Source organism: Dipodomys spectabilis, unplaced genomic scaffold (genome assembly GCF_019054845.1).
Source record: "Dipodomys spectabilis isolate Male_0828 unplaced genomic scaffold, ASM1905484v1 ptg000155l, whole genome shotgun sequence".
Lineage (NCBI taxonomy): Eukaryota > Metazoa > Chordata > Mammalia > Rodentia > Heteromyidae > Dipodomys > Dipodomys spectabilis.
In genome coordinates this window covers 4548219-4620307 of record NW_024870832.1, presented here as the reverse complement: position 1 = coordinate 4620307, position 72089 = coordinate 4548219, and the positions used below count along the sequence as shown (strand labels likewise).

The window sequence follows — 72089 nt, the reverse complement described above, 5'->3', positions numbered from 1 at the left end:
TACATTGGCTTTTTGATTCTTAGTTTTTATAATGAAATTGAAGTTATGAGACTATGTTGCTTATACCTTTCTGTTTATTCAATGCCTGCCTTCTGCTGAATGTAAGTTATATCTCTGTTTTGTCTTAAATTTTTTAATACATCCCCTCTTATTTTACAAAGGTACTCACAGACACTAAACTTATACCTGGGTCATTCCCCATTGCTGTAATGTATACACTGGCATAAAATAGTGAGATTGTTAGGTAAATATGCAGCATAATATTTCTGATGATTTGGATTTCACAAAATCTAACAATTAATTTTCCAGAAACTCCCCAATTCTATCTATTAAATCAAATGAGTTTTTGTTTTTTCTGAATTTTTCATTTCATTTAAGGATTTTATGTTTTGTTTTGTTGTTGGTCCTATGGCTTGAACTCAGAGCTTGGGCACTGTCTGTGAGCATTTGCTGTGCTCTATTTGCATTTCCTTTAATAATTTCTTCTCGTAACTAGTGAAAAGTTTCCTCACAGGGATTCTTATGAACATGGCACATCACCTCCATTTCCCTTCAAAGAAATAGTGAGCTGAGGACTAAAGGTGGGGATAATACTAACTTTCCTCAGATCTCAGCATTCTGAATACCTACGATTAGAGCTATCAGACATGATAGCCCAGTTACAATGGTTTTTTTAAAATTCAGGTTATATTCTAATGAAATAATATGAAATAGAAAACTTGAAAATTTTAAGGCAGAATGTTCAGTTACTAATGTGTATGAGGACAGTCCAAATCCCAAAACACACAGAAAATGCCCCACCTTGAAATCTGTAACACTCCTGATCTTAAGTATTGTGAATGTGAACACTTAGTCTATAATAAATTCTTTTAAGTTTTTCAAAGCAAGAAACATTCTTGTGACAGAAAAACCCAGTAGTAATGTGCAAGTATTGTTTTTAAAGGATTCTTATTGTTTTTCTGAGCAAAAACAACCTCAATGATGTATACAGTATATATTTTCAATTTTTGTATATGTCACTGTAAAGGTCATATATATATATTAACAATTACCATTCTATGTAATTGTAAAACTACACCAATACTCTGGATAATAGAATATCCTGTGTAATCAACCAATAAGTAAAGCAAGAGCACATTGTGATATAATTTGTTGGTTTTAATTTTGATGGATCTACATTTTGGGGTGTATTTTCTGTTAATATTGTGTAGTAACACATAAGATTTCAATCTACTGGTGCCTTGGCTGGGGATGGTTGACTGGGATTTTGTCACTCCTCTGACCAGCATTTTATGTTGCATCTTTATTAGGCCCTGTATCTCCAGCAGAATGGACATGGATCTTAATATGACTACTTAGGAAAGTGAGGGACTTCTCAATCTGTGTTTATATCATCAGTACTGATGTACCTTTGGCCAAAGCAGTTCAAACTCAAATTGCAAGTCATTGTACAAGGTATGCTAATTATTTGCATAAAGGTAAACGTGCCATTTGAAAACCATTATTGAAATATTATAAAACAAAAATACGTGTGTATATATTTTATCTCTATAACTTTGTGTGAAAATACTGTTCATAACATACATGTGTTTGCATATGTAAATAAATGAGGTAGACTACAAATACTCAATGGAGTCCTAAGATATCTTTAAGGTACATTAATAGAAAAATAGTTTATATATCCCTAAGTGTATTTCAGTGATAATAACTTTTAATGAACAGGTGGCATGTTTTCCTTTTTTGGTTTCAATTTTTCAACAATCTTTTGTAGGAGCTTTAGTTTTTATTCGATCTATAAGCATATTAACCTAGATATGAATTGCTTTTATACTGTTGATCTATCATCTAATGGACCATGTATATGTCTTTTCTTTGGGGGGGGGTCCGGTCCTGGGGCCTGAACTCTGGGCCTGGGCACTGTCCCTTAGCTCTTCAGCTCAAGGCTAGTGCTCTACCACTTGAGCACAGCACCACTTCCAGCTTTTTTCTTTTTGCTTATGTGGTGCTGAGGAATTGAACCCATGGCCTCAGGCATGCAAGGCAACTGTTCTACCATTGAGCCACCTTCCGAGCCCCCGTGCATATGTCTTTAGTGGACACTTTTATGCTCTTCTTAAGACAGGAATGATTCTTCTCCCATAAGAAGGCTTTATGCTTTTACAGCCCACATATCATGTTTTGAACAGGAAAATCTAGGGTAAAATCACACAGGTTCTTTTCTGACTCCCTTATTTGCCTTCGCTCCTAGCCATGGTTCCAGAATCTTCATTCATTTGTCAACAGCAAGAAAGAATGAAAGGCTCTCTAGTGAGATTATTTTATTTCTCACTTTGTTTGACATTCCATTATGAACCTAAGGGTGTCCAAGATTGAAGAAGAGAAAAAAAAAAAAGATTCAGCTTCAGAAACATGTTTCTAAAAAAGCTAATGATGTAGCTGGGCGCTGGTGGCTCACACCTGTAATCCTAGCTCCTCAGGAGGCCGAGAGCTGAGGATCAGGGTTCAGAGCCAACCAGGGCAGGAAAGTTTGTGAGAGTCTTATGTCAAACCACTAGAAAACCAGAAGTGACACTGTGGCTCAAGTGGTAGAGCAGTCGCCTTGAGCTGAAGAGCACAGAGTCAGCGCCCAAACACAGAGTTCAAGCCCCACGACCGTCAAAAAAATAAAAAAGGCTAAAGATGGCTTGGAGATTTAGCAGATTATAAAATCTGACATTCTAAGTTAAGTGTAGATATGCTTCAGTTTGTTTCTACTTTTTTTTTTATTTAAAACTATGTCCATACTAGCATGTATAAAGTAGTTATTTTATCAGAATTTTTATTTGAATTTTTCTCATGACTACTGATTTTAAACTATTTTTATATTTTAATATACTACGTGTGTGCCACGCCTACTCCAGTGGAGTCTGCTTAGCATGGAACACCTGCTATCAGATCTGAGAATGGGGCTTCAAAGAGGCCTACCTCCTGGAAAGTCTGGCAAGGCCCTGGGAAAGATGTGTTCCTGTTCCTGTTTCTCTTTTCTTCACTGCATAGGAGTGCCTATTAATCTTTTACTGTTCCTGCTGCTTGTTCTACTTACTCATGCTCAACGTTCCCTTATTCAGGGCTCTTTCTTGGAAGTGTTGACAACTCCAACATCCGATGAGTGTCCTGAGAATATGACTAACTCACCAGAGTTAAGTGCTACCCTAAAAGCCCCTCTTATGGAGGCTATTAGACAAGCCATAAGTGAAAATAAAAGTATTGGGGGTTTCATGACATCACTTCAGCAGAAGGAATTGTTTGTAAGAGATATACAAGAAGCCATATGCACGGCTAGAGCAGAAAGAGTGTATGGCTATTGGAGACTTTCCTTTAAGCCTGAAGCATATACAATAGACCCCTATGGATATCCTGTAGATAAGAAAGATGTAGAGGGATATTTAGACCAAAAACTAAATAAGATTCCTAAAAGGTTGGTAGATGGAAGGTGGCAATGGCTTATCAGAGGAAAATGGTGGGATCCTCCATTATCTACAGGGATTCAACCTGGGAAAGAGCACTCCTTTTACCATTTCTTAGGCATTTTCCTGTTTCTTATTTTGGTATTCCTTTTTGTTCCGTTCTTCCTGAGATGTATGATCTGCTGCTTTTTCCAGATTCAGGCTGATAGACACTTGCTCAATTTACAAAATAAAAAGGAGGACTTGTTACAGACCCACAGGTGCCAGGAGCTGGCAAGGTGTGAGCAAAAGCTCCACAACCATGGACTGCAACCTTCAGGGCTATAAGTACTAGCCCTTTTCATAGGAGGGAGTGTTCCTTCTAGCTTCTGGGCCTGGGGCCTTACCTCTAAGAGTTTGGTGGACAAAGGTTGAAGTAGAATGAGGAAGGATGCATATGATCTGCAGTTGTTGCCTCATTGAGTCCTAGAACAATGTGATGCAAGAACTGGACAGATATAGAAAATGTCTATAGCTAATGATATTGCTGAAATAAAGAGAGATTCATCATTGGCCTTGCCTCTGTCTCTACCATTATTATTCCCTTGTTCTTCCGGAGCACTGCTGGTGTTGTGGCTGGCACCCAGCGGTGGTAGTATGCTTACCTAGCATGCATGAAGCCCTGGGTTCAAGTCCTCACTACCACATACACAGAAAAGCAAAATGTGGTATTGTCACTTAAGTAGTAGGGTGCTAGTCTTGAGCAAAAGAAGTTCAGTGACAGTGTCCATGCACCAAGTTCTAGCACCAGCGTTGGGACATAAAACACAAGAAATGCAAGCTGGGTGCTGGTCTCTCATGTCTGTAATCCTCACTGTTCAATAGGCTGAAACCTGAGGATCCCAGTTCAAAGTCAGCCTGGCCAGCAACATGTGTGAGACACTTATCTCCAGTGACCACTAGAAATCCAGAAGTGTGTTGTGGCTCACATGGTAGAGCACTTGAGCTCAGAGTTGGTTCCCAGGCTCAGAGTACAAGTGCCATGACCTGTCCCGACCCGCAGGACTTCAACCAGGGCAGTGAACCTAAGCGAGAAGGAATGAAGGGACAAGAGACACGAAGAAGGACAGCAAGACAAGGATTCTGATCAAGCTGCCAAATTTTATTTTTCACACAGGGGTATTTATATGCTTAGAATAAGGAAGCTTTTTCATTGGGCTAGCAGCTGCAGGATGCTTGCTTAGGGCAATGTGAAAAGGTGGTCAATAGCAGCTACCTGGTCTTTGTTTGGGGCAGGATGCAAAGACCAGATTCTGTAAATAGCCTCGAGAGATGTTCCAGCGAGATAGTCAAGCTTATCATGCAGAGAGACTCCCTGCAGGGCTCTTGACAATGACCGACCAAAAAAAAAAAAAAGGATAAAAGAATAAATAAATGCATCAGAAATATAGGCTTGAACAATGAAAACTACACTTCACATGTTGTCTTGGAAGCACTCCAGTTTTTTCTGATCCTTTTCTCCTCGCCTCTCAACAATTTACTTTTACAGGTTGAAATTAGTTTTTCTTTATATTAATAGAGGTGCTTTTAAGTTGAAGTCTAAACATCCAAATATGCCCTTTGATTCCCATTTTCATGAGGAATAGTTCAAGTCCACAAAAGAGACATGGAAAACCCATACACTGGAGCACTAAAATCAGTTGTGACAGTTTCCAATCCAAACCATCCCAATTATAGTGTATGTAAAGGTTCACCAAAAATCACAATAAACCCTTAAGAGAAAGTATAGGATCTCTGATTATGAGAGAGGGAGACTGTTGCAGACCCTGGGGTGCCTGCCAGGAGCAGGCAAACTGACCAAAGGCTTCAGGGCCAATGCCTCCCACCCTCAGGACTGCAAGTCCTTGCCCTTTATGGTTTGAGGAAGTGTTTTTTCTAGCTGATTCGCCTGGGGCTTTAAGTGAAAGGAGGCTTTGGTGGAAAAGATAGATTGAAATAGAATGAGGAAAGAAGTGTGCTGTTTGCACTTTTTTGGCAGAGTGGGCTTAGACCAATATTACACAAGCATTTGAGAAATATAGCAGAATTGTGCCATCAGCCATCTCGCTGTCTCCTTAATTATCATCCCATTGACCGACAGAAATCTTGCTTGTGGTTTGATGGGACTGTGGCAGAAGACAAAGATTTATTCCACAGCTTAATGGATAAGGTCTGAGAGGACAAGTCAGAGGTCCCCTACATATGTAGCCTAAAGCTACTGAGAGGAACTTTTAGGATCAGAGAAGAGGTAAGGATTCTAAAGAGATTTTCACATGCAAAATGAGAAGACAGAAGCAGACTGGTTTGTAAATGATTAAGATTCACATCAACATAGCCTAGCCTAAACTTCACTCTTCTGCTCACCTGCATTCATTCTGACCCCCAAACCACTCTCTTTGTAGGAAAATTGGGGAAATGTTCCATGTTCTTAAGAATCCCTGTGAGGAAAATTTTCACTAGTTACCTGAAGAAATTATTAAAGGAAATCCAAGTAGAGCACAGCAAATGCTCACAGACAGTGCCCAAACTCTGGGTTGAAGCCTCAGGACCAACAGCAAAAAGACAAAAAAACATAAAACCCTTAAATGAAAAGCAAACTTCAGAAACAGCCAAAAACTCATTTTCATTTAATAGATAGAATTGGGGATTTTCTGGAAAATTAATTGTTTGATTTTGCGAAATCCAAATCAACACAAGGATTATGGTGCATATCCACATAACCATCTTCCTATTCTATGCCAGTGTGTACATTACAGCAATGGAAAATGACCCGGTATAAGTTCAGTGTCTATGAGTAGCTTTGTAAGATGAGAGGGGAGGTATTAAACAATGTAAAGCTAAACAGAGATATAATTTACATTCAGCAGAGCACAGGCATAGAACAAAAAGAAAGGTATGAGAAACACAATCTCATAACCTCAATTTCATTATTAGAACTAAGTACCAAAAAGTCAATGCATCCAATTCTCCCCATATATATCCACTTTCTGGTTTGTCTTACAATATTTCATGAAGGAAACAATTGGTTTTGAAAAAGAAACTCAACTTAGCTTCCACAGCAGGGAGAGAAAAGTCGCAATGCATCCAAGCACTCTTGTGACCAGAGGTGTAGCAAGGTGGTGCCGAGCATTGTGGGAATTGTAGTCTCCTTGGAAAACTTTTGGTTTGAAAGTCCTGAGTTCTTTTTGTTTTTTGGAGGGCGGAAGTGGAGGAGAGATCCTTTGGCGCAGGCATCTCCCCGCCCCACCATGGGCGTTTTAAATCTGCCCCTTCTGAATTTTTTCCCTTTGCCTGGCTGCTGGAAGTGCCCTGAGGTACAGTTTGGCCTTCCTTAGGTGGGAGCCAGGAGGCAGGCACCCAGCTCTGTGCAGTGGAGCTTGGGAGCTGTAACTTGAAGGAATCTCCGGCTTTGGAACTGATGTCAGGTAGGAACTGTGCGATTGCTGCCGGAGTCTGTCCTCCATGGGTTTCTTTTTCTTTTTCTGTTTCTGTTTTTTTTGGTCGTTGGTGGGGCTTGAACATTGGGCCTGCAAGCACCGTTCCTGAGCTCCTCAGCTCATAAGGAGAGCTTTACACTTGAGCCAAAGCGCCCGCTTTCCCCTCCACGCTTTTCTCCAGTCTGGGTTGATAATTTGCTTGAGGTTCAGGAGTTTGTGGTGCCATTAGCTTCTGGGCCCTGAGGTGCAAGAACCTGGTTCCCAAATGTCTGAGAACAAGCTGGGTGATTGTCCAGATGAGGAGAGCCCAAGAGTTGTGCATTGTCCTCCAAGACCAAGGGATTCTTCTATTAACGCATGTGACTTTATTTGCTTTGCCCATGTGTAAGAGGAGTACAGGAAGAATTCTAGTGAAATTGTGACGTGTGTGCCTGCCTTGAGTCCTCTTACATTGCAGTTGTATTTGGGGCTTCTGTGTTGTTTCTCCTAGAGATATTTTAATCTGTTTGGCTTGAGGTTTTAATCTCCTGGCTTGAGTTCACACGTGTTTGTACATGACCCTGTTTCTAGAGACAGTTTTACACGGGATATTGGAGTAGTGAGTGCTAGTCCTGTATTTTTAGGAATGAAGTCTAGCAATGTTTGAAGCAGAGCTCCCTATCAATAGGAATCGCCATCCTAAATGGACACACCTTGTCAATTCTGAGAAGCCCTAAAGGGAAGAAGCAGAAAAGCACAGGAAGGGGAAGATGTTGCTAGCTTCCCTTGCCTTATGCCAAAATTGTTGCTACTTCACTGAGCACCAGATTCACGTGATACTCTTTCCTACACCACTCTCAGTCATTTTGTGTTGTTTCAAGATTGTAACTAATTCATAGGAGTCGTGATGAGCTGGCTTGAGGAATAAACCAAGCCTAGATATCAGAGGGTACCTGAGGCTGTGGTTTGCGATGGTGGCGTAATTGTTATGACTGAAAATATCTATTCATGTACTGTAAGTCCCTAATCCTTTTCTTGCTAATTTATTCAGACTGTTACCACTATGATTTTTAGTATGTAATCATGCAAGCTTATCTTAAATGTCCCATCTATGGATTTGCTAATGCTAGCTCTAATCGGTTGGTTGTACCTGGTAGTGCAGAAAGTGTTGGTCGGGGACATATGGCCTTAAAGAAAAAATCACAGAAGAAAACTTTAGGTAATATGTCTTACTCAAGGTTGTATGCTTTGTAGGTGATGCTTACCTTCAGGTGTGTCACTCCTATATGGAGTATTTTATGTTGTATCTTTAGGATGGCCAAGGATCTTCCCATGACTGTTTAGGGAAATGAACATTAGGGACTTCTCAAACTTGGGTTTACCTCATCTTTCCTCATGTTCCTTTGGCCAAACCATGTTAAATGGCAAATTGCAAGTCATTGCATAGGTTTGCAATGGGTACAGTGAAATGTGCCATTTGACAACCATGATTGAAATATTATAACACAAGAAATATATTCTGTATATATTTTTCTCTATAACTTTGGGTGAAAACTACTGAGTTACATCATACATGCTTTCCATGGTGTTTAAATATGTAAATGAGTGAGTTAGAACACAAATTCCAGTGGATTCCTAGGATACCTTTACATTAAAAAAAGTAGTTCATACATCCTGAAGTATATTCAGTAATAACTACTTTTAGTGGAAATGTGATATGTTTTTGCTTTCAGTTATTCAATATTTTTTGTAGGAACATTCAGTTTTACAAATGTAGTATGTATATAAATATAGAAATTATTGGGTTTAATAATATCTATCTACCAGGAAATGGACTGGATTTGTGTTTATTGGAGACTTGAATGCTTTGCCTGAGACATTAACAATTCTTCTCTTATAACATGACTTTACCGTTTTCCAGCCCATGTATTATGTTTGCAAGAGGAAATTCTGGGCCCAAAATCTCACAGATTCATTCCTGAATACGTCATTTGTCTTATATCCCAGCCATGCTTCCAGAATCTTCTGCTCATTGTCAGCAGCAAGACAGAATGAATGGAACTCTGGTGAGTTGTTTTTTATTTCTCATTTGTTTTCCATCCCATTATATGAACCTAAAGATATCCAAGAATTTAAAACATTACCAACCACACAGATTCAGCCTCAGGAACATATTCATAAATCAGATAAAGATGGCTTATAGATTAGCAGATAAAGATTGCTTGTAGGTTTAGCAGATTAAATGGTTATATTCATTCTAAGTTGAATGCAGATTGCCTTCAGAATGTCTAGATTTCGTCTTCTCATAAAATTTAATCAAATCTGTTATGTGATGTAATGACACCGAGCAGGTTACTTCTCATGGAAGGTGAAGGATAGATTGCAACCAGATCACATCCTCATGAGTAACATTAAACTATCTCAATGAAATTTTCCTGGAATTGCTGAAATAGTGTTGTGGTCACACACACACACATTCATGTGTTTAAGGGATGATTAACCTATATGTACTTAAATTACTCTCCATATATACTTGTTGGACTACTTCATGGTCTTGGTCTTACTTGAAACTTAGGCTATATTTGTTGCTAAACATTATGGTCTTTCTACAAATTCCTGTTTGTTTTCTAAAGTATCCTCACAAGATTTCTTTCCTTTATTATTCTCTCTCTATCTTTGATTTTCTACTCACTAGTGTTGGTTATTTTTCTCTTTAACTTTGTATCTATCTTTCTATCATTTTTTCTTACTTTTCTCATTCCCTCTTTCCTCCATATGTGTCTCAGTTGTTTCTTTTCTTCAAATGATCTATCTGGGAAATAGCTTTTCTTAATGATCTTATTTTGCTGACATTGCTCTTAGGATTGACATTTTTCTTACCCATTGTATAGGAAAATTGTTGCATAGAGAGTTCTACAGTATTCCAGAAACAAAGAAAATTAGAGAAATACAAAAACATAAACACATAGACGTAGGGGAAACCAGGGGTCCTGAGACTCTCTGGCACTTGGTCCCTGGGTACCAGCAAGCAAGCATAGTTCCTTGAGTGCACACAGGGAAGATTACTATTGATAACATGGGAAAATGAAGTATCTATATTTATAGTACAATCAGAGCCACAACAGTCTGTGAGGGAAATATGTTTCCTCATTCTTCTGAGACAGAAGACTGGCTCCCAGAGAAAATGCAGACATGAAGTTCACCTTACCTAGCCTTCAAGGTCAACAGCACCTCAGTTTCAGATGCTATCTTTCCAACAGTAAGGAAAAGGCCTGTACTCTGGTCTCATAACCCTCTCCAGAATTCTCTTTTAAGCCTTCTGTGGCCAGCTCTCAGTGCTCTCATTGAGGTCAGGCTGGGATTCCAACCTCTCAAACCTTTTCCCCTTCAGCTCAATTTCAGAGTTCCCTACAGAAAAGTACTTACTTCCCCCAATTTGTACAGTACAAGAAAATCAGTTTTCTCCTGATTCTGTTATCTTTGGTCTAACTTCATTTGATGTTGTATTCTGTTTTGTTTCCACTAATTTTGAATATTTTCATTCACTGCCAGTTTATGATAGGAACTGGTTTTGATTTTTTAAAAATACAGTGACAAGGTGTTCTTTATTAGAAATATCACTTGTTGCAAACTCTCACATATGATTGCTGAGGAATTGATTTTGATCTCTGTGGAATTTCGCTATTAACTAGCACAAGTGGAAATATATCCTTAATGATCTACTAGAGAAATGATTCAGGAATATGTGCCACATTTGATCATTTGGTCATATTTATCATTTTTGTTATCTTGAGTGTTCCTTGAGCCTCTATACATTTTCTTCCACCTTCCATGAAGCCTATTAAAATGAAAATCTTGTAAAGGAGTATTTTATTCCCCTCCCACCTATATTTTGTATTGTAGAATGTAGGCAAAGTTTACAAAACTTCATGGTAGCAGTTCTTTTTTACATAGGATTTTAATATCACAGTATCTATGACCACATTTCAATATTTAAACCAAACATGGTTAACCTAGGATATTTTTATGTGGGAACTCAATCAAATCTTATCAGGGCCAAATAAATCATTAGCTATTTTCTGGAGTACTATTAGTGCTTTTTAACATTCATGTGGACACTGCTTCTCATAGATCTAGTAATGTTCTACGTTCTGTATTCCATGTGATACCCTGAATGTGCGCTGCTTGCTTATGAGAGTACTTGTTAATAGAAGGTCTAATTAGGATTTATGGTGGAGCAGTATATGTAAATGCAGGAAAAAATATTTGATTAATTCACTGTCAAACTGATATGTACTAAAATTTTACCAAAAAATGATAATATAATTTTTAAGATACCTCCTTAGATTTAATGTTGTCATGCCATTTGTCCTTAAATTTTTATCTTGTCTCTATTGCTAGCAGCAGCAATATGATTGCATGCATTAGAGAAACTGTAATTTTTTTATTGGTCTCAGGGCTTGAATTATGGGCCTGGTTATTGTCCCTCAGGTCTTCAGATCAAGGTAAGTGCTCTACCACTTGAGTCACAGTGCTATTTTCAGTTTTCTGGTGGTTTATTGGACATAAGAGTCTCAGGCATTTTCCTGCCTGGGCTGGCCTTGAACCTTGATCCTCAGACCTCAGCCTCCTCAATAGCTATGATTACAGGCATTAGCCACCAGTGCCCTGCCAATCTGTGTATTTTAATGACCAGGTTTATATGTTGTCAAATATTTCTAATTTGCTATTTAATTTCCCCAGTGAATAGATAACACAGCAAGCTGCAAACATTTTATATAAGACAAAAGCATACCTGCAGCATAATGAAATTCCAGATTGGAATTCTCATTACCCAGGTCTGATTTCTTCATGGAAATATGCCATTACAGAAGCTGATGTCATTTGATGATGTGGCTGTGGACTTCACCTGGAAGGAGTGGCAGGATCTGGATACTAGTCAGCGGACCCTTCACAGAGATGTAATGCTGGAGACCTATAGCAACCTCATGTCCTTGGGTGAGCAAAGGTCGCTTTTAATTGGAAGATCAAGTGCTTTTATTTTGTAGATATTTGACTGTTCATGTTATTTAGGTATAAGATTCCAGTCCATTCCCAGGTTAAAAACTGCTAGTATAAAAGCCAGCCAAATTGAGGTCTAGGAGCTTGGTGTTGTTTGCCTTTTGCACTACTGCATGAGCCACAACTCCATTTTGGCTTTTGTTTTGGGGTATATTCTGGGTTTCCATGCCCAGGTTGGTTTCAAGCCTGCCTCTTCTGATGTCACCTCCTAAAGGAAGTGTTACAGGTATAAGCCTTTGCATCATTACATTTCTTAAAAAAAAAAAAAAAAAAAAGATTCCACTTCATGGGAAGTGTCATTTCTTTGTAAGGGAAACTTCAACTTCATTATATGTAACTCAAGAGCTAATTTTGTTCTCATTCTTTAAGAAGGCAAATCAGTAGTTGGCAAAATTTCTAAACTATGATCCACTAATAAGAGACTGAGTTCCCAGCCTTGGGGTGATTATTATAGGTGGATCTACAGTCTAGAGAGAATATACATTATTACTGACAGTATGATCTGGAAATCAGTAGTTTAAAGTGTGTATTTGTAAGCCAAACTTGACACATGGTTTAGTGCTTCAAGCTTGGAATCCTAGATACTCTGGAGGCTGAAATCTGAAGATTTTAGTTTGAAGCCAGCAACTGTAGAAAAATGACCATGAGACTCTTATCTCCAGTTAACCATTCAAAAACTAGAAATGTAGCCAAGACTCAAAGAAGTAGAATGCTAGCTTTTAGCAAAAGAGCTGAGTTCAAGCCACACAATTGGCACAATAAACTAAAAGCTGGGGGAAACTCCACCATGGAGTTGTTAAGAATTGAGAAACCATGGGCTGGGAAGATGGCTCAGTGGTAGAGCAATTGCTTTGCATGCCTGAGGCCCTGTGTTTGATTCCTCAGCACCACATAAGCAGAAAAAAAAAAGCTGGAATTGCCATTGTGGCTGAAGTGATAGAGTGCTAGCCTTGTGCTTAAGAGCTGAGAGACAGCTCCCAGGCCCAGAGTTCAGGCCCCACAACTGGACATACCCCCTACAAAAACAATTAAGACACCAGATTTAGGAGCAACCTTGTGAACAGGATGTCTGCAACCTTACATTAATGATGACCCAGCAAGAACAATTGTTCTCCACTATTTCTTAATCACAGGGCACTGTGTTCCTAAACCTGAATTGATTGTGAAGCTGGAGCAAGGGGCAGAACCATGGGTAAGAGAAGCCTCAGACAAGAATTTCACAGGTGAGTTAAAGCATCTTGAATGGTGATGATAGATCCAGAGCCCAGTTGATCTGTTTATCTTGAGCTGTACAGAGTGATAGTATTCCTAGAGCCCCTGAGTCATGTGTGGGAGAGAACTAGGTGATCCTTTGTATCAAGGAATTGTCAATCCAGAATTCATGTGGAGACAAACTGAATTTGGTGTGCCAGTGTACTTAATGTTACCAATTCTCTTTGTCTGTACAGAAGTCATTCTTAAAGAGAAAATGACAACAAGAAATGTAGAAAGGAGATCTCATTTTCTTTTAAACTAGTATTATGCAGGTAGGAAGAAAATAGGTGTATGCTAGGGCTGCTATCCTCTGATCGGGACAATTTCTTATCAGTGGTGCTGGGCATTGAGGGAGATTCAGAATCGAAGCATTAAGAGTACATAGATGAATAATTTCAGTAAATATTTCCTTGAGAAAAATAGAAAAATCTTAAATACAGAAAAACATTATTTTCCATTGTAAAATGTCAGTACTACTTTCTTAATTACTACATTGCAGAGAAAAGTATATATTCTGCATAAAGCAATGCTTTGATATTTGAAAATCTTGTAACAGATGTGAGAAAATATCTTTACATTAAGGAATTTATAGATCTCATTTATGTTTTTGTCTATTTTTCTATTACTCATTATAGATGCCCCAGAAATGGAGGATGTGATTAGCACCTGTCAGGAAAGTCACTATAAATATCTCTCTGAAGTAGCAGTCATGAATAGTAACTCAGGGGAGGAAAAAGTGAGACTTACAAGAAGTTTTCATTTGAGCTCCATACAGAAGTCAGAACTGATTAAGAATAATGCAAACTCCTTAGGGATGAGGATAGAAAAGGTCACTGGCTGTCAGAACATGGGTGTTTTCTGTGAACCTGGTAAGATGTATGCTGCATACAGTCCTCATGTGTCTTCTGTAGTTGATGAATGTAAAGAGTGTGAAAAGTCTTTCACTGAGAAGACCCACCCTGTTGTCCCTCAGAGAACACACACAGGACAGAATCCTTATGAATGTAATGTGTGTCGAAAGTCTTTCACCCAAAAATCAAAGCTTACTAGCCACGAAAGAACACACAAAACAGAGAAACCTTTTGAATGTAACATTTGCGGAAAGTCTTTCACCTGCAAGGCATATCTTACTAGACACCAGAGAACACACAGAGAGAAAATTTATGAATGTAACTTGTGTGGAAAGTCCTTCACCCGGAAGTCAACTCTCACTGTCCATCAGATAACACACACAGGAAAGAAACCTTATGAATGTAACTTGTGTAGAAAGTCTTTCACCCAGAAGTCACAACTTACTGTCCACCAGAGAACACACACAGGAGAGAAACCTTATGAGTGTAACATTTGTGGAAAGTCTTTCACCTGCAAAGCATATCTTACTAACCACCAGAGACCACACACAGGAGAGAAACCTCATGAATGTAACGTGTGTGGAAAGTCTTTTGCCAAGAAGTCAAACCTTATTGACCACCAGAGAACACATACTAGAGAGAAATCTTATGAATGTAACATGTGTGGAAAATCTTTCACCAAGAAGATACACCTTACTGGCCACCAGAGAACACACACAGGAGAGAAACCTTATGAATGTAACTTGTGTGGAAAGTCTTTCACCCAGAAGTCACAACTTACTGTCCACCAGAGAACACACACAGGAGAGAAACCTTATGAGTGTAACATTTGTGGAAAGTCTTTCACCTGCAAAGCATATCTTACTAGCCACCAGAGACCACACACAGGAGAGAAACCTCATGAATGTAACGTGTGTGGAAAGTCTTTCGCCAAGAAATCAAACCTTACTGTCCACCAGAGAACACATACTAGAGAGAAACCTTATGAATGTAACATATGTGGAAAATCTTTCACCAAGAAGATACACCTTACTGTCCACCAGAGAACACACACAGGAGAGAAACCTTATGAATGTAACACGTGTGGAAAGTCTTTCACCAATAAGTCATACCTTACTGTCCACCACAGAACACACACAAGAGAGAAACCTTATGAATGTAACATGTGTGGAAAGTCTTTCACCCAGAAGTCAAACTGCACTGTCCATCAGAAAACACACAGGAAAGAAACCTTATCAATGTTATATGTGTGGAAGGATTGTCAGCCAGAAACTACACCTTACTGTCCACCAGAGAGCACACACAGGAGAGAAATTTTATGAATGTAACCTATGTGGAAAGTGTTTCACCCAGAAAATACACCTTTCTGTCCATCAGAAAAAACCCACCAGAGAGAAATGTTATGTATGTAGCAGGCATGGAAATTCTTTCACCTGGAAGGCAAACCTTAACATCCATCACAGAACACAAGGAGAGAAACCTTATGAATGCAAACAGTGTGGAAAGACCTGGAGGTCACAGCTTAACACACATAAGTTGATTCACACAAATGAAATAACTTAGGACTGTACCAAATGGGGAAAGTCTTTGATCTGTAAGAAAATTGAAATTGCAATACAGAAATAATACAGGATAGAGACCTTATGATATAGCAGATGTGGAGTCCTTCAACTAGAAGACACAGCTCTGGGTTCACAGAACACACAAAACACACAGACACACACAGACACACACAGACACACACTCTCTCTCCCTCACACACACACATACACAAAGAGGAGAGAAATCATTTGTAGGAAAAATGTAAAGGTTTTCTAAAAAAGTCATAACTCAGTTTGCATCAGAGAACAGACACAGATGAGAAAATACAAATGTAACAAATGTGGAAAGTCCTTTACCATGTATCCAAGTTCATAGAACACACAGTGGAGGAATGTTAAAAATATTACAATTGTGGAAATCCTTCGATCTGAAAAGAATACCTCAGTGTTCATCAGAGAACTGACTCACATAGGAGAAAATAAAGTAGTGAATAGAACCTATTTGAAATGACTTTCAATCAGAATTGAGTCCTCAGCATAAGTGTGATCATACACAGGAGAGAAATTATGAGTATAGAAAACATTTTGCCAGAAGTCACATCTATACAGGTATCAGAGACCTGGCCACATGACAGAATTTCTGTCAATATAAACATGAGAGGAAGTCTTTCAACCAGAAGCCAACCTTCAACAATTATTAAAACATTCACTCCGGAAAGAAACCCAATGTAGGAAAATCATTGTCAGAGAACCTCTGTAAATTATACAGAGAAATTCTTCATGGCAGAGGTAATTTAGATGTGATGGGAAACCATTCTTCACTCTTCAGCTCTCTTTGAGCCAACATTTCTCATTGTGTTGAGTGGGGATGGTGTCCTTCAATATTATCCAAAGCATGTAGAAACAAGCAGTCTCGACAAGTAATTCAGAGATTGAAGTTATTAACTTGTGTCTTTTATACTAAGGAATGGTGTATCAGAGTAATTTGATAAACTCTTCTTAGAAATATGAGTTCTGGCCCTTTAGGACTGGATTCAGATCATCTCCAACATAGTTAGGGGAACAATAGTCGAGTAAAGAGTGTTATGATAGGAGGCAAGAACATGAGAACAACCATTTTTCTACTGTTCTCTTAAGTCTCCCTCTGTATGTGTGATCCATACCTTATAGTACAGATGACTTACTTATTCCAGTTCAGTTTTTGAATGGAAGATCTAATGGAAGATATTAGTCCTTATTGCAGTATATATATAGTACTGAAGTCTTTCTCGGAGGGGTAACAATGCTCAATAGGAAATGTATTCATGACCTAACTCATATAATGGTATAACCAATCTATACAGTATCTTTATAAATAAAATATATATTTTAAAAAATATGATGGATTAATAAAGACTAGAATCTCTGCATTTTGCCTTGGGGGAGAACCCCAAAGTGTCTTCAGTGCTTGCTCTTTTCTTTAATTAATCACTGGTGATGAGCAACTTGTGATTGATTCACTCTTAGCATATTTAGTTGTTCTGCTGAGTGAGCTATTACAAAATACCAGTGTGAACGATGTGTCTCACCTGTGTTATATCAGGCCAAAGTGGATATAACATTAGGGGAAATAATCAAGCACACAAAGATATTGATCAATCTCTCACAAAAATTGAAGGTAACAAAAAAATAAAATCATATGCCACTTGAGATACAGCATCAGTTCTAGGCCCTGAGAGAGGAAGGAAGGAAGGAAGGAAGGAAGGAAGGAAGGAAGGAGGGAGGAAGGAGGGAGGGAAGTGAGAGAGGGAAAGAGGAAGGGAAGGAATGAGGAAGAAGGAAGAAATAAACTATTCAAAAGAAGAATGTTTAATTTTTGGGTGAATGTGAGAATTATTCTTTCAGAGGTGGGGCTCAGGACAAATGGCTTTTACAAACAGGAAATTCTTGAACTGTTTACAAAATGATAAGGAGGCTGTAACATTTTATAAATTGATTTAATAATTCAGTAATATTAAGTAAGGAGGTCAGGTGTGGCTGGTGCCCTATTGGCCACATGGTGGATGGTGGGGTCTGGCATCTTCTCTTCATGCAGGGGAAAGGAGATGCCCCCATCCATCACTTGCCACCCAACTGATAGGTATGGCTGGTTCCCTGGAAGCAGGGGTGAGCATTTGGCTGATATGTTACTCAATCTGTTAGTCCAGTGCCTGGGACTGGAATTTCCTATAGACCTGCCTCCTGCTTAGGTCTTATTGAGGCTGGACCACAAGTGGCCCTAGATGCCATGGTACATGTCTCTGTGATCATGTCCTGTTTCCGGTCTCCTGGCTTGTCTCTGCTCATCCTAATGTGCCAATTCATTACTCTCTTGGTGCTGCATTGGTTTCTTTTTTTTTTTTTTTGGTCTGGTCGTGCGCCTGAACTCTGGGCCCGGGTGCTGTTCCTCAGCTCTTCAGGCTAGCACTCTACCACTTGAGCCACAGCACCACTTCTGGCTTTTTTTTTTCTTTTTGCTTATGTGGTGCTGAGGAATCGAACCCAGGGCCTCATGCATGCGAGGCAAGTGTTCTACCACTGAGCCACCTTCCCAGCTCTGCATTGGTTTCTTACTGTTGTTTTTATTCTTTTTTTTTCCTTTCTGTCCTGTTTCCAAGCTGTCTAAATGTATTTGTGGACTGCAAGTCTTTGTTACATAAGGCTGCTTGCAGACGGCTAGCTGTGTAATAAGGACTCCAGTATTCCATCTTCCAAAATTTGGTTTCCAACAAATATACTGTCTTCTTTTACAGAAACACAAAGGTTGAACTAAATTTAGAATTTCTAGAGCCAAGATAAATGCCACTGTATAGTTATGTAATTAAAGATATCCTGGAGAGGACTGGGAAGGTGGCTCAGTGGTAGAGTGCTTGCCTTGCATGCCTGAGGCCCTGGGTTTGATTCCTCAGCACCACATAAGCAAAAAGAAAAAAGCTGGAAGTGGTGCTGTGGCTCAAGTGGTAGAGCACTAGCCTTCAGCTGAAATGCTGAGGGACAGCCCGCAGGCCCAGAGTTCAGGCCCCAGGCCCCATGACTGGACCCCCCCCAAAAAAAAGATATCCTGGAGGCATTTAAAAAAAATTAGTGTGGGATGGGAAGGTGGCTCAGTGGTAGAGTGCTTGCCTTGCATGCATGAGGCCCTGGGTTCGATTCCTCAGCACCACATAAGCAAAAAGAAAAAAGCCGGAAGTGGCGCTGTGGCTCAAGTGGTAGGGCGCTAGCCTTGAGCTGAAGAGCTGAGGGACAGCGCCCAGACCCAGAGTTCAGGCCTCACTACCGGACCCCAAAAAACAAAACAAAACAAAAAAAATTAGTGTGTTGTAAGGCCCAGACAAAGAAGCAAGACCCTAAGGTGAAAAATCAGTGATACAAAAGGGAATCTGGTATAGAAGGTAAAGGAAGCCTCACAAATTTTTGCCCCTGAATTCAAACTGAGGATCACTAATATTATCTGTGCAAACAATGCATTCTTCCAAATATTTAGTGGAAGAATTTGGATGTGGTTTACAGAATGATAGGTAAACAGTCCTTTATTGAGATTGTATAAGGACCTTTGCATATGTCTATATGATGTTATGAATTTTATATCCTATTCTGTGGAAACCATGAGTCCTGCTTGGATCAAGTAGTTAAGATCTCCTGATCTAACAGGGCACTGGTGCTTCATATCGGAATTCTTAGTTGCTCAAGAGTATGAGGTTTAAAATCACAATTGAAAGGCCAACTAGGTAGGAAATGCTGTGAGACTCTTATAGCCAATTATGACCAAATTTCCCACAAGTAGTGCTGTGAATCAAGTTGATAGTCTGTCATCACTTTTATTCCTTCATTACAAAAGTTCACGGACAGTACCCAGGCCCTGAGTAGAAAGAACTCCAAGGCCAAGGAAGATATTTTGTAAAAATGGTTTCTTTGTCCTTCGTGCAGGAAAGTTTCCATTCTTGTAGAAACCCAAAATACTCCATAGGGATAGTCATTGTCCCTCAATTGAAGTTGATATTGAAATGTCTTATAATGGTAATGATAGATTGTCACAAATAGTTGGGTATCTTTTCAAGTGAATGCACTTGAATATACATTTATGTTTCTGACTAGTTCATAGGGCCTTGCAGAGGTTCAAGTTACTATGTAGACAATGCGGTCCACATCTGTAAGGTGTGGAATTAGACATTCCAAGAGAGATCTCAACATATAAAATGTGGCCAAATATTTCAGTATACTTGAAACAGTATCATAAGAATAGAAGGAGTCAATAGTGATCATTTAAGATCCCAGAATACCAATATATTTGAACGAGAAGACAATGCTCTGCCACTGTGTGCACACAGATGTACGAGAAATACTCTTTTCAGTCTGTTCTGTCCAGATGTGTAGAAGCACTTTTGTTGTTCTTCCCTTATGAATTGCACTTTATTTCAAGGCCACTCCCAGGGGTGAATGACAGGTTTATTTTCAACTCATTCTAAAAGCTCCTATGTCCTGAGAAGAGAAGTGGTGAACCATGACTTGGGTACATATCCACCTGAGACCTAATCACTAAGCGTGGGTTATGGTTTCCCTTATATGCAATATCTAGTATATGTATGAGTCAAGCGGAAAAGGTCAGATAATGTGATGTTAGGAAAACGATCCCTTAAATATGTATTTTAATGTTTTTTTTTCTTTCATGCATGTGTTTCTAACGCATTTATAAGATTATTTCTTTGTTTCTTTGTATGTTTCTCCCCCACAGTGTAACCCCCGCTTTTGCTATATTTGATGTCAGTATAACTTGTGGAGGAGAGGGGGACAAACAAGTCGTTTAAGGATTCAGGTGGACCTGTTGCAACAATGAGAAGTACAAAATGTCATGTCAAAAATGAACTTTACAATGTCGGTGTGGGGGAGGGGAGGGGGGGAAGGATTGGGTGGGGGGAAGGGGGGAGGCTGGGAAGGGAGGTGAAGGGTAAACAAAGGAGGAGGCTGCAATGCTTGGTAAGAAATGTATGCATTATCCTTCCCATATAATTGTAACCCCTCTGTACCGTATGTTCTCAAATAAAATAAAATTAAATTTAAAAAATATATATATTGGAAACTAGAAAAAAAAAAAAGTTGTATAATTTTTCAGAATGTCAACGGTCCTACCACAAGGTTCATCCTGTAGCAATATCCAAAGTTAGGCTTTAGAAGAGTTCTGCCTTTGTTCAAAGATTTCAACTCTAAATTAGATTATTTTCAATAGCCATTCATTGAATATTACTGGATAAAGTATACAAACATAGTCACATCTAAGTTACAGAAGTTTGTAATATCATCAGCAGGGGCAATTCATTTGACTCAAAGTCATGACCCTGGCGAGTCTTCTCTCCAGATCTAAGTATTTAACCTAAAACCTCCAGTTCCAAGCAATCTTGACCCCAATGAGAGAACAGGATTTTAGGTGAATCCTTGTTTCTTCCTGAGGTTAACCTGGAATGATGCAGCTCAGAGTGACTGGAAGGGAAAGAAGCTCAGATACTGAGCACAGTGGGTACTGAACATGGCTATCATAGGATTTTCACTAGAACCTCAGGGATCACACAAGGCCTCCTTCCATTACCTTGAGCACTTATATCTTTATTGTTGTCCACCTCTAGGTCATTTTCCCCCCATAATTAGCATAGTATTAAGTTTACATTTTTCCTGCTCCTTTGAGAAATGTCCTAACCTCTCTTTTCTATTTCCCCAATAAATGGTGAAGTTCTTTTAAATTTTTTTGGTCAGGTTTCTGGATCAGAAACATCCTTGAATGAAGTCCCTGTTATAGAGTTGTCAGTACTTTGAGAAGATCACTACCTGGGGCATCCAGAGCCAACCATCTTTTCTTCACTTGTCCATGGGGTCTGAGCAAAACCAAGCCAAATCTTTATACATGCATTCTAAATTAAATGTTTGTTACCAATAGTTGGATGTGGAGACTTCATCAGGTGTGTTGGAAGTTGGCTGGGCTCATAGTCTAGGCCAGACCTCAAAATGGAAGATACAGGAAAGAAAAGATTGGTGAGGAGCCAGCCAAGGAGAGGAGCACAGTGCCAAAGTCTTCATGCAATATGCAAACCTGGCAGGCCCCTTGGGACAGGAGTGAGGAGACCAGAACAGGGCCTGTGCTACCCATCAGTACACCACCAGTACCACATGGCAAATCTAGCATGGGACATGGTGTGCCCAGGTTTCAGGAGGGCTGACTGTTGACACAGGGACCTGTTAGTCAAGTTAAGCCAGTGGCCTAATGTAATTGTCTTGTCTTATGTAGATGATACAATTGCTGTGGACAAGAAGAATTGGTAGTAAAACTATTGTCTGATGAACTAGTTAAAATTCTTCAGGATATTTGTGTGTGTGTGTGTGTGTGTGTGTGTGTGTGTCCTAAGAAGAAAACAAATTGAAAAGTAGTTCAGCGAGAACTCAAATGACAAGAGTGTCAGACTTAAGTCCTCAGCAAGATAGATCCATTACAATCACAACCAATAAGTGAAAAGGAAAGGTTTCCTTCAGTTATTTTTACCAACCCTTACAAATCCCATTGTGTTTAAAATAATAACAACAGAAATGTATGTGTTGATGCTTACTGTTGTACAACAGCTAGTTTACAAGTGACAGCAGAGGCATAGAGTCTCTTCTGTGTGCGGCCCCTGCACTCACTGGAAAGGAGGACAGTAGTATTGAAAGTGAACTAAAGTCACTTGTAAGTTTGTCATTTAAATTGAAGGGGAAGTATTGCCTAAATGAGCAGACATTTTGTTTTGCTGGTCCTTAGGCTTGAACTCAGAGGCCAGGTGCTGTCCCTGTGCTGCTTTTGCTAAAGTGTAGCATTCTACCACTTGAGCCACAGCACTACTTCCTGGTTTTTCTGTGCATGTGGACCTGAGGAATAGAACCCAGCTCCTCATTCATGCAATGCAAGCACTGTACCACTTAGCTACCTTGCCTGTCCTATAAGCAGAATTTTTATGTTAAAAGAAGAAAGAATAGGTTGGTATGTAGTATCCACCTTCGATGTGCAAATCCCAAGTTTCAATCGCCCAAAGTGAAAGGAAGAATGTAGAAAATAGAATGGCAGGAAGTATACAGTTTCAATAACAAAGAAAAAGAGAAGAACAAAGGCAATGAGCAAGTATTTAGGTTTTTGTTTGTTCATGATTTTATCTTTTTTCTTTTAATTGTTGGTTGTGGGGTTTAAACTCAGGGAGGGCCTGGCATATTCTCTAATCTTTTCACTAAAGGCTACCATGCCACCACTTCCAGCCAGAATGTCACTTCTAGTTTTCTGGCATTTAATTGGTGATAAGTCACAATGAATTTTCTGCTGATGTGGCATGGAGGAATTGAACCCAGTGCCTCATGTATGCAAGGCAAGCATTCTACCACTGAGCCACACTCCCAGCCCTGCCTCCTTTTTTAAAACAGTGTGGTTGGGAGGCAGAGAGGGGCCTTCCTGGTGGATCCAGGCCTCCCCGGTCCCACTCAGCACAGCCTCAGGGTGCTGAGTGTTTGATATGAGGCCTGTCAAGTGCCTGACACCCAGCCTAGTTCCCAGTGCTTGGCCTCTCTCTCTTACTCTCTCTGGCTGGGAAACTCTGATCATGTCAACAAGGACAATGCTGCTGGGTTTTATAGACAGTTATTAATAAACACATTTTTGACATTTAAAGAAAAAAACAGTGTGGTTGGGGATGGCAATGTGGGTTAGTGATAAAGTGCTTACCTAGTATACATGGAGCACTGGGTTTGATTTCTCAGTACCTAATAAACAACAACAACCACCAAACACCCCTAGAAGCACTGGTGCTGTAGCTCAAGTGGTAGAGTGGTAGCCTTCAGCATAATGAAATTCAGGAACAGTTCTCATGACCTGGGTTCAAGCCCCAGGAATGTCAAACAACAACAACAACAACAAATGAGCAAATGAAAACAAAAAAAAACAATGTCAGCAAGTTTCATTGATAAACACCACACACACACACACACACACACACACACACTTCTTTTAAACCATATTCACCTCCTTTACCATGTCTGCTTACCCTCCCTGCTCCAAATGCTACCTACATCCATAGGAGAACTTATTCTATGTTTCTGTTGTTCTTGCATTCTTACAAGAATTATTGTGAAGGTGATATATATATATATATACATATACATATATATGTATATATATGTATGTATATATACATACATATATATATGTATATATATATATGTATGTATATATACATACATATATATGCATCTTTATATACACATGTATGTGTATATATATGTATATATACACATGTATAAATATGTGTATATATATGTATATATATATGCACGTCAAAGTTACATAAGCCAGGTATTGATTTCATTACTTGATTGATTACATGGTTGATTTAATTGATTTCATTGTTTATTGAACAGTATGCATTTTTGCACAATTCCACTCAATTTTTAAAAGTAGCATTTATTTCCATATATCACAGAAAATATACCAATATTAGGTATTGATTTCATTGTCTGGGTGCTGTCCCTGATCATTTTATCTTAAGGATCTATAACTTGAGCCATCCATTAATTTTTGCTCCTGGATTTTTAGGTGATTAATTGTAGATAAGTGTTTCATTGACTTTTCTGAAAGGGCTGGATGAAATCTCAATCCTCAGGTCTCAGGTTTACCACCATGACACACTTGTGTCCAGCACCTTTAAATATTATTATATGCACTATGTTATTTGTGGTATGTTTTTCTTTTCATCATTCACACGGCTTGATCTCTGGGCCTGGGCTCTGTCCCTCAGCTCTTCAGCTCAAGGCTACTGCTCTACTACTGGACCCACAGCACCACTTCCAGCTTCTTTAGTTTATATGGTGCTGAGCAACCTAAGCAAGGGCCTCATGTATGCAAGGCAAGCACTCTCCACTGAGCCACCTTTCCAGCACCTACAGTAGCATTTTCAAAGGAATATATCAGGCCTTACTTTTTTGTTGCACAAATTCAACAAACCATAGAACCAAAATACTTGAAAAAGTATGCACCTATAGTAAACATGCAGTCTTTGAAAAAACTGGCATTATCCTATGAACAATATATTGTAACAACTATTTAGTAGGATTTAAATTGTAATAGGTATCAGAGGTGATTTACAGTGTATAGAAGATACCCTGGAGATTATATTAGAGGTGATTTGCACTGTATAGAAGGATGTGTGCAGGTTACATGAAAGCAAATGAAGAAATACACATCAGGTGAGACAAACATAATAAATAGCAAAGTAATCACTAAAATGAAACCATGTTAATATTGTAATATAAAAATAGTAAATATATCAGGTACTGTCTGATTTGAACAGAACAACAAACTGAATAAGCCAAAGAGACATACATTAAATATCCAGAAATAAAAATAAATCAGTATAAAAATACCATAAGCAACAATGAATACTGAAAAATACAAATAGTTATAATATGAAAGGAGAAGAACCTCAGCATAAATTGTGTTACCACAGACACAGAGCACTGATAATAACAGGCAAATTATAAATCTGTATAACAAAAGTTCTATGCTGAAATGTAAAGTCTACAAAGACATGATTAAAAGGCCAAAGAATAATAATTTCTTTAATCTATCATTATGATTGGAGAAATAATACTCCTCTTAATGACTGTATAACTAGACAAACGGCCACTAGAAACACACACATGGATGGCATTATCTTTACTAAGTGCTGTTTATAAAGCACTAGGCTGTTATATTTACCAAGACAGACACACTGAGAATAGATCTGAAGACAAATTGTCTAGAAATCAGTATGACAAATAAATCTATGTTATAAATACAATAAAATCCAACAATATGTTTCTAATAATCTAACAGTAAAACAAACGGAGGGAAACTAGAATGGATATGTAAAAAATGTATGTGTGCTATCATTGTGATTTATTCAGTATTAAAGGGAGCTACTTTCTTAGTTCACTTGTGAAATAAAAACAATTGCTTTCAATTATGTATGGTGTATTCACATGTATATCTTCTGGTGGGTGTGGCAGAGCCATAGAATGTGAAGGAAATAGGGAGATGAAAGTAAAATATACAACTCAAGAGTTGTATAGGAGGGAGAATTTGGGAGAGAATGAAGACATGGAAGAAACTGTATGAAAAGAAGGGTATTTTTACCTCACTCATATCATTATATCTCTCTATACATCATCTCCACAATAACATTAAATTGCATTAATTATAAAACAATGCCTCCAGCATAAACGATTTGCTTAGTGAAGAAAATCTACCACAGTTAGAACAGTTACAATTGTTAGAAACACAATACAACACTTAATTTGAAAGATAAACTATTTCAGTTTAGGTTGCATATTAATTCTACATAAACCAGTAACAATAAACTTTTATTGTAGTATCCTATTAAGTGTTAATGTTAAAGTTGAGGTAAGAAAAATCAAGGCAAGTACTTCTGGCTCAAGACTGTCATTTTAGCCTAGCTAGTAAGGAGGAAACTGAGGTCTGCAAGCCAGCCTGGATAGACAACTCAAACTAAGCAGCTAATGAACAGGTTAGAGGTATGGCTCAAGTGATAGTGCCAACAGTGAGTGAGGAAGTTGACTGACTGTGAGACCTGGAGTTCAAGCTCCAATAGTAGCTCAAGAAAACCATGAGGTATGTTTATTACTGTGTTTCTAAGTTAGAAACCTAACTATAGTGATACTAGCAAGTCTTCATCTCAGATGTAAAGGGAAAAGAAGATGAGTGGAGGAGGGAGAGAAGGGAAGCAAAAGGTCAGGAAAAAGAAGGAAAAAGAGAAACAAGAGAGTAGTGGAGAAGAGGGGAAAGGAGGGAAAGGGAAAAGAAGAGAGAAGGGGAGGAAAGCTTCATGGCATCAGATTTAACAGTAACTGGTTTGGGAAGATTGCTCAGTGGTAGAATACTTGCTTTGCATGCATGAGACCCTGGGTTCGATTCCTCAGCACCACATAAGCAAAAATGTTGGAAGTGTTCCTTTGGTTCAATTTGTAATGTACTCACCTTGAGTTGAAGAGCTGAGCAAAAGCACCCAGGACCACAGTTCAAGACCCACAGCTGAGAAAAAAAATTAGACAGCAAGATTTGACAGTAACCCCATAAATAGAACTCCAAAGGTACCTCATGGAAAAAACAAAGAAACAAACAATGTATGTCTCTGATGGATCACACCTGTAATCTTAGGTACTGAAAAGGGTGAGATCTGAAGATCAGATCTCAAAGTCAGCCTGGGCAGGTATAGCTGTGAAACTCTTACTTCTAGTAAATCACCAGAAAACCAGAAGTGGTGCTGTGGCCAAAGTAGTAGAGTGCTAGTTGAACTTAAGAGCTGAGAGACTGTGTTCAGGCCCAGAGTTCAAGCCCCATGACCTACAATAAATAAGTAAATAAGTAAATAAATAAATAAAAAATACAAATGAAAACCTTGTATATTGAATAACACTACCAATAAAGGAAAAAAAGCATGGTATGAGAGAAATATTTGCATATATCTCTAAATGGTTGCTAATCAATATGAATTAGAAAATATAAAGAAAATCCTTCAAGAAACTCCCACACAACAAAATCTAATTTTAAAATGGGAAAAAGATTGAAGAGACTTCTCCAAAAAGGACATACAAAAATAGTTGCTTAAAATATAAAAGTAGTTTAATATCACTAGTCATGAGAAAAATTCAAATCAAAATTCCAATAAATTAACTATTTTATACATGCTAGTATGGACATAGTTTTAAATAAAAACAACAAAAATACTCCCTAAGTCTAAAAAAAGCTAGGAAAGATGTGAAAAGAATGTGAACCTTGGTGGATTTCTCTCAGGTATGTTAAACTATCAAAGATGAAGCCGGGTGCCCGTGGCTCACACCTGTAATCATAGCTACTGAGATGGCTGAGATTTTAGGATCATGGTTCAAAGCCAGCATGGGCAGGAAAATCCGTGAAACTCTTATATCCAATAAAACCACCAGAAAACCAGAAGTCGTGCTATAGCTCCAGTGGTAGAGCGCTAGCCTTGAGCTAAAGAGCTGAGGGACTGTGCTCAGGCCCGGAGTTCAAGCCCCTTGATCAACCAAACAAACAAACAAACAAACTATCAAAGACAGTACAAAGAGTCCTAAAAGAATGAAATATAGAATTATAAAGGAATATGGTCCAGCATTTCTATGCTTGTATGCAACAGCAAATAAAGCAGGGAGTACAACACATGCTTGGAGAATCACTTCTCAAAATCTACTCACAATACAGAAAACATTGAAGCATGTAAAACAATAAATGTGTTCAAAGGAGAAAACTTTACTACATTTTATGGCAGGGACGAACTTTAAGTAAAATAAGCTAAATAAAAGACACCAGTCATAAAGGAACAGCCATGGTATAATTGCCCTTACTGAGCTTCCAAGGATCAACAAACTTGTAGAGCCCAAATGTAGGATGATTCCAGAGACTGGGATAGCGAGGAACAGGAGCTGCCTATTCAATGATTAAACAGCTTCACAGATGGAAGATGAAAAGTGTTGTAGATGGATGGATGGAATGGCCTCACAACAGTGTGGCCCAGTGTTTTATCAATGAACTGTACACATAAGAATGGCTAATGTAGCCACACACAGTCTGAAACACAACTAGTCTCCCTGGACTTGGGAAATTCAAGAAAGATTAGTTGCCCGCCTAGGCTACATAAGAAGATGAAGAGCTTGCTGGAGGTGGGTAGGGGAGTGTAGTCGAGGAGATGGGAGGGCTGGGATGGTAGGGGAAAAGCAAAGGAGGAGGCAACAATGCTTAATTAAGAAATGTACTCATTACCTTGCTCATGTAAGTGTAACCCCTCTGTATGGGATTTTCACAATATATAAACTTATTTAACAAAAAAAGAGTTTGCTGCACTACATAGCAAGACCTGTCATCAAAAGGAACATGCAAAAATCAAATTTTGGATTCTGTGAAGACATATGGGTGACAAACATAGCTATTTTACCTACTAAAATAACAAACAAACTGAAAGTGTTTGAACACATGCTAAAACAGAAAATAGTTGGAAATACACACTACAAATAGTATTAATAACAAACACACATGGACAAAAAATACAAATTATTATAATCTGTGCATCTTGCTTGTCATTTTTGCAGATGTTTTCACTGTTGCTCAAATGTGTCATATATTACTGAATCATTTCTCCCACCTTAGATTCCAAAGGATACATTGCCATACATGCTATTTAGTAGTGAATCCTGAGATTAAAGTTTACTACTTAGCAAATGTATGTCAGAATTTGCCATTAGTGATATTTCAAATATGAAAACCATAGTCACTCTATTGTTTATTTTCACAACCAGCTTCTATCTTATACTGTCAGTGAATGCAAACATTCAAACAGAGCGAGAAGAAAAAGGAAAACTGCAGGAACCACATCAAATGAGGCTAAATCAGAGAAAGATAATAGAATCTGGGAACAAATTATTTTTTGTTTAGCAACAATTTTCCTGTATATTGAGTAAGAAAAATGTCAATTCTAAGAGCCAAGTCACCAAAAGAAAACTGAGCAGTAAGAAAAACTATTTCCCAGATAAACCATTTCAAGAAAAGTAAAATTAAGAGACAAATGGAGGAAAGAGAAGCTGAGAGAATGAAAAAGACAGAGAGAAATAGACAATGAGAAAGAAAGAGAGAAATAAAACTAGTGAAGCCACATGGTGGTGGCTCATGCCTGTAATCCTAGCTACTGTGGAGGCTGAGATCTGAGCATAGAGGTTCAAAGCCAGCCCAGGCAGGACCATCTGTGAGACTCTTATCTCCAATTAACCACTAGAAAACTGGAAGTGGTGTTGTGGCACCAGTGGTAGAGTACTAGCCTTGAGCTTAAGTATAGTGCCTACCCAGGGTTCCAGACCTACGACTGAAAAGAAAGAAAGGAAGGAAGAAGGAAAGAAAAAAGAAAGAAAGAGAGAAAGAAAGAAAGGGAGGAAGGAAGGAAGGAAGGAAGGAAGGAAGGAAGGAAGGAAGGAAGGAAGGAAGGAAGGAAGGAAGGAAGGAAGGAAGGAAGGAAGGAAGGAAGGAAGGATGGTAAAGGGAGAAACAAAGAAGAAGCAACAATGCTTGATAAGAAATGTACTCACTATCTTGCCCATGTAATTGTAACCTCTCTGTATGGCATTTTCACAATAAAAAAAAAGGTAATGCAAAAGAAAGTTAAGAAAGCTAATGAGCTTGAAAAAGAGAATGAATTGGGAAAATAGGTAAGAGAAGTCCTAAGAGAACACCATAGAGAAAAACAGAGATTTCTATAAATACCATCAAACTCAGCCTAAGTTTCAAGTAAAAAAAGAGCACAAAACAGTCCAAGAGTATTTAAAGAGATTAATTGAAGCACTTATAGCTCACTCAGTCCTGTAGAATATTTGAAGTTATATTTGACCACACTATTTCAGCAAATCCAGTAAAATTTCATTAGAATAGTTTACTATTCCATATGAGGATGTGATGTCTGAGCAGTTGCTAGCCATCCTTCATCTTCCATGAGAAGTCACCTCCTAGGTGTCACTGAATCACATAACAAATGGGAAAACTTTTTCTCACATTAAAAAACTAGCAACAAACTGAAGCATATCTGCAGTATAACTTAGAATGTCAGATTTTATAATCTGCTAAATCTCCAAGCCATCTTTAGCTTTTTTAGAAACATGTTCCTGAAGCTGAATTCTTTTTTTCTCTTCTTCAATCTTAGACACCCTTAGGTTCATAAAATGGAATGTCAATCAAAGTGAAAAATAAAAAAATCTCACTAGAGATCCTTTCATTCTTTCTTGCTGTTGACAATGAATAAAGATTCTGGAACCATGGCTAGGAGCGAAGGCAAATAAGGGAGTCAGAAAAGAACCTGTGTGATTTTACCCTAGATGTTCCTGCTCAAAACATGACATGTGGGCTGGAAAAGCATAAAGCCTTCATATGGGAGAAGAATCATTCCTGTCTCAAGTAGAGCATTAAAGTCTCCACTACAGACAAATCCACAGTCCATTAGAAGGTAAATCGACAGTATGAAAGCAGTTCATATCTAGGTTAATATAAATATAGATCACATAAGAACTAACGCTCCTACAAAAGATTGTTGAAAAATTGAAACCAAAAAAGGAAAACATGCCACCTGTTCACTAAAAGTAATTATCACTGAAATACACCTAGGGATATATAAACTAATTTTCTATTAATGTAAAGATATCTTAGGACTGCATTCAGCATTTGTACTCTACCTCACTTATTTACATATTCAAACACATGTATGTTATGAACAGTATTTTCACACAAATTTATAGAGATAAAATGTATACAACACATTTTTGTTTTATAATATTTCAATAATGGTTGTCAAATGGCACATTTCCCTTTATCCAAATACTTAGCATACCCTTGTAGAATGACTTGCAATTTGAGTTTGAACCTGCTTTGGCCAAAGGTACATCAGTACTGATGATATAAACACAGATTGAGAAGTCCCTCACTTTCCTAAGTAGTCAAATTAAGAACTGTGTCCATTCTGCTGGAGATACAGGGCCTAATAAAGATGCAACATAAAATGCTGGTCAGGGGAGTGACAAAATCCCAATCAACCATCCCCAGCCAAGGCACCAGTAGATTGAAGTCTTATGTGTTACTACACAATCTTAACAAAAAATACACCCCAAAATGTAGATCCATCAAAATTAAAACCAACAAATTATATCCCTATGTGCTTTTGCTTGTACTTATTGGTTGATTACACAGGATATTCTATTATCGAGAGTACTGGTGTAGTTTTTACCATTACCTAGAATGGTAACTGTTAATATAAAATACATGACCTTTACAGTGACATATCCAAAAAGTGAAAATCTATTCTGTATACATCATTGAGGTTGTTTTTGCTCAGAAAGACAATAAGAATCCTTTAAAAGCAATACTTGCACATTACTACTGGGTTTTTCTGTAACAAGAATGTTTTCTGACTTTGAAAATTGTAAAAGAATATATTATAGACTAAGTGTTCACATTCACAATACTTAAGATCAGGAGTGTTACAGATTTCAAGGTGGGGCATTTTCTGTGTGTTTTGGGATTTGGACTGTCCTCATACACATTAGTGACTGAACATTCTGCCTTAAAATTTTCAAGTTTCTATTTCATATTATTTCATTAGAATATAATCTGAATTTAAGAAAGAGCATTGTAACTGGGCTATCATTTCTAATTGCTGTAATCTTAGGTATTCAGAAGGCTGAGATCTGAGGAAAGTTAGCATTATCCTCACCTTTAGTCCTCAGCTCCACCCAGACCTGAGCTCCTCCCAGACCTAGAGTTCCCTCCATACAGCTGGCCACTCCCTCTCTCATCTCAGACTCACCCAAGCTTGTACTTAACTCACTTCCTTATGACTCTTGTCTTTATCACCAAAGAAAGTGGAACTGCAGCTATGGCTCAAGTGGTAGAGCAATGTTAGCCTTGAGAAGAAATGATTTAGGAAAGTGTTGCTGGGCGCTGGTGTCTCAGGCCTCTAATCCTACCTTCTCTGCAGACTGAGATCTGAGGATCATGGTTCAAAGCCAGACTGGGCAAGAAAAGTTTGGGAGATGCTTATCTCCAATAAACCACTCAGAAAAACAGAATTGGTAAGGTGGCTCAAGTAGTAGAGCACTACCCTTGAGCTGAAGAGCTCATGTACAGTGTCCAGGCCCAGAGTTCAAGACCCAAGCCCAATTAAAAAACGTAAAGTGCCTAATCTCTGAGTTCAAGCTGTAAGACTTGTTGTATCCTGTTTGGTTTCTCTGATGCAAAATTGAGTTATCTTCCAGGTGAGACTTCCCACATTTATTACATTCCTAAGGTTTCTCACGTGTATGAATCCTCATGTGCTAGTGGAGGTGTTAATTCAGAGTGAAGGACTTACCCATTTCTTACATTCATAAGGTTTCTCTCATGTGTGTGTTCTCTGATGCAAAGTAAGCTGTGATTACAATCTGATGGGACTTCCACATTTGTGACATTCATAAGGTTTCTCTCCAGTGTGAATTCTCTTATGTGTGTTGCAATCTGAATTCCAGGAGAAGGACTTTCAACATTTGTTACATTCATAAGTTTTCTCACCTGTGTGAATTCTATTATGGCTGCAAAGATGTGACCTCTGCTTAAAGGATTTTCCACATTTGTTGCAATCATAAGGTTTCTCTCCTCTATGTGTTCTCTGATGAAAAGAAAGTTCTGCCTTCCAGTTGAAAGACTTTCTACATTTGTGATAGTCCTATGTATGTTCTCTGATGAACATGAAGGTTTAACTTAGTGGTTGAAAGACTTTCCACATTTGTTACTTTCATGAGGTTTCTCTCCTGTGTGCTATTTGATGCAAAGTGAGTTCTACATTTCTTGCATTCATAACGTTTCTCTTCTGTGTGAATTCTGTTATGCCTGCTGAGAACTGACTTCTACGTGGAAATTTCCCTACATTCCTCATATATATAGGGTTTCTCTACTGTGGGTGCTTGTGGTAGGAATGTCACTTCTGTTTTCTCAGACATAGATTTTGGACAGTGCTTATGCTCATCAAGCTTCTCCTGTGGATACATGCTCTGAGGTTTTGTTAGGTGTATTTCCTTACTGAAAGATTTTGCACATTCAGTACAATATAATGATTCTCTCCTTTGTACATTTTTTATGTGAACTGACTGTGGACCTTAAGTGGACTGATTTTGCACATACAATACATTCAGGTGTTTTCCTCCCTCCCTCAAGTATTTCTTGGGCAAGGACAGCAGAATTATCATACTCTTCTCTATATTCATTATGGATACTGGAATGTCCTCCAATACTGTCTAAAAAATATGGTCTCTTATTGTACTACCTTCCCTTCTCTACCATATTCAAATGCTGCAGCTCATTTGGACTTTCATAATTTTGCATTAAAATGTTCAGAATAACTGTGGGGTTCTTCAACTTCAGTAGACACCCCGGGCATGCATCTCATCAGGTTCATTGAAATCCTCAGTCCTCATCCTTCAGGGTTCCCATTAGTCCTCATCAGCTCTGCCTTATATTTTGAGCTCAAAATTAAATGTGTTCCTAATCACACTCTTCCCTCAACTGTTTCATTATTTGTGACTGCTATTTTACACAGAGATTCATCCTGGAAAGACTTAATCACAACATCTATGTTTTTGGATCTCTAAAATGAGTCATAGGAAAAAATACAAAAACTTAATTGATATCCAAAAACTCTTTATTGTGAAGGTAACACATTATCTTTTAAAATTTAAGATTTTAAAATATCAAAGTAGGAATGGATTTATGAGAACTGTATGCCTTTCTCCCTAAGGTATTATGAAAGTAATACTGATATTTTACAATTGAAAATAATATTTTTCTGTGTTTAAGTTTTTCTTTCTTAGTCAATTCACACTTTTAAAAAAGCAGATTATGGGTATTTTCAGGAAAGGTAATTAATTAATAACACATCTCCATCTGCAGACTGTTATAAGAAATTATCCTGCTTCAAGACAATAAGAAAGACGTCAACATGAAAATATACCTGAAAATTGCAAATGTTTAGGTAATATAAAGGAATGTATAGAACATATATTTTATGTAACTTGTCTAAAATGATTTGTGAAGAAAGAACACAGCACCATATTCATGATTCATAAAGCATGAAGATTCAATATATAAATATATAAGTGTAATTAAACCAAAGTATGTGGATTAGTAATATGGATCAATTAATACTGTACTTGCTGACAAATTTGAGGAACTGTGTTCAAAGAATACCAACAAAAAATTTAAAAGTGTAATTGATTCAGATTTTAAATGGAATTATCTCATTGAAAAGTAACTATATTATATGATGTCATAGGCGAGTATTGTGAGAATACTGTAAACTATTAGAGTACCTAGTAATAATGAACTGCAGTACCTCCAGTTAATACCTATGTCTGCCGTAAGAAAAATCAGACTGTTTGGGAAATTTACTTTCTTGCAGTTCTATAGTATAGCAACAATTATGATACATGTTTTACATCTTTAGAAGTTTGTGCTTCAGCCTAAGGATGGTCTTTATTCTGTACATAAAATTTGTGGTTACTTCTTTATTAAAGAAACAGTCAGACTACTAGATTAGGGTATAGCTACTGCATAACAGCATTTTTTTTTTCTTTTCATCAGTCACGGGGCTTGATCTCTGGGCCTGGGCTCTGTCCCTCAGCTCTTCAGTTCAAGGCTACTGCTCTACCACTTGAGCCACAGCACCACTTCCAGCTTGTTCTGTTTATGTGGTGCTGAGGAACCGAGCCCAGGGTCTCATGCATGCAAGGCAAGCACTCTACCATTGAGCCACCTTCCCAGCCCCTGTATTAGCATTTTCATAGGAGTATATTATGCCTTGCATATTTGTTTGTTTCACAGATTCAACAAACCATAGATCCAAAATATTTGAAAAAGTATGGCACCTATAGTCATCATGTAGTCTTTGCAAAAACTGGCATTATCCTATGAACCATGCAGTATAACAACTATTTAGTAGGATTTAAAATGTAATAGGCATCAGAGGTGATTTACAGTGTATAGAAGATTGCCAGGAATTGTATTACAGGTTATTTTCACTGTATAGAGGGCTGTGTGCAGATTACATGAAAGCAAACTAAGAAATAAGTATCAGAGGAGACAAACATAATAAATAGCAAAGTAATTACTAAAATGAAACCATATTTATATTGTAATACAAAAATAGTAAATATATCAGGTACTGTCTGATTTGAACTGAAGAAAATATACTCAAAAAACTCAATAAGCCATCCAAAGAAATATACATTAATTATCAAGAAATCAAAATAACTCTATATAATGATAACTGAAGCAAAAATGAATAATGAAAATACAGATACTGATAATATGAGAAGAAATAAACATCAGCACAAATTGTGTTACCACAGATACAGAGTACTGATAATAACATGTATATCATCAATCTGTATAATAAAAATTTTACTCTGAAAAGTCTACAAAGACATGGTTAAAAGGCCAAAGAATGATAATTTCTTTAATCTCTCATTATGATTGGAGAACAAATACTCCTCTTTTTATTTTTTTGTCGGCCATGGTGCTTGAACTCAGGGCTTGGGTGCTATACCTCCGCTCTTGAGCTCAAGGCAAATGATCTACCTCTTGAGTCACAGCACCACATCTGGTTCTCTAGTGCTTTATTGGGGATAAGGATCTCATGGACTTTCCTACCAGGGCTGGCTTTGAACCATGATGCTCATATCTCAGCCTCTTGAGTAGCTAGGATTACAGGCGTGAGCCACCAGTGCCTGGTGTCTAATACTCCTCTTAGTGACTGAACAACCAGAAAAATGGTCACCACAAACACACATGTGGAAGGCATTTTCTTTACCTAAATGCTGTTTAATAAGCACTATGCTGTTATATTTACCAAGACAGACACACTTAGAATAGATCTGAAGACAAATTGTCTAGAAATCAGTATGAGAAAGAAAGCTATGTTATAAACACAATAAAATCCAACAATATGTTTCTAATAATCTATCAGTAAAACAAACAGATGGAAACTAGAATGAATCTGTAACAAATGTATGCTATCACTATGATTTATAGAATATTAAAGGGAGCCACTGTCTAACTTCAGTTGTGAAATAAAAACAAGTGCTTTCAATTATGTATGGAGTATTCATGTGAAAATCTTCTGGAGGGTGTGGCAGAGCCATAGAATTTGAGGGAAATAGGGTGATGAAAATACAGTATACAACTCAGGAGTAGAGATAGGAGGGAGGGATTGGCAGAGAGTGAAGGAATGGAACACACTGTATGAAAAAACAGTATTTATTAATCTCTATAAGCATTACCTCCATAATAATATTAAATTACATTAATAATAAAACAATATTTCCAGCATAAATGATTTGCTTGGTGATCAAAATCTACCACAGTAAGAACAGTTATAATTATTAGAGATATAATACAACACTTAATTTGAAAGATAAACTATTTCAGTTTAGGTTGAATATTAATTCCACATAAACCAGTAACAATAATCCTTTCATTGTAGTATCCAATTAAGTGTGAATGTTAAATGTTGAGGTAAGTCAAAACAAGATAAGCACTTCTGGCTCAAGACTGTCATTTTAGCCTGGCTACTAAGGAGGAAACTGAGGTCTGCAAGCCAGCCTAGAAAAACAATTCAAATTAAGCAGCTAATGAACAGGTTAGAGGTAAGGCTCAAGTGATAGTGCCAACAGTGAGTGGGGAAGTTGACTGTCTGTGAGACCTGGAGTTCAAGCTCCAATAGTAGCTCAAGCAAGCCATGGTGGAGTGTGAGGTATGTGTATTACATGTGTTTCTAAGTTAGAAGCCTAATTGTAGTGATACTAGCAAGTCTCATCTCAGACATATAGAGAAAACAAAATGAGTGGAGGAGGGAGAGAAGGGAATCCAAAGGTCAGGGAAAAGAAGGAAGAAGAGGAGACAAGAGAGTAGTGGAGAGAAGGGAACAAAAGGGAAAGGGAAAGGAGAAGAAGACAGGAGATGAAGAAAGCCTTATGGCATTAGATTTAACAGCAAATCCTTAAATAAGACACCAAAAGTGACTCATGCAAAAAATAAACAAACAAACAAATGCCAGACTCTAGTGGCTGATACCTGTAATCCTAACTACTCAGGAGAGTGAGATCTGAGGATCATGGTTCAAAGCCAGCCTGGCAGAAAAACCTATGAAACTCTTATCTCCAATGAAGCACCAGAAGACCAGAAGTTGTGCAATGGCCCAAGTAGTAGAGTGCTAGCCTTGAACTGAAGAACTGAGAGACAAGCTCATACCCAGAGTTCAAGCCCCATGACTGATAATAAATCAATAACTGAACAAAAATTAAAAAATAAATACCATACCAAACCAGATTAAGTGCATACAATGAAAACCTTTTATACTGAAAAGAACCATCAACAAAGAAGCAAAAGCATGGTAGGAGAAAATATTTGCATATTCTTCAAATAGATTCCTAACAAATATGAATTTGAAAATATAAAGAAAATGCTCCATGTAACCCCCACACCATAAAATCTAATTTTAAAATGGGAAAAAGATTAAAGAGACTTTTCTAAAAAGGCCATACACAAATAGCTGATTAAAATATGAAAGTAGTATCAATAGTCATGAGAAAAATTCAATCAAAATTACAATAAAATAACTATTTTACACATGTTAGTATGGCCATAGTTTTTAAAAAAAAAAACAACAAAAAGCCGGGTGCTGGTGGCTCACGCCTGTAATCCTAGCTACTCAGGAGGCTGAGATCTGAGGATCGCGGTTCAAAGCCAGCCCGGGCAGGAAAGACCGGGAGACTCCTATCTCCAATAAACCACCAGAAAACCGGAAGTGGCGCTGTAGCCCAAGTGGTAGAGCGCTCACCTTGAGCTGAAGAGCTGAGGGACAGCGCCCAGGCCCAGAGTTCAAGCCCCACGACCGAAAAAAAAAAAAAATTCTTCCAAAGTCTAACAAAAGCTAGGAAAGATGTGACAACAATGTAAACTTGGTGCATTTCTCTCTGGTATGTAAAACTATCAAAGATGGGGCAAAGAGTCCTAAAAAGAACTTAGTATAGAATTACATGGAAATATGGTCCAGCACTTCTACACTTGTACATACCTTAGAGAAAAACAGAGATTTCTATAAATTCCATCAAAAATACAGCCTACGTTTCAAGAAAGACTAATACCAAAAAGCAGTTCAAGAGTATTTACAGAGACTAATTGAAGTACTTATAACACACTCAGTCCTGTACATCAGCCAAAGTTATGTTTGACGACACTATTTCAGCAAATCCAGTAAAACTTCATTAGGATAGTCTAATGTTATGTATGAGGATGTGATGTCTGACCAGATTCTAGCCAACCTTTATCTTCCATGAGAAGTTACCTCCTAGGTGTCATTGGAGAGAAGCCAAATGAGAGAGTCAGAAAAGAACCTGTGTAATTTTACCCTAGAAGTTCCTGCTCAGAACATGATATGTGGGCTGGAAAAGCATAAAGCCTTCTTATGGGAGAAGAAACATTCCTGAATCAAGTAGAGCATTAAAGTATCCACTAAAGACAAATCCACAGAAGAGTAAAGTCTTAAGTGTTACTAAACAATATTAACAGAAAATACACCCCAAAATGTAGATCCATAAAATTTAAAAGAAACTACTTATGTAAGTATGTGTTTTTGCTTATACTTGTTGGTTGATGACACAGGAAATTCTATTATCCAGCGTTCTGGTTTTTTTTTTATTTTTCCACTTACCCACAATGGTAATTGTTAATATAAAATACATGAACTTTGCAGTGACATTTACAAGAAGAGAAAATCTATTCTGTTTACTTCAGTGAGGTTGTTTTTGATAGGAAAGACAATATGAATCCTTTAAAAGCAGTGTTTGCACATTAGTACTAGGTTTTTCTACATCACACGAATGTTTTCTTACTTTGAAAAACTTAAAGTGAATTTATTATAGGCTAAGTGTTCACATTCACAATACTTAAGATGAGAGGGGCTGGGAAGGTGGCTCAGCGGTACAGTGTTTGCCTTGCATGCATGAGGCCCTGGGTTCCATTCCTTAGTACCACATAATCAGAAAAAGCTGGAAGTGGCACTATGGCTCAAGAGCACTAGCCTTGAGCTGAATCGCTCAGGGACAGCGTCCAGCCCCATGACCGATTAAAAACAAAACAAAACAAAACAACAATACTTAAGATGAGGAGTGTTACAAATTTCAAAGTGGGGCATTTTCTGTGTGTTTTGGGATTTGGACTGTCCTCATCCACATTAGTGACTGAACATCCTGCCTTAACATTGTCAAGTTTTCTATTTCATATTATTTTATTAGAATATAATCTAAATTTAAAAGAGGACATTGTAACTCATGTCTAATGGTTGTAATCTTAGCTACTCAGAAGGCTGAGATCTGAGGAAAGTTAGTATTATCCCCACCTTTGCTCCTCAGCTCCACCCAGACCTGAGCTCCTCCCAGACCTAGAGTTCACTCCATACTGCTGACCACTCCCTCTCTCTACCCACACCTACCTGAGCATGCACCTACCTAACTTCCTGCCCAGCTCCTATTGCTACCTGAAGAGAGACAAATGCATGTGCTCCCTCTCCTTGGAATATGGTCCTTCTAGTAAACCTTATAATAATCTTTCTCCTGTGCCTGCTTGTGGTCCCCTGGGATGGAAATAAAGGATCCCTACAAGGATCACAAATTGAACTCATGGGCACAAGAATGTCTGAGAGACTTATCTCCAATAAATTAGCCAAAGTAGCTGGAAGTGGAGATGTGGCTTAAGTGGTACCACATTATCATTTAACCATATAATTTCATGGTCAGTTTCCAGACCCTGAGTTTAAGAATCAGGACAAGCAGACACATATCAAGGGCACTGTATTGTATTCAAATTATATTTTATCAATTGATTTGGAATACATATATAGGAAGTCTCTCTCTCTCTTTTTTTTTGTCAGTCATGGGACCGGAACTCTGAGCCTGGGACTGCTCCTCAGCTCCTAAACTCAAAGCTAGCACTCTACCACTTGAGCCAAAGTGCACTGCCAGCTTTTTCTACTTAGTGGTTCTGAGGAATCAAACCCAGGGACTTTACCACTGAACTACCTACCCTGCCAATCTCTCTCATTTTAATTGATATAAAATAGGCTAATTATATTAGTGGAGAAATTGTAATTTGTCAAGAACAGATACATTAATTGGAGTATATCTGAGCCAGCAGCATTTTGAAAGTTTCAAAAGCCATAGGAAATGCAGAGGATGAGAAGAACATCACTATGTTTATATAAGACATTTTCAAGGAATGTTTACCATTCATTGGCTTCAATTCACAAGAAGCAAGTTTATAAAATCACATGGGTGAGTACCAGAATCTCTAGGTTCAGGAGTATAAAAGCACAACTCCTGACTCTCCTTGTCTAGAGAACCAGAGGTTTGTCAGCCAGTTTCTGGCACCTGGAGGAACAAGTGCTAATGGCAGCACAAACCCATGAGCCCATAAAATATCCTCAACATCAGACTGGGGAAAGATACTAAGGGTAGACTCTGGCTGGTGAGTCAGATCGCTTCAAGTTACAGCTCCCAAGATCCCCTGAAGAAGAGCCACTGGGCTTCTACCTTTTGGCTCTGACTATGGAGTGCAAAGCTGCACTTCCAGCAGCAAGGTAAAAGGAAAGAAACCCAAATTTGCAAACTAAAAAACAAACACTGGCCAAGGAGGCTCAGATGCCTTACCCCGGCCCCCCTCCACGCTTTCAAAGGATCTGTGCCCCAATAGAAACTACAATTCCCATAATATGATGCATTCACCTAGAGAAAATGGGCTTGTTACAGGGTTTGGACTGGCGCCAGACACTTGGTCCTAAGTGTGCGTGGATGCTTGGGGACCTTTCTCTCCTGGCTGCAGGAACTAAGGTGTGTTTCTTCTTGAAAAATCAGTTTACCTCCTGAAAGATTGTGAGATCAACCAAAACAAAGAAATGTATTAGGAGCATTAATTTGGCTTTTTAATTCTTAGTTTTATTAATGTAATTGAGGCTATGAGACTCCATGGTTATTGATTATGTTTTTATTCAAAGAGTATGTTCCTCTGAATATAAATTATGTCTCTGTTTTGCCTTAAAAATTTGAATATCTCTCCTCTCAATTTAAAAAGGTATTTGCAGCTGGGTGCCAGTGGCTCATGCCTGTAATCCTAGGTATTCAGGTGGCTGAGATCTGAGGATGCTGGTCCAAAGCCAGCTTGGGCAGGAAAGTTCATGAGCTTTATCTCCAATTAACCACCAGAAAAATGGGAGTGGCCTTGTGGTTCAAGTTGTGGAGAGTTCACCTTGAGGGGAAGAGCTCAGGGATAGTGCTCAGGCCCAGAATTCAAACCACATGATCAGGTATTTACAGACACGTAACTGATTGATTCTGGGATCATTTCCTCCTTTTCATACACACACACACACACACACACACACACACACACACAAATGTATATGTATATATATACTGGAATAAAATTAGCAGAATTTTAAGGAAGACATACTTTATAAACTTTGAATTAAATTGATTTGTCATACTCATCTCTTTACTTTCCCAGAAACTCCCAAATTCCATTTATGAAATTTTAAGGCGTTTTTGGTTATTTGTGTCTGAAATCTGCCTATCCTTCAAATTTTTTTTCCTCCTTTTGTTGTTGGTCCTGTGGCTTGAACTCAGGGCATGGGCACTGTCTGTGAGCATTTGCTGTGCTCTACTTGCCTTTCTTTTGTTAATTGCTTCAGGAAACTAGTGAAAAGTTTCCTCCCAGGGGTTTCTTAGAAAAAGGTACTCCTCCTCTAAGACTCTGCAAAAAATGTTTGTCTAGGGTGATCAGGGTGAATGTGGGCTGAAGTAGAGTTTAGGGTAGGTCTATGTTCATGTGAAGCTTGATCACTTCCTCCAAAGCAGTCTGCTTTTACTTTTCTGTTTTGCATACCCTGTTTTGTTTTGATTTTCTACCTCTTCTCTGATCCTAGAAGTTTCTGCCAGCAACTCTAGTCTACAAATCTAGGGGTCCTCAGACTTGTCTTTTCAGACTGTATCCATTATACTGTGGCATAAAACTTTTGCCTCCCTCCCTCATATCAGACATCCTATGCTTGTCTCTAAAGGATTTGGTGTGATTGTTGATGATCCTTTCCCCACATCATGACTGGGAAGGACTGTGTAGGAAATATTCATGCCTGATATTCAGTCCTCCAGTGCATGGGCTCTCCATGCCTCTTTTAGTGGATGTGAGCTATTCCTCATGAAAATGGAAATCGTGAGGGGGGGGAACCAAGATGGCGACGGGGCAGTAGGGAAACGCCACAGCTCTCTCCAACCAAAAAGAGAGTTCGAGTTCCAACGCTTAATCTCCCCAAGAGACCAACAGCAACAAAAAGATGAACACTCAGAGAAAAACCAGAGGTGGAAAATAACAAAAAAAGAAAGAGAGGAAAAGAAGAATTTCAGAACAGAGAAGAGCGAAGACCCCTCCCCCAACCTTTACTGGCCGCAGGGCAGTGCGCCAAGCCGCCGGCCAGCCGGCCCGGCGGAGGCTGCCGGAGCCACAGAGACACAGGGGGCTGCTTGCAGATCACCAGGTACCGGATTGCAGAACAGCGGATCGCCAGGAACAGAGAAACCTACCAGCCGGGAGTCTCCATGAGGATCCCACCCCCACCCCTCACTTTCCACCGGAGCATAGAGGCTCCATCCTGCCAAAGCTGCCCAGTACCAGCAGCGCGACAAAGGGACCTGTCGGCAGACCACCCGCCCGATCGCGATTGCAACGACCCGGGTCCCAGAGACACAGGGGGCTGCCTGCAGATCACCCGCGCACTCAGAACCACCAGATCTCTACAACCCGCGAAGAAGCCGCCTGAGTGTGGACACTGTTGACCTGACAGCTTCGATAGAGGCAGAGACAGAAAAGAATCACACAGAGCCACCACCACCCAACCCAGCCCGCAACCACCCCAACTGAACTCGGATTGCAACAACAACTGACGACCTACACCACACAGAAACAACCAGCTCCAGGGTGAGTACCCCACAGGGGACAGTGTATCCCTCAAGGGAGACCAGAGCTGGAGGGAATCCCCAGACCCTGACCTAGACTCCCTACCCCAATACCCAGACCACAGGACCCACTAAAACTGGGAACTGTCCGAGAGCTCCACCAGCCCATGAAGCACACTCTGCTGGCCAGGCCAGAGCAAGAGTGCCCCTGGAAGGGAGCTTAAATGCCCAAGCCAGGAACAGCGCCCCTGGGTCAAGACTACCAACAGTAGAAGAAATTTGAACTGTGTCCTCCAGGCTGCATAACCTAGGTGGTATACGCATCAGCACAGGCCTAACGAGCGCGCTCCAGGCGGGGGCCGGAACCAGGCCCGGGGATCCGGCGCCTGAACAACACAACCAACTCCTCCCAACTGAAGTAAAAAGCTGAGCATACGCCTCAACAGAGGGGAGAAAACCAGGAAACAACACTCCCCGGGAAGCATGCCTGTGACAACAAAAGACGTGGAGGCTCAGGACAAGAGAGGCCCAAACCCCACCAAAACTCCACCCATATACCCTAGGCTGGGAATTGGGCAACACAGGCTGCCAGCACCTGATAGTAAGAAGGAGCTCAGGCTGATAAGGCGGCTCAGCAATAGACTGATAGTCTTGGATGTATAAGGCCCTGGATCTGATTCCTCAGCATCACAAAAGCAAAAAGGGTCAGAAGTGGTGCTATGGCTCAAATGGTAGGGTGCCAGCCTTGAGCTGAAGAGCTGAGGGACAGCACCCAAACCTAGAGTTCAAGCCCACAACCAGCCCAAAACAAACAAACAAAAACACATCAGGAGACCAAAGCAGACACCAGTATTTGGGAGAGTGCATCCAGAGCATCTGATCTTCCCAAGAGCACCCGTAGGAGCAAACACAAGCAGTCTAGGCTGCTCAACACTTCCAAAGGTGGGAATTGCCAGCAATCTACAGCAGAGAGCTGAGAATCCTAAGTAAGTCAGAATAGCAGCTGGAAATAGGCTCCCAACAGAACCCAGAGCAGGCACAGACTCTCTCTACCAATACAGAATCAGCAACCAAGCAAAGACAGACACAGCAAAACAAAATTGAAGAGCAGTCTCCTGAACCCCCATGCGAAAATCACAGAGAAAAATCACAAGGTTTACCACCACCCAGGACAGCAAGCTCACCTCAAAAGCCAGCAGCCACACACGGGAGAGACCCAGTGGGAGCAAAGCAAGATTGGAAGACAAAAGCTACATCCAAGGGTTGCTGGAGGCAATGACGCAAGAAATAAAGCAAGAAATGGATCAGAAATTGAAAGAGCACAAGGATGAACTATCAAAAGAGATACAGGATATCAAACAAAAATTGGATGCAAGAATAGAAGCTGCACAAACCTCAGTAAGAAGTGAGATAAACGCCAAATTAGAGGTAATGCATACCTCATCGAGAGGTGAGATCAGTACTCTGAGAACCAATATTGAATCCATAAAGGGATCCATTTCCTCCATGCAAACCACAATAGAAGCCACGGTCAACAGAGTGAATGAAATGGAAGGTAGAGTGTCAGATACAGAAGACAGAATACACCAACTGGACCAAAAAGTGACAGATATGGAAAAACCACTCAAATTAAACCAAAGGGAAATTCAAGAGCAAGCAGATAATGCCAAGAAATTTAATCTTCGCATAATTGGAGTGGACGAAGGTGAGGAATTCCAGAGCAAGGGAATGCAACACCTATTTAACAAGATAATCAATGAAAATTTTCCCCACCTCAAAAACGACCATCTTAACTACATTAAAAAAGCTTATAGAACACCCAACAAGCAAGATCCCAGGAGAAACACTTCTAGGCACATTATGGTAACAATGATGGATCTGAATAATAAGGAAACAATCCTGCATGCAGCAAAAATGAAGAAGGAGCTATACTACAACGGGAAAAAAATAAGAATCACTGCAGATCTCTCCACACAAACAATGAATGCTAGAAAAGCCTGGGAAAGCACCATACGAGCCCTGAGAGCCAATAACTGCCAACCCAGACTAATATACCCGGCAAAGCTAGCATTCACATTCGATGGAGAACTGAAAACTTTTAATAGCAAAGAAAAACTAAATGAATACATAAACATTAAGCCAGCATTACAAAGAATTCTAAGAGGGGGGACACAACCTGAAGAAAGCAACCAGGAACTGGGACCTGCCCAAACAGGCATTACTCAAAGTCTAACTGAGCAAGCACAGGAGGAAAGGAAAGAAGAAAAACTTAGGAAAACGGAATGGCAGGGACAACAATGCATCTCTCTATACTTTCTCTTAATATAAATGGGCTGAATTCGCCAATTAAAAGAAAACGAACTGAGGACTGGATCAGAAAACAAGACCCATCCATCTGTTGCCTTCAGGAGACCCACCTCTCAGCCATACACAGAAACAAACTCAGAGTGAAGGGGTGGAAAAGGATCTACCAATCAAATGCCCCCAGTAAGAAAGCAGGTGTAGCTATCCTGATATCTGACAAAATAAACTTTTCATTAAAATCAGTACAGAAAGACAAGGATGGACACTACATATTAATAAAGGGAACAATCCAAGAGGAGGATATAACCATCATCAACTTATATGCCCCAAATATTGGTGACCCAGATATGTCAAACAAATGCTCTCAAACTTCCAGAATAAAATAGATCCCAATACGATAATACTAGGAGACTTTAACACACCACTCTCACCAAAGGACAGGTCTACCAACCAGAGGATTGGCAAAGAAGCTACCGAATTAAGTGAGGCCATACTTCAAGTGGAATTAACTGACATCTACCGAGTATTTCACCCTAAAACAACACAGTACACATTCTTCGCAGCAGCTCATGGAACTTTCTCCAAAATAGACCATATCATAGTTCATGCAAGGAACTTAAGCAAATACAAAGGGATCGACATAATCCCCTGTATCCTATCTGACCACAGTGGAATCAAGCTAGCTCTCAATAACAAAGCATACCGCAGAAATTTCTCTAATACATGGAAATTGAACAGCACACTCCTTAACAAGGCCTGGGTAACAGAAGAGATCAGAGAAGAAATAAAGGATTTCCTACAACTCAATGAAAATGAAAACACCTCACAAAGAAACTTGTGGGACACAGCAAAAGCAGTCCTGAGGGGCAAATTTATTGCCCTCAGTGCCCACATCAAGAGAATGGAGACAGACCAAGTAAATAATCTCATGTTGCAACTAAAACAGCTAGAAAAACAAGAAAAAATGGGACCTAAAGCTACTAGACGAAGCCAGATAACCAAATTAAGAGCAGAGATTAACCAATTAGAAAATCAGAAAACCATAACCAAAATAAACCAAACAAAAAGCTGGTTCTTTGAAAAAATAAACAAAATTGATGGCCAGTTGGCAAGATTAATTAAAAAAAGAAGAGAGGAAACCCATATTAATAGGATTAGGGATGCCACGGGAAACATCACAACACGTACCCAAGATATCCAAACAATTCTAACAGACTACTTTCAAAAGCTATACTCTCTAAAGGAAGAAAATCTGGCAGAAATGGATGCATTTTTAGAGAAATACAAGTTACCCAAACTGAGCAAAGAAGAAGTTAACCAATTAAATAAGCCAATATCCTAAAATGAGATACAGGAAGCTATCAAAAGTCTTCCAACAAAAAAAAGCCCAGGACCAGATGGATTCACAGCAGAATTCTATAAGACCTTTAAACAAGAACTAATACCCATACTCCTCAAGCTCTTCAGAGAAACAGAGAAGGAGGGAGCTATCCCAAACTCATTCTACGAAGCCAATATCACACTCATCCCCAAACCAGGCAAAGACCCAACCAAAAAGGAGAATTACAGGCCAATTTCCTTGATGAACACAGATGCAAAGATCCTTAACAAGATTCTAGCTAACAGAATCCAGAAACACATAAAAAAAAGAATGCACTATGATCAGGTAGGCTTCATCCCAGAGACACAGGGATGGTTTAACATATGTAAGTCAATAAATGTAATCCAACATATCAACAGAGCCAAGGTCAAGAATCACATGATTATCGCCACAGATGCAGAAAAGGCCTTTGATAAAATTCAACATTCATTCATGCTAAAAGCTCTGGAGAAAATGGAATAGAAGGAACATTTCTAAAAACAATAAAAGCCATTTATGACAGACCAATAGCCAATATTATACTTAATGGGGAAAAGCTACAACCAATCCTCCTAAAATCAGGAACAAGGCAAGGATGCCCACTGTCTCCACTCCTCTTCAACATAGTCCTAGAACCCTTAGCCAGGGCAATAAGGCAAGAAAAAGACATTAAAGGGATCCGCATAGGGAAAGAAGAAGTTAAACTATCCCTTTTTGCAGACGACATGATACTATACCTCCATGATCCCAAAAACTCCATCCCCAAACTTTAGAAATCATAAGTCACTTCAGCAAAATAGCAGGATACAAAATAAACCCACAAAAATCAGTTGCCTTCCTATACACTGATAACGTACAGGAAGAGAGGGAAATAAAGGGAGCAACCCCATTCACAATAACCTCCCCAAAAATAAAATATTTAGGAATTAACCTAACCAAAGATGTAAAAGAACTATTTAATGAGAACTATAAAAAGTTAAAGAAAGAAATTGCAGAAGACACTAGGAAATGGAAAGACCTCCCATGCTCCTGGATAGGCCGACTTAATATAGTAAAGATGGTAATACTTCCAAAACTAATATACAAATTCAATGCAATTCCTATTAAAATCCCAATGATGTACATCACTGAAATACAGAAAACAGTCCAAAAATTTATATGGAACAACAAAAGACCTAGAATAGCCAAAACAATTCTAGGGGATAAAGACAATATGGGAGGGCTATCCATGCCGAACTTCAAACTCTACTACAGAGCTATAATCACAAAGACAGCATGGTACTGGCACAAAAACAGACCCGAAGACCAACAGAACAGTATAGAAGATCCAGAAATAAATCCACAGGCCTACAGCCAGCTGATATTCGACAAAGGAGCCAAAGACATACAATGGAAGAAACACAGCCTCTTCAACCGCTGGTGCTGGGAAAACTGGGCAGCCACATGCAGAAAACTAAAAGTGGACCCCAGCCTATCACCATGCACCAACATCAACTCAAAATGGATTAAAGACCTTAACATTAAACCTGAATCTCTGAAACTACTGCAGGACAGAGTAGGAGAGACACTTGAACTAATAGGCACAGGAAGGAACTTCCTGAACAGAGTCCCAGGGTCACAACAAGTTGGAGAGACTCGACAAATGGGACTACCTTAAAATAAAAAGCTTCTGCACAGCTAAATCTATCGCAACTAAGCTAGAAAGACAACCAACTAATTGGGAAAAAATATTTACCAGCAATATATCAGACAAGGGGTTAACATCCTGTATATACAGGGAACTCAAGAAACTAATCCCTCCCAAACCTAACAAACCAATTACTAAATGGGCAAGGGAACTAAAGAGGGACTTCTCAAAGGAAGAAGTAAAAATGGCACAGAAACACATGAGGAAATGTTCATCATCCCTGGTGGTGAAGGAAATGCAAATAAAGACAACCCTGAGATACCACCTTACCCCAGTCAGAATGTCCCACATCCACAAATCAGCCAACGACAAATGCTGGAGGGGATGTGGAGAAAGAGGAACCCTATTACACTGCTGGTGGGAATGTACACTTATACAACCACTTTGGAAAGCAGTCTGGAGGGTCCTTAGAAAGCTAAAGATTGACCTCCCTTACGACCCAGTCATACCACTTCTAGGCATCTACCCTGAACAACAGGAACCAATATACAAGGACACGTGCACCTCCATGTTTATTGCAGCACTGTTCGCAATAGCTAGGATATGGAAACAACCTAGATGCCCCACCACAGATGAATGGATCCAAAAATTGTGGTATCTATACACAATGGAATATTATGCAGCCATTAGAAATGACAAAATAATGGCATTTGCAGGGAAATGGATGGAGCTAGAAGGAATCATGTTGAGCGAGGTAAGCCAAGAACGAAGAGACAAACGGTACATGGTCTCCCTGATAAGTGGATGCTAAATCCAAAATGTTAGGTGATACGACAAAACTAACAGGACTTAAGAAACAAAGAACTCCCGCTCATCTGGTTGAACCACTACTAAATATCCCCATGCTGCTGATCACAAATATGGTATATAACATGTGAACACTGTTATATATTACAGACTGTGATAGACAATTTGCTCCAGGAAAGTTAGAATGAACTTGTGACTTTGAAATTATGTAATCACTTAATCACAATAAAAAAAAAAGAACCTCGGGGGAAGGGAGGGAGGGAGGGGATGGTAGGGGGAAAACAATGGAGGGGCTAACAATGTTCAAGAGGAAGTGTACTCATTACCTCACTCATGTAACTGTAACCCTCTGTATAGTATCTTTACAATAAAAAAAAAAGGGGATACAGGTGGACCCATTACAACAATAAGATGTACAAGTTGTTATGTTGAAAAAGAACTTTACAACTTTGTTGGGGGGGTGGGGGGGGTGGGGAGATGATTGGGGGGGGAGGTGTATGGGAAGGGATGGGAAGGGGAAACAAAGAGGAGGCAACAATGCTTGATAAGAAATGTACTCATTTTCTTGCCCATGTAATTGTAACCCCTTTGTACAGTGTTTTCACAATAAAAAAAATAATAAATTAAAAAAAGTCGGCCTGTGTCTTGAAAGTTTGGCGTTTTTCTGTTCTCTATAGGCAGAAAGTTTTCTCCTCCTGGTGAGGGCTGTAGGAGGAATTGTACACACCCAACTTAGTGTACATTTGGGGAAATTGAGGCTGTAGCCTCATCGAAATGAGGCCTCAGGAAGACCAGGAGCCTTCAACATGAGAAGGCTTCCTCCATCTCCCACTACAAATAGCCCTCAACCCACATTACAGGTGCTAGGCTTCGACTCTGTCAATGGAAAAGGACATTGGGAGGTGGAAAGATGCCCATGGGTTAGTAAATTGATCTTGAGTGAATAACTAGGGTAGGAGAATGCCCGTTTTTCCATGGGTGGCTTCGTTTTTAAAATTTCTTTTTTTTTAAGCACTTGAGGAAAGACAGTGCATTTTGATCCACATTCTGCCCTGTACCTCCCCTACCCACCCCTTCCCTCCCTCTTCTTCATTTCATAGGTTACACACTGAGTTCACACACTTCTCCTCTTCATTCCTCTACCTCCACTTCACTTGACCCCATCACACCTATTTCAAGTCCCCACTTCCATTTGTTTACTTGGTTTAATTTTTATTCTTTCTAAGGAATTACACTCTTTGAGATGTCCCTTGAATCTACAGTACTTCCATAATACATGTGTGTGTTGACTTGCATGCCACCCAGCACATCAAATAATCCATGCACACTCTGTATTATATGGTGCATACTACACGAGAACACCAATTCATTCCCTGCATGGCTCGAAAAAAAATCCCTGTCTCAAAACAAACAAGAAGATCTGTGATTGCTCAGAGGACAATTTCAAATGCAAATGAGCATACTTCCAGAGATCTTCTCTTCAGTCCTTGCTAAACCCGAGAAAGTCTGACAAGGAAAAGCATTGACATACATAATAAAGTCAATAAATAATGTAATATTTGCTTATGTGATACAGTAGTAATGTAACATTTGTAATAAAAGGTGCTGAGATCTGGCTGTTTATTTGTATTTTGCTCACAAATACACTGAGTGGTGTCAAGTTGAGGTTGACAGGTAAGTGTTACGTGACATCCTTCAGAAATCAATAGGAAACAAGAACCAAGAGAGACAGAACTTGGTCATTTGTTCTGGTATCCACTTAACAAGGTATTCCTAAGATCAGATAACAATTAGACTCATCCTAAGAAGATTTTTCTGGAAGGACTCCATTGGAGAGAGTTGGGATGAAATTCACACAGAGGAAAACCAGGGAAAGAAGTATTAAACTGAAATCCCTTCCATGTGAGATTCTAATCCTGGATAGATATCAAAAGTTTGACTGTACACTAAAATTTTCCATGGTGTGGATTTTAAAGGTAGGAGAATTTACTGAAAATCTAGATGTAGACATGTAATACATTCTGAATGAGAACAGTTTCTTAGCGAAGAGTGTGTTTGTTCTGCCTGCGATAAGAAAGAGTAATTAAGTAATACCCCAACCACTTCCTTTAGAACAGCATTTGTAAAAGACTACATCCTAAATGAAGAGGGCACTGAGGATCTGAACTTATTCTACAGAGCATAATTTGGGTCTATATTGTGTAGCTTATTTTCCATAAGTCCTACTTGAGCTAATGTTTGTACTCTATTGGAACCCAGAGAATCATTTGAAGGCACATGTCTGATAAAGAACTAGAAATGGCAATAAAAGATATGGAGAAATGCTAAAAAGAAAAACAAAAAACAGACAAGAATCTAATGTATATATATGTGTATATATATATATATATATATACATATATATATATATATATATATATTACAGATAGAGAATACTAAGCAGCTGGGTGGCTAGAGGAGGGAGGGATGAGAATGTTGGAAGGATAACATTAATCAAAATGTATTCTATTCAAAAACTGCTTTTTAAAAAAAAATGCATCCTTCGTGAAACTACTTTGTGATCACAAATATGTAGAAATACATAAAAAATAAAGCAATATGAAATAAGGAACTCTTCTGTGAGTCTTGATGCCTTTACCACAATTCTAGGCTGAGAGAGTTGGTAGGATTTGTGTTCCATCCTTACAGGCTTTGAAACTAGGGTGCTCTCTACTTGCATTAATTGTGTTGGTGAATAAAAAATACCGAGCAATATGTTAGATGACCACATGCTGTTGGGGAAATGCAATAATTAATGTAGACACATATATATTTATATTTATTTATTTATATAGCTTTATATGTAAATATATAAAGGCTTTATATATATGTGTGTGTATATATATATATATATATATATATATATACATATATTACTTTTATTCCAACAAGAACAGGGAATTTTCATGGAAGAGTCAATCAGAAAATAGGATTAAGCCAGAAGGAAGAAGGAAGTAGTTCAAGGCTGATGCTGACCTTATCTTGACTTCCAAGGATGCTGCCCTTTACCAAGGGTAACAAACATGTCCCAAAGACACCAAGAGTCTTTAGTGTATCTGGCACACTTTAGGCATCCATCCAAAAAAATGGGAAAATGACTTATTCGGTGAGAATATTGTAGCTAGATTGGCACTGGGTGAAAGATGACTTATTTTTGTGTTCAGAACCAAAGCATCTGAAAAACAAGCATAGGACTAACCTCAGAACAAAGTCATCCTCTCATGAACATTTTGAAAAAATGTCCATGCTTCTGTTTCTGAGAAGCTTATGGACATCAGATACATTTTATCTCCTGGCTACCAGTCCTCCAATGGGAATGATAGATATTTACAAATATCTATAAATGATAAACAGAGGGGCTGGGAAACTGGTTCAGTGGTAGAGTGCTGGCCTAGCATGCATGAAGCCCTGGGTTTGATTGCTCAGTATACCACATACACAGAAAAAGCCAGAAGTGGTGCTGTGACTCAAGTAGTAAAGCCTTGAGCAAAAGAAGCTCAAGGACAGTGCCTAGGCCCTGAGTTCAAGCCCCAGGACTGGCAAAAAAAAATAAATTCATTTGGCAATGGGTGGTACAACTATTTTCTTTAGTTTAGATATCAGGGACTGTGAGAAGGTAAGAAATACTGAAATAAATGGACCTTAGGCCACGAGATGTGTTCCACCCATCTATTGCATGAAGAAATTTGATGCAAAAAAAACAAAAAACCAAAAAACTTCTGATCAGTCAAGATGGAGAAATCAGACCACTGAATTCATAGAGAAATCACTCCAGATCCGTTGTATAGCCATGACAGGCAACTTTCTGTCTTTTCTGAGAATGTTTTCTCCTGGTTTCCTTCCTCTCCACACAAACAGCCATAGTGGATGGATGAATAGCATGGGAAGAACAAATCAATAGGACCATATTCCTGAATCAGGTTAAGAATTGCCATTTGTGCCTTTTTCCTGTGCTTTTTTTTTCTTCAGCAAGAAATGTAATCTGAGAAGCATGGTAGACCTCCAATTTATGTTGGTGTTTATAGATGATTTGTTGATGATTGGATGTCATCCCATGATTGGATTGAAGGGGGAGGCTGCTATCTTGGATTGCAGAACAAGGTTCTATGGCTTCCACCAAGGTCATAGAGACAAGCTCCCCCACCCCGCCTTTGCAAGGTGGAGATGGAGACCTGTGGATGTGGACACCCAATCTCCTGACCTAACCAGGACAGAAGGAGGAGGAAGAGCCATGCCTGTCCTTAGAACCCCTGCCTCCCATTGTGCTCCTAAAACCACCATGAAGGTCACTGGGCTCCACTTTATTTTTCCTCCAAGCTAATCCAATTAGTCTGAGGATGCCAGACACTGCCCATCCACCCCCTCCCCCGACCCCCCCCCCCAGTGAGGGACAGTCAGAGGACAATTTCAGGGGGACAAAGGGTCATTATGGATCAGGTCTGTGGAGCAATGGTATAAAAGGAGGGAATCTGTTCATATCCTCTCCACCATACCTGTCCTGCTCTGAGCTTCTTCAGGACAAGGACAACCAGCAGTATCTACACGATGAAGGCTCTGCTCTTTACCCTGCTGTTCGGTGTGGCCTGTGCTGGCCAAAGACCTCAGGTCCAGCCATCAGAGGTACCTCTGAATGGGCATGTTCATCTTGCATGGCCCATGTGTGTGTGTGTGTGTGTGTGTGTGTGTGTGTGTGTGTGTGTGTGTGTGTGTGTGTGTGAATGAGCCAGTTGTGTGTGTATGTGCATTTGTGTGTGAGATAGTCTGTTTGATAGCACGTGGATTCAATGAGTCTTCATAATCAGGAAAATGCCTTTGCACCTTTCAACTCCCTGTCATGTGACAAAGGTGTCCTCTTCAATCCAAAAGCTAAGGCAACAGTATTGTAACTTACACTGGGTCACATGTCGTGCCTACATGGAATCCCTAACTCACTCTCCACATGCAATGGTTCCCAAGCATGTCTCTCTGGGTCCTGGTGTCACCGTGTGGGACTCCACACAAATTGCCAAGGCCTGGCCTCCTCTTCTTCTATTGCCCAGTCAGGAATGGCTTCTTTGATGCTGGGATAGAGGGAACAGTGGTGAGGATGAGAAGTGGGGAATCAGGAGAGTGCTGGCCTTTTGCCTTTGGGACATGGGTCATTTAGGTGACTGGCAAGTGGCCATCTTGGCGGACAAGCCAGAGAAGATCCAGGAGGGCAGACCCTTGAGAGGCCTGCTTCGACACATTGAGGCTCCTGAAGGAGGTAAATCCATGACCGTCGACTTTTACAACAAGTAAGCAAAACCTTCTCTCTCATTCCCCCCCTCCATACCTCTCTAGGATTGATTGGCAGAGCCTGTGGCTTCTCACATGTCTGGGACATTTGATACTTCATGCAGACAGGGACAAGTTTAGAAAAGGACATCATTGCCGGTTTCCATCCATGAATGGATAGTGTGAGCTCTGTGGAGACCACACTGTCTGGAAGAGTATTCTAGAAGAATTCTCTTCCCTTGACACTAGCACAAAACTATGCAACTAACAGCCAAAGCCCTGGTGGCTCATGCCTGTAATCCCAGCTGCTCAGGAGGTGGAATCTGAGAGAGCGAGGTCTGAAACCAGCCCAGGCAGGAATATCCATTAGGAACTTAACACCACCAGCCTTGAGCAAAACACCTGCCCTGAGGATGAGCCCTCTTGTTCTGAGTTCAAGCCCCAAGACTTGCACAAAAATGACAAAGAATGATGATGAAAAGAATCAAAATGAGCATTTCCCCAGGTTGATGTCCTCCTTGGCTACTCGAAAGGTCTGGAAGTAGTTCCTGGGATTTGTGGATAGGAAATAAGGACTTGGTTGTTGTTCTGTTGTTGTTTTATTGTTATCTTACAGGCAAACTGGGGAGTGCCAAAAATACACTGTTGTGGGTGAGCTGAAGGAGGATGGGGTCTATGTAGGACAGTGTGAGTACAACGTGGCATAGACAGAAGACTGGATTCAAAGCAGGGGTGTGCACACGGTTGGGAGATTCATGGAGGTCACTTCAGGTGTTCCATCAATAGCTTTGAATTCTAGAAACATCCAAGAGTAGGAGATGATCTGAGATTAAAAAAATACGCTCAACTTCCAAGGTACTCGGTTCTTCCTAGAAAATTTTATTATTTTTATATTTTTATTTTATTTATTCTTTAAATATTTTTATCCATTCTATTTGATTATTTATTATTTTATTATTCCTTTTGAAAAATGACCTCTGAGTGGTTACACATGGGAGTCACTATTTATGAGAGCAGCAAATACATCGGATCTTGATAGGTGTCTCCACATTTGGGGGGATGTGGGGCCCGGGGGCGTGGATAGCTTTGGCGGTGGGACACAATTCCCCATCCTCTGGTCTTTTATCTTGTTTCATTTATTTACTTATTTTTTAAATCATACTGCATGTGTATTTTTTTTAACTATCTGAAAACTGTATAAACAGGCGATACAGATGTGATCAGCCCCAGCTCCTGACTCTTAAGTTATCAGCACATGTATTGATTCATTGTAATAGGTTTTTCTTCTCTTTGTGTGGTGGTGCAAATCAATTCCCTTTCAACAGAGTGAGAGGGGGAGGAGGTTGATGAATTAGCATTGTAAGGAAATGTCTATGAATTAAATTGGGGGGGAGGGAATGTGTCCAACAAATGCTTTAATCTAGTTGGTCAGGTGTGATTACATCTCATTGGAAAAAAGTGACTTGATGTCCATATGTTCAACATTGATCGAGACTCACTGTGTTCATAAAACTGCTTTGTTGACCCCTCTGTACAGTCATTTAAGGATAATTAAAATATACTTCATAAGAAAGTCTATTAGAGGGGCTGGGAAGGTGGCTCAGTGGTAGAGCGCTTGCCTTGCAAGCCTGAGCCCCGGGTTCGATTCCTCAGCACCATATAAGCAAAAAGAAAAAAAGCCAGAAGTGGCGCTGTGGCTCAAGTGGTAGAACGCTAGCCTTGAGCTGAAGGGCTGAGGGACAGCGCCCAGGCCCAGAGTTCAGGCCCCACAACCGGACCCTCCCCCCAAAAAAAGTCTATTAGAGGTCTGATAGACCAATGATCGAAGGAAAAGTGCTCTAATTTACTGAAATCTCTGATATAAAAGGCAGAATGTCAATAAAAGGAGAGCATACCTGCGCCTACTGAATTTTTATCAGTTTGACCTGTGACCCGTGGGAGCACAGATTCAGGTAGATTCAGCGGAGGATGGTGTTTTGGGGAGTATGGAGAATTCAGAAATTCATCTATGGGGCCTCTCTCCCCCCACAAAATCAAAGTATTTGAATTTCAAGGGAGTGCATGAGATGGATGGATTAGGCGCAAAGTTTTTTGGTTAATGCCCTCCAGCCTAATCCGGGAGGAGAGGAGAAAACAGTCTATTCCACATAGGACCAGGGGGACATGAACTGTGGTTAAGGAACTCAAGTGGACTCACCCTGGGTTCTTTCTCTTCCATCGTAGACTCTGGTATGAACACCTTTGAGGCTGTGAAGCAAAGCAAAGACATCATCATCTTCTACAACGTGAATGTGGACAAGGAAGGGCAGATCACACGCATGATCCTGGTGGCAGGTGGGTACAAGGGTGGGGGAGGATGTCTACCCACCTCAGGACGAGGAGGGGCTGGACTGGGATGGGGCAGAGTAGCCCATGGCTGATCACCTTAGCCCTGTACTGTTGAGTGGAGGAGGCAGGATGGTTTTCTGTACTCCGGAAATGTATCTTTGGAAAGACCTGTCTCTGTCACACATTTAGTCCATCCCATTCCCACAGCTCCCTGTGAAATAGCCTGGACCACTCATGCAGGGATAATTGGGCTGTCAGCTACGGACCCACATGGCAAATTCTCATTTAATTTGACTGAAGCAGACTTGGTCCTTTCCTGTGGGAAGTGGGCTCATTTCCGTGTGGAACTCGCCTACCATGTTCTCAACAGAGTGAACCGGAATGTGCATTTCCCAGCAGGTGCACACCAATGGAGCCTCTCAAATATGTTGTCAATCCCCATGATATCTTGAGCTCTGACCAAGCATTTCAGTTTTATATTGGGGTGTCCATTATACTCAAGGAGGACATCATATTGAGCATCTGGCTGGTTGAATTATAAAGATGTGATTTAAAGTTTTGATTGGTTTATTTTTTCAGCTGCAACAGGGCTAACATGGTTAAGTAAAGTTCAAATCGTTTGGTTCTCTCCTTTTGGGAGGCCAGGGCAACAACACAGAAAACATGGATGGTCATGTAGATGGGGGAAAAAGGAAACACTAGAGTATGGAGACCAGATAGAAATCTCAGCTGGACACGGGTTACCGAGGGGCTCATGCCTATCACCATAGTGACTCAGGAGGTTGAGATCTCAGGATCAAAGCCAGTCTGGGGCAGGAGTGACCATGAGTCTCTTTATCGCCAATGAGCCACCAAAAAAAAAAGCCAAAACTGGAGCTGTGGCTCAAGTGGTAAAAGAGCAGCCTTGAACAACAACAACAAAAAAAGCTCAGACCCCTAGATTAAGCCCTAGGACTAGAACCAGAACATAAATAAAAATCACATATAAAATAATAAATAAATAAACATTAATTAAATTAATAATATAAATAAAAATTAATTAAATTAAAAATAAAATAAAAACAACAACCAACAAAGAAAAACAACTCAGTTCCATTATCACTTGATCACTGAGGCAGTGTTGAGAACACAGATGATTGGCTGTCCAGATCCTTGCTTGAAGAGTCGTTGCAAAAATCTGAACAGTGGAGGGCTGGCTAAACAATTAACTTCCATCTACCTTGCCAATGTCACTGCTACAGGTGGGGGGGGGGGAGACCAATTTGCTCTTCCTGGTGCTGCTGGGGACAGGGAGGAATATTGGAGGCCAATGAATGGAGACAGCCCAGTGGGAAGCATCATCACCTAGGATACATTTTTCTTTCTGTCGTGGGGCTTGAACTCTGGGCCAGGGCACTGTCCCTCAGCTCTTCAGCTCAAGGCTAGTGCTCTACCACAGAACAACTTCTGACTTTTTCTGCTTATGTGGTGTACTGAGGAATCAAACCCAGGGCCTCATTCATGCAAGGCAAGCACTCTCTACCACTGAGCCACCTTCCCAGCCAGTGTAGGCTGCATTTTGATGCAAGCCCTTCCCTGACCTCCTTCCCATTGCTACCACAGGGAAAGGGCAGAGCTTGACAAAGCAGCAGGAGAAGAAGCTGGCCAAGTTGGCCAAGAAGAGGAACATCCCGATTTCCAGTATCCAACACATCCTGGAAACTGGTAAGGCCCAGATCCTGGTTTTCCCATGGCCTAACTGCGCCGCCCCCTCCCCCAAAAAAGAAATCATGCCATGAGATCACTCTAGAAGCTTCTAGCTTAGCATCATCTGGAGGCACAATTGCATGTTACTTGAGAGTTAGTGATAAACTTGGTGATGTCTGACATCCTTCCCTGATCCTGTGTTTTTTCTTTTCTTCCTTGTTCTTTGTCACAGATGATTGTCCTGAGTAAGGACACTGGCCCTGGGTAAGTTGACACGGACACCTGTGGCCCTCCACCCTCCCAACTGGGAGGTATTTTTTCCTTGGATGGTTTGGTTCGATATGGAAGAGATATGGTTCAGTTCAAAGGGAAGGCTTTAGACCCTGAGACCCTTGGGCAATGGTCTCCTTCTAGGACTGCTTGTGTTTTCCATGTGCAGTCTGCACTATGAAGCCATTCACAGGGTCTCAGGTGCATTTGATCCTCCTCTGCTCCCTCCCAACAGGTGGTAGCATCTTCAGGAACACCTGCAAATCCATCTTCCTCGTTCAAATGGAATCAGCTCTAGGATGAAAAGCCATCCTGAACTTTCAACCTTCTTTCCCCTTTCCTGCGAAGCCATCATGCTGATGCACAGTTTTGTGTCTTCTTCTCCCCTTTCTCCTGAAATTTGCGTTATCATGACTTAAGTGATCCAGTAAACCAATTCCCAAGCATCCAATTCTGACTGTAAAGACTCGAATCAATGTCTCCTGGCCCAGAATTAGCCACCCCAATTGAGAGATGGAAAACTAAGTCTATACGGGAACAGAAGATTCTTTGTCTTAAAAAAAATTCAGAATAAGCCAGGTGCCGGTGGCTCATGCCTGTCATCTCAGCTAACACAGGAAGCTGAGATCTGGAGGATCCCAGTTCAAAGCCAGCCTGGGCAGGAAAAGTCTGTGAGACTCTTATCTCCAATGAACCACTAGAAAACCAGAAGTGGCACCATTCAAAGTGGTAGAGAGCTAGCCTTGAGCTGAAGAGCTCAGGGACAGCACCCATGCCTAGATTTCCAGCCCCATGACTGACAAAAAAATTCAGAATACAACCAGACTCCTGCCACTAATCCTAGCAACTTAGTATAGAAGGGTTTGAACTCAGCCCCAGGAGACTGTGATCTCCTATTAGTCACCCAAAACCCAGGAGTGGTGCTGTGGTTTACACGGTAAAGTGGTTCTAGCCTTCAACACAGAGCCTTCGGGCGAATTCCCAGGCCCTGAGTGCAAGCTCAGGACTGGAAAAACCCACACAAAAAAAAACAAGGACAGAGTCCTTGAGTGTTTCAGCATTAGGACAAAAAAAGGTAACCTTCAAAACTATAAGGATACCTTCATTTCTGTAGATTCCACATGAAATGTGAGGCCAGGGCTCTTTTTAAATTTTATTTTTAAATTTTCCTGTAACCACCATAAGATTTCCAGACCCATCAGATCCTACAGAAGTGGAGTATTGGGTGTATGACTTACTTGGTTTAACAGTTTTGGTGAACTCATTCTCCAGCCCAGGGTGGGACTGGAATAGGAATTATTTCATATTAAAACACTCACACTCCTTATGCATATTTACTGAACTATGTCCTATTAATTGTGGGTTGAGAGATGTTTAGAGGTAAACAGATGAAGTCTCCCCACTGTGGAGTTGTATGTTGAAGGCTCCTGGTGTTCCTAAGGCCTTTTTTATATCATTCAAGAGGCTCCAGCCTCTATATCCCTGGACTTACCCATGTCCATCCCTCCTATAGCCACCACCAGTAGGGGAGAATATTTTTGCTTTTTGTCAGTCATGGGGCTTGAACTCTGGGCCTGGGCACTATGCCTGAGCTCTTCAGCTCAAGGCTAGAGCTCTAACCACATATATGTCACCATTTCTGGTTTTCTGGTGGTTTCACTGGAGATCAGAGCCTCATGGACATTCCTGCCTGGGCTGGCTTTGAACCTGTGATCCTCCAGATCTCAGCCTCCTGAGTAGCTAGGATGACAGGCGTGAGCCACTGGTGCCTGGCTGGCATTCTTTATCCTTGACACAGGACAGGGCTCAGTTCTGCTGAAAGGAAACCACCACATGGTTCAGACAGAAGAGAGTTTATTAGGGGGCAATCCAACCACTAGCCTGCACCAGATGTAAGCCATGCAGACAGGTGGAGCTAATGGAGGAGACAGACTATATCTGGGAAAGAGGAAGAGGAGGTGTGGCCACAACCAGATGTGGAAGAGACATAAGAAAGGAAGTAACCTCAGAGGAAGTGGAAGTAAGCCTAGAACCTGGAAATCCTTTGCTGGTTCAGTCAGGTGACTGATAGCTACTGGTGATTACTGGGCAGATGAATTCTGGTGAGCCTCCATTCTGTATGAAGACAAGTAGGGGACTAGGGAGGTTCTGTGGGCAGAACCAACAGCACCTTTATTTTGCCTTCCTGTATCACAACTTGTGACTAAAGCTACATTCTTGGGAAATGTGGGGTACGCCATCAGTCACGGTCTTCAAGATTATATTCTTTTCTAATCTTGAAACACTCAAGGACTCTATAGTTGTCTCTGTGTTTTCAGGTCCTGAGCTGGTACCCAGGGCCTGCGCATCCTCCCTCAGGTTCTGTGTTCAAGGCTAGCACTCTACTTACTTCTGAGTTTTGGGATGATTCATTGGAGATGAGACTTTCATGGACTTTCTTGCCCTCTGGCCGACTTCAAACCATGATATTTAGATCTTAGCCTTCTGCGTAGCTAGGACCAGAAGCATGAGTGAGCCTGGAGTTATTCTTAATAATAACAGTAACAATAAGAACAATAACTATAGTTCTCTTATAGACTTAGTTTTCCATGATTCAATTGGAGTGGTTAATTCTGAGCCAGGGGACATTAATCTGAGTATTCACAGTCAGAATTGGATTCTGTGGAACTGGTTTATTGGATCACTGAGTTAAGTCACAATAGCACAAATTTCAGAAGAAAAGGAAGAAGACAATGAAAAACCTTGAATCCAGATGACAACTTCCCAGGAAAGAGGAAAAGATGTGTCAAAGTTCAGGATGGATTGTTGTCTTAGAGCTGATTACATTTGAATGAGGAAGATGGATGTGCATGCATTCCTGAAGATGCTACCACCTGTTGGGAGGGAGCAGAGGGCAATCGAATGCACCTGAGACCCTGTGAATGGCTTCATAGTGCAGATTGCACATGGAAAACACAAGCACCTACAGAAGGAGAATGTGAGGCCTGGATGGCTAATGGGCAAATTTATTTCTTTCAGGACCAAATCTGTGCCTGGGGCCTGGTCTTCCTAGGACAAGGAGATGGTTTCCTCAAACTTCTATCCAAGATGCATTTTTGGTTGTAATGGCTGATATCTAGTTTGTACTGGAAATTCTGTGTGTATCTTCCATGTCCAAATGATTTCTGAGGATCTGCCCTATGGCTAAGAGAGTGTGTCAATATGATATCCTCCACTCACTCTGAGAGTCCCCAGAAGCTCATCATCTTCCATGCTTCAGATCACACATGATTGACTGTGTTCTTCTCGCAATTATGTGGAGGCCAAAGTCATCAGGGAAGATTTCTGTGATAAAGGTTATTTTTTTCTTTCATGCAATTGTTTCTAACATATTTATAAGATGATTTCTATGTTGCTTTGTATGTCCCTCCCCCATGGTATAAACCCTGCTTTCACTTGATGTTGGTATAATTTGTGGAGGGGAAGAGCAAAAACAAATCATTTAACTAGGGATACAGGTGGACCCATTGCAACAATGAGATGTACAAGTCCTTATGTTGAAAAACGAACTTTACAACTTTGGTGTGGGGGGGTAAAGGACAGGGTGGGGGGAGGTGGGGAGAGAATGGGAAAAGATGGGAAGGGGAAACAAAGAGGAGGCAACAATGCTTGATAAGAAATATACTTGTTATCTTGCCCATGTAATTGTAACTCCTCTGTAAGGTATTCTCACAATAAAAAACAAAACAAAAACATAGACTAAGCCAGGCACTGGGTAGCTCAGGCCTGTCATCCTAGCTACTCTGGAGGCTGAGATCTGAGGATCACAGGTTCAAAGCCAGCCCAGGAAGGAAAGTCTATGAGACTCTTATCTCCAGTGAACCACCAGAAAACCAAAAGTGGTGCCGTGGCTCAAGTGGTAGAGCACCAACCTTGAGTTGACAGTGCCAAGCCCAGAGTTCAAACCCCATGACCACTACCACCAACAACAACAACAAAAATCAAAACAGAGACTATGGCAGTCTCCTTCAAGAGAGACTCTGTTAACCATGGAATTCCACTTAGCCAAAGAAAAATATAGCAGAATTAGAGAACCAAATGGGTTGAGGGCCAGGTTTGTGTCTACTCACTCCAGGGAAGCTCAGTACTCCGTAGGATACACATCTGTGAAAAAATGCAAGGAAGAAAAAAAACACAAGATCAAGGGAGATGTTCAGTATGACCAAGTTTATGCACACTCGAGTACAGTGCAACTGTAGGCGAAGAACATACTGAATCAGGATCTTAGTGATTTCATCTCATGCTTTTTTTTGGCATTCTATAGTAAATAGCCCTGGGCCTCACCTGGAAGTGTGATAATTTGGATGCTGGAAAATAGGATGTTGTTCTCCTTGGAGAGCTCCTCCGCCTTCTTTAACTACCCTGGTCTCAGGGCCTCTAATCTCCCTGCATGACATAGAGAGGAAGTGAGGAAATTAGAAAGGATTGTGGCCTATATTTGCGTGTGTCCCCTGAGCCACATTGGGCTGTCCCTTCACCCACGGCCTGTCCCCAGCAGGCCCCCCGAGGACCAAGCTGGGTTCCCTATGGGGTGGTGTGGTGACATTGATGGAAGTGAACATTTTGGGGGTACACACCCTTTTAGGGTCCTTACGATCGCTCCTCCAGCTGTGAGCTGACCATCTGATCATTTGCATTGTCAGTACTATACCAATGACCAAGCTATGATGGAAGTGAGGTGTGTGTGTGTGTGTGTGTGTGTGTGTGTGTGTGTGTGTGTGTGTGTGTGTGGTGCCATTGCTGAACTGGGTACCCTCCCTGAGCTTTTTCCTTTGTGTTCAAGGTGAGCATTCTACCCACTTGAGCTGCACAGCTCCATTTTTGGCTTTTTGGTGATTCACTGGAGATCAGAGACTCATGCCTTTTCCTGCTCTGAGCTGGCTTGGAACCATAATCCTCATATCTCAGCCTCCTGAGTATCTGGGATGGCAGGCATGAGCCACAGGTGTCCACCTGAGAGTTCTTATTTCCTCCATGCTCTATGTGCATTTCTGTGTTTTTGAGCCTCCCTCAAATGAAAGGATGAAATGATGTGAACTTTTCCTTAACCACATTATCCCAGTTACTTTTGAGAAAAACCCACATCAAAAATCTAAATCCCATCTTTGCAAATCGTCCAACCAAGGCTCAATATTCTACCACCCCCCTGAGTATGACAGACACTCCATTATAAAATCCAGGAGGTTGGAGCTAGGTGTTCAGTCAGAGCTCATGTTATTTTCATGTTGGAGAACTTTACATTTGAGAGGCTCAATTCCCACCAATCTGTGAAGAAATTTAGATTTATTTTCATGTCTTGAGAACGTGGTGGAAGAGTTCAACATGAAAATGAGCTCACTCCATCATTGTGGAAAGAAGTGAGTCTGCATAAATCAAATTTAATAAGAATTTCCAATGTGGGTTCCTAGCTGACAGCTGCAGTATCACTGTGTGAGTGGCACAGGCCACTGCCTAGGGAGCTGTAGCAATGGGTGGACTAAAATAGAGTGCCACAGAGCCGGGTGTCTTGAAAAAGACCCACAGAGGAGGTGTTTCTGGTCTACAGAAACCTGATTCTGCGCCCATTGTGCACCCTGATGCCTCCTGCATGCACAGAGCACTGGAAAGTGAGGCATTGGCTGCTCTTCTCCATCCCCAGCTCAGCCCCTGATTCACCTGCCACCAGCATCATGACTGTGATATTTCCTTCCTCGTCCACGTTCTTGTTTTAGAAGACGATGACATTTTCCATTTGCAGCAGAACTTGGTAATAGTCCAAAGTCTGCCATGGAAGAAGTAATTGTGGTCAGTGCACTAGAGTTCCACCATCTCATTTCATAGTCCCCTGCTCCAGGTGTAATGAACCATTCTTCTCTCCTTCTGGATGAACCCTGGGTTAAGGAACCTGGTTCCTAATCAATCCCATGAACTTTCTTGCAGTTCAAACGCTTGGAGTTTGAGTGGAGAATTCCACCCTGCTCCAAAAAGAGCACAGAAAACCAATTCCTGAATTCTCCTCCATCCCCAAACCATCATAGAAAAGTATTTCCACAAATCTACATATCCATATGTTCTAGGTCTAAATGAGTGCATGTCAATATGTGAACATTTGCTCTTCTATTGACATTTTGTCTTCTATAGCTGAGGTTTCAGAAAATTAGACCAGTTTTCCTTGAAAGTTGAACTGTCGAGTACAAATGTGCTCTTTAAAAAGCATACATTTTTATTATCTTTTTTTCTTTTCTACCCCCCCCCCCCCAATATAGCCCCTGTTTTCACTGTATATGATTCTGGTGTCCTGCATCTTGTATATACATTTTTGTAATTAGGGTAGGGGAAGGGATATAACTAAACGCTTAAATAAGGGTACAGGTTGACCCATTGTAACAATGAGGTATACAAGACACTATGCTGAAAACGAACTTTATTATCTTTTTTGGGGGGAGGGGGGCTCCAGTCGTGGGGCCTGAACTCTGGGCCTGGGTGCTGTTCCTCAGCTCTTCAGCTCAAGGCTAGTGCTCTACCATTTGAGCCATAGCACCACTTCCAGCTTTTTTTTTTTTCTGTTTGTGTGGTGCTGAAGGATCGAACCCAGGGCCTCATGCATGCAAGGCAAGCGCTCTACCACTGAGCCACCTTCCCAGCCCAACTTTATTGTCTTTAAAAAATGTATTTCTCTTATTTTTAAATGTATTTTTATCTTTTTAAAAAACATATCTTATGATCTTTAAAAATATTTTTACCATCTTTTAATATATATTATCTTTTAAAAATATTTAAACTTATCTTTTATCTTTATATTTTATTACCTTTAAATGTATCTTCAATTATCTTTTCTACATTGAAAATTTTTAATTTATTGTTACTGTAGAGTTGATATACAGAGGCATAACCATTTCATACATCACATAATCAGAACTATATTTCTTTTTCTTTTAATTTTTAAGTATATTGTGTTATCTTTAAGTGGTTTGACAGAGGAGTGGCCATTCAATAAAGCAATTTGTGAATATAGTACAACTGGATCCACATGGAAAATATATGCTCTTTTTTGACAGTCCTGGGGCTTGAACTCAGGGCCTGGGCACTGTCCCTGAGCTTCTTTAGCTCAAGGCTAGCACACTACCACTTGAGCCACGGTGCCACTTCTGTTTTTTTCTGTGTATATAGTATACTGAGGAATCAAACCCAGGGCTTTGCCGCGGACCGGGTTCTGTCGGGACGACGAAGGACACCTAAGGGAGGAACCTGGAATAGGATGGGGAGATGGCAAACAGACAACTCACACACATTAGGAGTGGATGCTGAGTGCTGAGTGCAATTTAATGCAGAGGATAACAAACTTTTATAGCAAAAGTCTCCATAAGAAAGGGCAAAAGGTTACACAACCTTGCTGTAGGGCTTCTTTCTTGGGTGGTCACCAGCTGGTCGCCTGATAGGCACTTGTTTCCGGCTTATCTCTAAGAAATATAATGGGTTTCAATGTTTTGTCATCAACTAACCATTACCTTATTTCTATAGAGGCCTTAACTGTCCCATAAGATCTTTCCTGTTCTTTCTTCAATAGTAAGGTCACCGAGGCCTAGATCTAGCAAGTCTCTTAGTAAATGAAAGAGAGTAACAGGAAGTTCTTTCTCCTAAGTAGTTATCTCAGCAATTGCCATACATTCCTTTTGTTCTAGCCGCGCCTACAGCTTCTTGTAAATCTCTTACAAACAATTCCTTCTGCTGAAGTGACTTTGTGAAACCCCCAATACTTTTATATTTGCTTATGACTTGTCTACTAGCCTCCATAAGAGGGGTTTCAGGGTAGCACTTAACTCTGGTGAGTTAGTCATATTTTTAAGACACTCATCAGATATTGGAGTCGTCAACACTCTTAAGAAAGAACTTTGAATAAGGGAACGTTGACAATGAGCAAGTACAAAGAGCAGTAGAAACAGTAAAAGATTAATAGGCACTCTTATGAGGAAAAGAAAGGCAGAAACACATCTTTCCCAGGGGCTTGCCAGCCTTTTTCCAGGAGTAGGCCTCTTAGAAGCCCTATTCTCCAAGGTAGACTTGGGTGAAGTCCCAAAACTTGGAGATAGGTTTCTGTAAAGCCCCATTCTCTGAGGTAGACTTTGGTGAAGTCCCAGAACTCAGAGATAGGTCTCTGAAGCCCCTATCTTGGTCTGATAGATGGTTTCCCATGCTAAGCAGACTCCACTGGAGTCAGTGTGGCAGGGCTTCATGCATGCTAGGTGGGTATTCTACCACTGACCCACATTCCCTGCCTGAAAATATATGCTTTTAATTATTTTTTTTCCCAATGATTCCAAAGCACAATAACACCTGACATCCTAGATTTAGCATGTTGCACAGATTTTATTTTCCAATTCAATCCATATAAATTGCTTTTGGATGTATATAAAATACTTACATTCATAAGCCACTTTTGTGGAATGGTAACTATTTTGTACAACCACTGAATGTTCATAAAATGTTATTTTAAAAAAATTCAAGTATTCCCCAGAAGAATTGGGATTACAGATCGACCAGACTCGCATCTGTCTGTCCTGTTCAGACAATGTTAGAGTAAATTATTAAAACAAGTATTTCACCATGATTATAAATTAGTTAATTAATTAATCCAAGATCAAGTTTGCATGCTGGGAACTGCTTCTAACCACTAAAGCCATTCCCACCCCACACCCCAATGAAGTGACATTGATCAAGAAAGATCTTTTGTATTGGTCAACTGCTTGGATAAATCCCAACTCTTGTGTGTCACCAACCACTGAGAGATCATTTTTTAATGCAACAATAAAAATAAAATACACTGAAGACATTTTTTTTAAATGTGTAATTTCTGAATTTCCTAGGAAGAAGCAAGTACCTAGACAGTGGAGGTGAATAACCTACTTCACCACTGTCCTGACTTGTGGATGTTTCTAGATTTCAAAGCCATGTTTTGCAAGATCTGAAGACTCTCCCCCACTGAGTACATGGCCTGTGTTTTGACTCATGCCCTCTTTGCACACCACAGTGTACTTACAGTTAGCTACAAAGACTCCATTCTCATTCTTCATGCCCACAACAGTATTTTTGCCACTCTCCCTTTTGCCTGAAAATCAGTAACACAAAGCAACCGGGAAGTCCTTATTTTCAATCAATATGTACCAGTAACTTTCTCCAATCTGGCTGAGTGGCAGAGGACATCAACACAGGAGATGCTTTTTTAAAACCTCATGCTCCCATTCTTGTAATTCTTATTCTGCTAATTCTATTATTATTATTATTATTATGTGCATGTCCTGGAGCTTGAACTCAGGGCCTTGGCACTGTCCCTGAGCTTCTTTTTGCTCAAGGCTGGTGCTCTTTGAGCCACAGCCCCGCTTCTGGTCTTTTCTGTCTATGTGGTACTGAGGAACCGAACCCAGGGCCTCATACATGCTAGATGAGCACTCTACCCCTGAGCAACCCTCCCAGTCTATTATTACTATTTTTGTGCAGGTCCTGGGACTTGAACTCAGAACCAGAGTGCTGTTTCTTAAGCTTTGTTTATGTGTTCAAGGCTCACGCTCTACCAATTTGAGCCAAAGCTCCACTTCCTGTTTTGTTTTGTTTTAGGGGTTAATTGTAGGTAAGAGTCTCATAGATCTTTCCTGCCCTGGGCTGGCTTTGAACCACACAATCCTCCAGATCTCAGCTTCCCGAGTAGCTGTGATGACCGACATGAGCCACCAGGACCTGGTTGTGGGTTGAATATGTTTATGTTCATGTCAAGACAAGAGGATTCATCCAGAGGGCTTTCCATAGAAGCTGTTTGTCAATCTAAGTAAAATTCATTTGCCACACAATGGAGCTAGTGAAGGATCGAACTAGATGCTGGCATTAATAACACCATAGGCACACAGTGTCCCCATGGATGGAGGGTCTGTGGTCATGGTCCACTCCATGATGAGCTGTGTATTCAGTAGAGAAATGAACACAGGAGGGTTTGTGTAGAGTTTCTGGCTCTGTGATCTCAAGATAGCCAGTAATCATCAGTCGATTAATGGAAACCATTCATCATTTTCTTTTCTAAACATTTAGATGGTTGCTTCAAGACCAAAGGCCCCATGATTATGAGGAGCCCATGGTTCTGTGTTATCTCGAGGGTCAGAGGTATGGGAGGGAGTTTTTCTTACATGACATTAAAGGTATCAGTTAGGACTTGACCATCCTCACTAGCCATGAGGTGTCACATGAGGAATCTCAGGGGTCCTCCTTCCTGGATCTTCGCCAGGTTGTCTGTGAGAAGGACCAGGGTGTGCCACTCCTCATCCACCTAGAGGACAAATGTGCCATTGCACACCTCAGCGCCTTTCTTGTCCTTCACATGAAAACCATTGCATCTTCAGAGTTAGTAGGAAGGAAATGCAGTGCTGACACGACCCATGATGCAGTTGCCTTTAGCTTTTGCACTAAAGAGGAAATCATCAGGACCTGACAGGGAGTTCAAAGGTGCAAAGGGCATTTTCCTGATTATCAAGGCACATGAATCTACATATTATTAAAAATAAACACACACACACACACACATACACACAAGTAATGCAAGAGGAACATGCCAGCAAAGCCTGTTCATGGTACCTCAGCCCGCCGCTACACCTCAGGGCCAGCACAGACCACGCTGAACAGCAGGACGATGAACACAGCCTTCATCCTGCATGTGCTGCTGCCGCTTCTCCCTGTACTGCAGATGCTCGGAGTAAAGACAGCTGTGGTGAAGGGGATCCAAGTGGGCCCTTTCTTGGATGTGATGTCTCTGTGGGCCTGGTGCATAATGAAGCCACTGTTGCAGATCTGAAGGCCTTTTGTCACCTGAGTGTCCTCAGACATCCTGGGTTGTGGGTGATGGGCGGTGTCTGACATCTTGTACCTTTGATGAGGGGATTAGTTGTTCAGGGGACATAAGGTGGAGCTGAGTGACCTTCCTGCTGGCCTTGCAAGCACAAAGGTGGAATCCTGGACCAAAGCCTGCAGTGGCTCTGTCCCTTCCATCCCCACTCACTCCAGGAGGAGATGGTGCCAAATCCATATTTCCAGAATTCCACCTCAGTGGGGGCCGTGTGGCCTCTTATTCTGCAATCAAAGATGGTGGCCTGTGGCTGAGCTTAATGACAAGGTGACCCACATGGAGAACAAATCACTTCTGTCAGATGCATTTCTGTTTAAGGAATTATTATTTAAAAAGAAACAAAATCACTTCTTACCTGATATTTATATGCTATATATATATACTATATTTACTACATAAATATATATATACATATACGCATATTTAGAAAATCTTATCTAATATATATATATGCACACACACATACATATATATGTATATATTTCAATTTATTCAAATGCTCATTCTCTCCGGCAATCCAATGTGCATCTGTAGGTCATTTCACAGGAGAAATGACACCAGAATTCCAAATAGAAAACAAAACAAAATACATGAAAGAAAACAATGTGTTGTTGGTAGTTTTGCTTTGGGGGAGGGGTTAGAGGTATTCGTGTTTTTGTTTTATTTTGTGTGGTTTGTTTTGTTTTCTATTTGGAGTTCTGGTGTCATTTCTCCTGTGAAATGACACAGAATGGATTGCCAGAGAGAATGAGGATGTCAATGAATATATACATGTATATATGTGAATATATATGTAAATACATATATGAATGTATACATACACACACACATATATATATTAGACTTACTAGATATGCATATATATATGTGTATATATTTATAATCTAGTAAATATAAAGTATATTTATGATAGATAGATAGATAGCTCACTAGGTGTAGCCACAGGCCACCATTTTTGATTACAGAATAAGAGGCCACACAGACACCCCACTGAAGTGGAACTCTGGAAATATGGATTTGGAGTCCATCTCCTGCAGTGAGTGGGGATGTAAGGGCCAGAGCCACTCAGACTTTGGCCCAGGATTCCACCATTGTGCTTCCAAGGCTGGCAGGAAGGTCACTCAGCTCAACCTTATTTCCCATTCGCTCTAATCCCCTCATTAAAGAGAAAAGAGGTCAGACATGGCCCAGGAACATGTGAGGACACTCAGGAGACAAAAGGCCTTGTGACATATCACAGTGGGTTCATTATGCATCATGACCATGGAGACATCACATAAAAGGAAGGATCCATTCAGATCCTCTGCACAACAGCTTTCCTTGCTCTGAGGATCTGCAGCACAGGGAGAAGCAGCAGAACACACAGGATGAAGGCTCTGCTCATCGACCTGCTGTTTGGTGTGACCTGTGCTGACCCCGAGGTTTCTTTGGCATGTTTCTTTCACCTGGCTTGTTCCTTTCACCTGGTGTGTGTGTGTGTGTGTGTGTGTGTGTGTGTGTGTGTGTGTGTGTGTGTGTGTGTGTGCCAGGTATGTGGGTATATGTGCTTTGTTATTTTTTTTTTTTGCCAGTCCTGGAGCTTGGACTCAGGGCCTGGGCACAATCCCTGAGCTTCTTCTGCACAAGGCTGGCACTCTACCACTTGAGCTATTGTATCATCTCTAGATTTTTCTGTGTATGTGCTACTGAGGAATCGAACCCTGGGCTTCATGCATGCTAGGCAAGCACTCTACCACTCTAGCCACATTCCCAGCCCGTGTTTCTCTATTTTTAATAGCAGGTGGATATATGTATCGCTCTAATGAGGAAAATGCCTTTCCATCTTTCAACTCTCTGTCATGTATGGAAGATTGCCTATGCAGTCCAAAACCTGAGGCAACTACATAAGAACTTAAGTGGGGTAGTATATCAGCACTGCATTGAATCCCTACTACCTCTCTACATTCATTGGTTCTTTAATATTTTTTGTTAGTCCTGGGTCTTGAAAACTGGGCCTGTGCTCTGTCCCTCAGCTCTTCAGCTCAAGACAAGCATTCTACCACTTGAGCCACATATATGGAACCACTTCCAGTTTTCTGGTGGTTCATTGGAGATAAGAGTCTCATGGACGTTCCTGCCTTAGGCTGGCTTTGAACCACAATCCTCAGATCTCAGTCTGATGAGTAGCTGGGATGACAGGCGTGAGTTACCAGTGCCTGGCTGTGCAATGGTTTTCATGTGTCTCTGAGCCATGGTGTCACCATATGGGACTCTACAAGAGAAGCGAGGCCTGGC

The 72089-nt window shown here is 40.3% G+C and overlaps 1 protein-coding gene across 1 annotated transcript; it reads left to right on the top strand.

Moving 5' to 3' along the window:
• Positions 1-14009: 14009 nt before the first annotated feature.
• LOC122118564 (zinc finger protein 2 homolog) lies at positions 14010-69404 on the top strand. The gene is given in 9 exon segments (XM_042692406.1): positions 14010-15259; positions 15261-15370; positions 54519-54648; positions 55245-55315; positions 56852-56962; positions 58559-58660; positions 62957-63146; positions 69008-69079; positions 69146-69404. Coding segments are annotated over 9 exon segments (2295 nt in total).
• The last annotated feature ends 2685 nt before the right edge of the window (positions 69405-72089 follow it).